Source organism: Prionailurus viverrinus, chromosome C2 (assembly GCF_022837055.1).
Source record: "Prionailurus viverrinus isolate Anna chromosome C2, UM_Priviv_1.0, whole genome shotgun sequence".
NCBI classification, from domain to species: Eukaryota; Metazoa; Chordata; class Mammalia; order Carnivora; family Felidae; genus Prionailurus; species Prionailurus viverrinus.
The window spans coordinates 155369947-155440725 of record NC_062569.1 but is presented as its reverse complement, the minus strand read 5'-3'; the positions used below and the strand labels follow the sequence as shown (position 1 = coordinate 155440725).

At 51.1% G+C, this 70779-nt stretch overlaps 1 protein-coding gene across 3 annotated transcripts; it reads right to left on the bottom strand.

The window, feature by feature from the left end:
• Positions 1 to 11591: 11591 nt before the first annotated feature.
• FAM3B (FAM3 metabolism regulating signaling molecule B) lies at positions 11592 to 69479 on the bottom strand. 3 transcript variants are annotated; one of them, XM_047874105.1, is made up of 8 exons: positions 69417 to 69479; positions 47057 to 47200; positions 38254 to 38377; positions 20854 to 20912; positions 19603 to 19653; positions 18235 to 18322; positions 16722 to 16854; positions 11592 to 11720 (listed from the first exon to the last, which is right to left on the bottom strand). In XM_047874105.1, exons 1-8 carry the CDS (start codon positions 69466 to 69468, stop codon positions 11631 to 11633), a joined length of 741 nt encoding a protein of 246 aa, XP_047730061.1. In that variant the 5' UTR covers positions 69469 to 69479; the 3' UTR covers positions 11592 to 11630. The 3 variants fall into 3 exon arrangements, with proteins under 3 accessions (XP_047730061.1, XP_047730062.1, XP_047730063.1); XM_047874106.1 differs by lacking the exon at positions 69417 to 69479 and adding an exon at positions 53899 to 53970; XM_047874107.1 differs by lacking the exons at positions 47057 to 47200; positions 69417 to 69479 and adding an exon at positions 53899 to 53959.
• Between the last annotated feature and the right edge of the window lie 1300 nt (positions 69480 to 70779).

Below are 70779 nucleotides of genomic sequence, written 5' to 3'. Positions count from 1 at the left end.
TGGCAAAGACAATGTGAGCCTCTGGGCATAACTCCGCATTTCCACAGAGGGGGTCGAACGTTCCTCTAGAGAGAGGTGGGCTCCGTGTCACTTGTGGCCGAGGACCAGACAGGAGACCATCAGGCAGGAAGAGATGGGAGGTGGTATCTCTCAGGCCCTCTGGAAGCTAATCTCTGCCCAGCCCTCACTGGTTCTCGCCCAGACTCGTCTGGGAGAGGTGGGTGTTTGGTCTCTCGGAGTATTTGTAAGACCTGGACATGGGGCCTAAACCCAGCCGCAGGTCAGAGGAGGCAGAGGGAGATTGGAGACACAGATCCGGGGAGAAGGGAGAGACCAGTGTAGACGGAGGTGGGTCTAGACTGATGTGGCCCCAAGCCGAGCATGCCAAGGACCTCAAGGAGCCACCAGGAGCTGGGAGAGGCCTAGGTCCCTCCTCAGAATGTCCAGAGGCACCAGCCCCACTGATGCCTCCATCTGGACCTTCCGGCCTCCAGGCTGTGAGAGGGCACATCTTGGTGGTTTTAAGTTGCTGAATGTGGGTAATTTGTGAAGACAGACTGAGGAAGGTCACAGAGTGGCGACAGCCTGGGGTCTCCAGGCGAACCGGCTGGGCTTTGGGAAGTCCGCTCACGCGCCTCGCCCAGCTGGACTCCTTCTGCTCCGCCCAGCCCCTCCGTCCTCGAGACACTGGGCGCAAGTGTGTTTGTTTACCGCACCTGCCTTCTTCCTAAACCCCCAGCCTCGTCCCATCTCTCTGTGGGGTGACCTGATGGATGTTTACACAGGCAGGGAGAGCAGGCGGCGTGGACAAAAGGCAAGGACATGAGGAGGCACGGTCGTCAGCCAAAGCCAGAGTCCCAGGTTCGGGACTGACGGCCACCAGGCCCGGGACCCAGAACCCTCTCACTTCCGGCGTTCCGTCTGCGTGCCCTGCAGGCTAAGGCACGGATTTGCACCGCCACCCTGTGCCTGCGGGGTTGGTGATTCACAGACCAGGATGCAGAACTGCAGGGAAGTGAGGCGCTCAACCAGAGGCCACCAGCTGCTAAGTGGTGGGGTTCAAACCCAGGCAAAACCAGGAGTTGGAGGATGGCACCCAGTCCCAGGTAGGAAGACACGGGTGTGAGCAGAAGACACGGGAGCCGTGTCCCACCACCTGCGCTGCCTGGGCTTAGCTCGCCCTCCAGCCCCACCAGGGGTCTCTCTGAAGCTGCAGCCGGGCCTCCAGCCTGCACCCGCCTGCGCCTGCCCTGCTCCCAGGGATGCACCCGCCTGCACCTGCCCTGCACCCGCCTGCACCCGCCCTGCTCCCAGGGATGCACCCGCCCTGCTCCCAGGGATGCACCTGCCTGCACCTGCCTGCACCTGCCCACACCTGCCCTGTTCCCACGTATTCACCTGCCTGCACCCACCTGCACCTGCCCGCACCCACCCTGCTCCCAGATACGAACCTGCCTGCACCCGCCTGCACCTGCCCTGCTCCCAGGTATGCACCCGCCTGCACGTGCCCTGCACCCGCCTGCACCTGCCCTGCTCCCAGGTATTCACCTGCCTGCACCCGCCTGCACCCGCCCTGCTCCCAGATACGAACCTGCCTGCACCTGCCTTGCACCTGCCCTGCACCTGCCCTGCACCCGCCTGCTCCCAGGGATGCACCCGCCTGCACCTGTCCTGCACCCGCCCCCACCCGCCCTGCTCCCAGGTATGCACCTGCCTGCAACTGCCTGCACCTGCCCGCACCTGCCCTGTTCCCACGTATTCACCTGCCTGCACCCGCCCGCACCCACCCTGCTCCCAGATACGAACCTGCCTGCACCCGCCTGCACCCGCCTGCACCTGCCTGCACCTGCCTGCTCCCAGGTATGCACCTGCCTGCACCCACCTGCACCCACCTGCACCCGCCTGCACCCGCCTGCACCCGCCTGCACCCGCCTGCACCTGCCTGCACCCGCCTGCTCCCAGGTATGCACCTGCCTGCACCCACCTGCACCTGTCCTGCTCCCAAGCATACCCACAACCTGGGGGGGAGGGGGGAGCACAGAGTTAAGCCCCTTGAGGCAACCTGTGACGCGTGCCGGCTGTGACAACTTTGCTCTTCTCTCCGATGTGCACGTTCTTGCCCAGCTCCCTAGGGAGCCCAGTGGCCCGCGTGGGGTTGGCTGCACCCACCCAGACCCTACACCTGCTCCCTGGGAACCCCTCCCTGCAAATCTCCGCACAAGGTCCTGTCTTAGGCTCTACTTCCGGGAGGCGGCGACTGAGTCAAAGCAAGGAGAATCAGAGAAAAGCAAGCGGCAGTGCTCTCTCTTGAAGATAAACTTCACGGTCAGATTTCGGGATACATCCTTAGAAGCCAGGATTAGTTCTGGTGTCGCTCAGCATGGAGGAGGCGTCCGGCACCGGGACCTGGGGGCCGGACTAGCTGTGTGGGTGAGCTGGCCACATCCCTCGTCATGACACCCCGTGAGGGTGTTAGAGGGCTGAGGGTTTATGCAAAGGCGCAGCACCGGGCCAGGCGCAACGTGGCTCCAAGAGTGAAAGCCGGTGCCGGCCTTGTCATTCTCTCCTTCTTGCCACCCCCTTCCCGGGCGCCAGACCCCAGGGCGGGAAGGGCTGCTCCGGCCGAGGAGAAGGCCCTGGGCTCAGTGCCGGCAGACAGAGGGTTCTCCCCACACTTCCTTCCCAGCTGCCAGGGACCCCCGGGGAGGAGGCCCCCCCGTTTCTGTCTTGCTTTCTGTTCTTTTTCATTTTTGTTTTAAATTTCAGAGTTCAGAGAAGCAAGGTGTGACGGGAGGCTCGGGGCCAGGCTTTCTCTGTCTCTGAAGCTCCCCCCCCCCCTTTCTCATGGAGGGGGTGCTCAGAAAGCCAAGCCTGGGGGCAGCTCCTTTAGGGGGCGAGGGGGGCCTGGCCCCCGGGTGTTGTCGGAGCCAGAACTGACACCTGGGCTTGGCTGGAAAGAGGCAGGGAAGGCCCTCCTATGACGGGTCGGTCAGTCCCACTGACCTGGAGACCTCACGTGCGGAGGGATCCCCAGGGAGGGGCACCTACAAAGTCGCTCTCTCTCTGTTTACTTGTCACCCGTCACCTCATGACAGCAGGTACTGTGCCTTCTGCACTGCTGAGTCCCCCGCCCCAGGCTGGCACCGGGCACATGGCAGGTGCCCCCTAGACTTTGGCTGCATGAACGAATGGGCGGGGGGACCGATACTCCCCTGCGGGGGCTGCGAAGGCTGTTGTTCTAGGGGAGGATTTAGGGGTTCCTCATCCCCTCTCAGAAATAAAACTGGTATCACGCTCCCCCCCCAACCCCCCCCACCCCACCTTCCCATCCCAGTTCAGGCCACTTCCGACCTTCCCGCAGCCCTGGCCAAAGGCCTCCCCAGCCGCTCTGCCCATCAGCCCCACAGCCCCCTCTTGGCAAACACGTGGACTCTGCCTTCGACACGTCCAGCATCTGACCTCTCACCACTTTGACCCAAGCCACGGTGGATCACATGATCAAGCCATCTCAATCACATGCTGACCTGGCCACCCAGCCTGGTGGCTTTTTACCAGATACGAACCTGCCTGCACCCCACAATCCCGGAAGGGACCCCGCTCTTGGGGGCCCCCGTGAGTGCAAAGCCCCCGCTTCAGCCGTGCTCCCCCACCCCCCGGCCATCCCTCCCCACCAAGCCTACTCGCAGTGTGCTCCTGAGGCCTCACGGACGCCTGCTAACTCACAGAGCCGTGCCCCACCCCCCGGTGGCCCGCTGCCTGTCACAGCCTGTCCCCTGAGCCCCAGCCAAGCCGTGCCCTCCGCTTACAGGCAAACAGAAGCACCAGAAGTGACGAGAGTCTCCCCACCTGGAGCTCAGTAGCTTCCGTGCACCGTGCGGTCCTGCCAGCCTCGTGCTTTCCTGTTTGCTTTGCATCCCACGCGGCTCGCAGCCTGCGCCACCTCCCTTCCCCCCTACGGAGGAAAGGCGACCGTGAGGTTGTTCAGCAGGGACTCAGGTACTCATCACGCCCAGGTCCCTTCCCACAGCCGGTGCGTCCTGGGCTGGAAACCCCTGGCCGTGCACCTGTCAGAGGAGTCGCTGTCATCCCATGTCCATCTGACACCAGCTCCAGGCGGGTTCCCGGACCCAATCGCAGCATGGGGGTCCCCACACAGGACCAAGCAGTTCTCGGGCACCAGCAGGGGTTCAGCTCTGACACTGGCTGGGAGGAGACAGCAGGGGACCCCCCCCCCCCCCCCGGGCTGTCCTCTGTCCTTGTGACAACCAGGCTGCAGACTGGAGTTTCCAACGACCTCCTCCTCGGAGGCTTCTACATCACCAGCGCGGCGAAAGGAACTCTGGGAAACCCTCACTGTTTCCGGTTTAGTAAAGGATGTGATAAGGGGCACCTGGGTGGCTCAGTCATTCAGCGTCTGACTCTTGATTTCAGCTCAGGTCGTGATCTCACCACGCTGAGCATGAAGCCTGCTTGAGATTCTCTCTCCCTCTCTCTCCCTCCCCCCACCCCCCCACTCTCTCTCTCTCAAAGAAAAAAAAAAGGGATGTGATAAATGATATGAATGAACAGCCAGATGAAAGATGTGAAGGGTGAGGTCCCCGGAGAGGGCCTGGAGCTTCCCCATCACCCCCCCCCCCAACCCAGACACCACTCACCCTCCCCTCCACCTGTTCACTAGCCCAGATGCTCCCTATTCAGTCCTCTCAGGGGGTTTATGGAGTCTTCATTACTCAGGCATGACTGACTGAGTCCTCGGCTATTGGTTGACCCAACCTCCAGCCCGCCTCCCCTCCCCGGAAGTGGGGGTGGGGTGGGGGGCGGGACCGGAAGTGCCAACCCTCTCCCCTCTGGGCCTCCCTACACCAACACCTGCCCCAGGGTGGGGTCCAGAGGTCACCTCCATCAATAAATAGAAGACACCTTTATCACCCTCAACGCTTAGGAAATTCCAATGGCTTTTGGAGCCATGAGCCAGGAACTGTGGACAAAGACCAAATATATATGAAAATACATTCCGGTCATCAGAATGGCCAAATATATGTTTCTTATGAATCATAATATCATACACCTAAAAGATCAAGAGTCAGACACTCAACCGACTGAGCCACCTAGGCACCCCTGCTTTTTTGTTTAAGTAAAGTTGCCATCAAGAACAAATCATCGACTTATTTAACCTCCTTCAATAAGGAAATCATGTAAGTTATATTAACCTCTATGAGACAAAAATACAGTAAATTACTTTGCAGAGGGCCAGACTGGAGACGTTCTCCCTCCTGGTGAATCGAGTGCCCCCTTACTCCAGAGAGCAGGGCACACCCATCTGTGCAGCCTGGCCCTTGACAGCAAGGAGGCTCACAAGCAAATCACCAGCGGTCGTAGGGTCGTGGGCCTTGCTGTGCTCCGTGGCTTTGTCCCCAGAGTCTTACCAGGTTTCATTCTTGTTTTATGGTTTTGCGAGCAGAAGGAGTTAGGGGTCCCCAGGAAAAGAAAGATGAGACGTCGCTTTCTTGACATAAGAAAAGTCGTTTTGGGCCCCGGACATCCTGCGATCCTGACAGGCGCTATTTGCCCAAAGCACATTTTTGCAGAGCCTCCTGGGATATGTTGGAACTCCAGAACAGCCCCCAGCAGTTAACCATTTCCAGGGAAGAAAAGAAGGCAAGACCGAGCAGCCACCATCAGGCCAGGAGGTTGCCTTAATGGCATCAGGGACGATCCATCAGCCCCCGCGCTGGTTCCAACCTGCAGACTGGCCCCACACGTTCTTAAGTTATCAGTGCAGAATCTAAACCCCTGTGAGTCTCACTAACACTCCCTGCTTTATGCCTAATCTGTTCCCCACAAAGGCCACTCTTTGCCGGGAAGTCTTGGCATCAGGGTGTAAGTAACACTGTGAAGGCGCCACACCACACTACGTGCCATGATACAGAGTAGCAAATGCTAGAAGGCAGGCGCCCTCTCCTCTCGGGGGGCCAGTTTCCCAGCACCCCACTCAGGTGGCCCTGCGCCACCAGGGTCACAAGCAAGCAGGCATCTGAAGTCCCAACACCAGGCTTTGGGGCTCGAAGTCTGACACCAATTCCAACACGTGAGTTTTTTTTAATGTTTATTTATTTTTGAGAGAGAGAGAGAGAGAGAGAAACAGAGCATGAGTGGAGGAGGTCAGGGGGAGGGACTGGAAGTTCCAACACTAATTACAGGCCAGCCCCACCCTTAGATGCTTTCCAAAGTGACCTTATTAGCATAACAAAAGACCACACTATCTCCTTGTTGGAAATTCCCAGGGTTTGAGGAGCTCTGTGCCAGGAAGGAAGACTAAATCTTGTGTGTGTGTGTGTGTGTGTGTGTGTGTGTGTGTGTGTTTTCCTAGGGGCATGTGGGTGGCTCAGATGGTTGAGCATCTGACTCTTGATTTCTGCTCAAATTATGATCCAAGGGTAGTTGGATGGATCCCCTTATCGATCCCCCTCCCCCCCTGCAGTGTGGAACCTGCTTAAGATTCTCTCTCTGTCCCTCTCCCTGGCTCATGCTTTCTCTCTCTCTCTCTCTCTCTCTCTCAAATTAATTATTTTTTTCTGATATTTGTATGTATGGCAAAATGATCACTGCAATAAATGTAGTTACATCTGTCTCCATACATAGCTTCGTTTTTCTTACCATGAGGACTTTTAAGATCTACTCCCTAAGCAACTTGCAAAGATGCAATGCAGTGTTATTAGCCACCCTATTACAAACTCTGGGGAGGTAATATATAGCGGCGTGACTAGTGTTAATATACCTTATAATCACAATATCACAGGGGCACAAGCTCCCACCCCACCTCCAGACACGTGTCCACCATCAACGCTGAGCAAAGCGTCCCAGAAGCCACCCCTTTGTGGCCACGGGGCTTGTGGTCAGATTCAGGATGGGGGGCTGCCCTGGGCCCCCAGGCCAGCCGCCTCTTCTCTAGAACGCACTCTCTCTGCATCAGCGGGCACCAGCACAGGCCTTTCCAAATCTCACGTGGGGCAGCCTCGGAAACTTGCCTTTTTGTCCCCTGCCTGCCAGGACAAGCCACCCTTCCTGGGAAGTCCTTTGAAAAGGCCAATTGCTGCATGAGGATGTCGTGAATTCCTCCCCCCACCCCCGCCCCAACCCCACGACCCACAACCCAGCCCTGCTGTCACCTGTGTGCCTTCAGGACAGAGACCAGGTGAGTCACCCACCCTTCTTCCCTTCGCTCCCACGTGGCGCGTGGACCACTCCTCCTGAGCGGCAATGAGAGAAATGACCGGACACCAGGCCCCAGAAATGAAACTGTAGAAACAGCACCCTCCCCGGTGACTCAGGCGGAGGTCCTCAGCCTCCAGCTGCACATCGGGGTCTCCCGCAGGGCTTGGGGACACAGGGTCTGCTGCCCAGGGAAGTCTGATGCCTGAGAATCTGCATCGCTGATGAGTTCTCAGGGGAGACTGGTGTCGGGCCACAGTCGGGGACCCAGCGACTTAGAGCAGCCGTGTCCTACGGGACATCCCCCGACGGTGGGAACGTTCTGTTCTCTGCTCTCTGATACAGACGGGCGCCACTCCGGCTGCTGAGCCCGAGGACCTGAGCGCCTTACTCTGTTTCATTCTAATTCACTTAAAGAGCCACTGAGCGTGTGGCTCCCATTCTGGACCGTGTCCGGCAGGCCTCTGATCTAAAAGTTCTGAGCTGCCCCGTGGCAGCACGCCTGAGCCACCCAGACAGTTGTCACCCTCTCCCCGTGTTAAGGGCTGCAAACCCAAAGAAGGGAAGTCCATAACCCATTCGTGCAACAACCCATCTGCGCAGTGCACACTCTAGAACCCCTGGCGGGTCCCCCGCTTGGAGAGCTCTCCGCGGGGACGGGAAGACAGCCGGGTCCAGACTAAAGGCGGCTGCCGCCCAGGAGCTCAGCTTTGAGCCGAGCCAGTTGACCTTCTGGTCCTAGGTTGTGTCACCTGCAAAAGTGCAGGCGTGTGCCCCAGCGGTCCTGAAGGCTCCCCGTTCTGTGACGGAGTGGAAGTGAGTGGGGACTTCCCATCCCTAGAGCACGGCTGTCAGGGAACCCCAGGAACCCTCGGGATGCCGGGGCTGTGCAAGAAGTGGGGTGCAGGCCTCAGTCTCTGATCCTCCCCCCAAAACCAAACATTAGAAACCACGGGGGAAAAAATCCCAAGCACTTCTTGGTTCGTTCATTTTACTTACTGCCTCTGTGGGCAAGTTTTCCTTTAAGGAAGGAATTTAAAGGCTTAACAAATGTTTTTAGAACGCTGGCACTGGGAGCCTTCGAGATCTGTATGCTGTAGGCTCCGAGGCTGAGCTGAGTAACTCCAGAGTCCCCCGGGGGAGGGGGGGACTGGGCTGCCAATTTGCAGCGGGTACTTTCCTGTTTCCCCGCTGACGCCTTGTAGACAGCTTGGGGCGCGTCTGCAGCTCCAAGAAAGGCACAATGGAGGCACCGCTCGGAGAAGCTGGACAGAGCGGGTCCAGCTTCTGCAGGGGCAGCGGAGAACCCCCGTCGGCGTCCAAAGAGCACCCCCTCCTGCCGGCTCCTAATCCCAGTGGCCTCTCCAGGAAGATGCAGGGGCGCCTGAGTGTTCAAAGTGCCGGGCGGGGGTCCTTGCAGCCGGTGGATGGGGACGTGCCCAGCTCACGGGGGGTGACAATGGAGCCCCCACCCCAGGGTGGGCGGGCACGAGGAGTGGTGGAGGGTCCACAAGCAAGCGGGCTGGGCACATGGGACAGCCTGTCGGCCCTCACGCAGGGTGCCGTCCGTGGTGGACTGGCCCGGGCCGGCAGTGGCAATGTGTGGGCCAGATGGGACAAAGGTCCACTAAGGGGCTGGTGCATCCCAGCTGGCGACGCCCTTTTCTCCAGGAAAGGCTTGTTCGGGAGTAAGCTCCCTTCTCAGTTTTGTGGTGTTCGGATCAGACGCATCTTTTTTTAAAAAATTTTTTATGTTTACTTTTGAGAGAGAGAGAGACAGAGAGCACGACTGGGGGAGGGGCAGAGACAGGGAGACACAGAATCGGAAGCAGGCTCCAGGCTCTGAGCCGTCAGCACAGGGCCCGACGCGGGGCTCGAACTCACGGACCGCGAGATCGTGACCTGAGCGGAAGTCAGATGCCTAACTGACTGAGCACCCAGGCACCCCAAAGTCCAAGGCATCTTGAAAATGGAGATGCTGAGGTTGGTGGGGGTAGCGGGGCAGAGGCTTGAGGCCCTGGTAGCCTCTCTGGAAGGGGCAGCTGCTTCCAGACTCCCCTGCTGCTGTGCTTGAACCTGCCATAGGGAAGGGCAGGGTCTGCACTCCTCCGGGGAGGGTTCACCCCTGCTCTGCCCCGGAGAGGGGCGCTTTGACCTACCCCGGCATGCCCATCTCTGGCTGGCTGGCACGTTTTTTGTTTTTTTTTTAAATAGACTATTTTTAAAGCAGTTACAGGCTCAAAGCAAAAGGGACAGGAAGGCGCAGTTTCGCCCACCTCCCGGCGCCCCCACTGTGGACATCCCCACCAGAGTGGGGCCGTGGTCCCGGTGGAGGAACCCACCCCCACACAGCACCACCCAGAGTCCACGGTTTGCATCAAGCTCGCTCTCGGTGGTGGGCGTTCTGTGGCTTTGACGTTGACAGGTCCTCTGAGCCCCGCCCGGCCACCCCACCCTCACCCCGAGGCCTGCCCGCGGCCCCCACTCTGCCACCCCCTCAGTGACCACCTCACTGTCTCCAGCTACCTCTGGTCCAGAGCCCCTGACTCCTCCTGCAGAGGGGGCCAAAGGGGCTCCCGGGAGGTGGCTGGTGAGGACACTGGGCTCTGCGGGGAGGAAGCACTCCCCAGCGCGGGGCAGGGGACACCGTCAGCACAGCCGTCCCACGGCTGACACTGTTCCTGGGCCGTGAGCCGCCCCGTGCAGACAGGGAACAGATGCTTTCAGGAAAGTTCCACAAGACCTGCCGGAAGAAAACCCTGTGACGGGGCCTAGCCCGCAGCAGTACCCCAGGCCTAAAGTGTCACACGCGCTAATGTGGAGCCATCGCACCGGCCATGTTATTTAACGGAATACAGTGGAAGCTCAGGTAGAAAACATAAACCTGATGAGGAGGACATTTTCAGGAAGCTTTGTGTTTGGCCGGCAGTCAGCTTGGCCAGCGAGCGTCAGCAGGTGGCACGGTGAGAAGGGACATGGGGACCTCCCCAGCGCTGGCGCCCGGGGGGGCCATGACCACGTCCACACTCAGTGCCCTTGTAAGCAGGAGACAGGACAGGGACGGTTCAGGGTCCTGTGCCCCTGGTGGGGACGCACCAGTGAAGGCCACCGCAGGTGCCCGAAGAGACCGAGGGGCCCCAGTGCTGTGTCAGGGTGGGGGTGTCACGGGAGCCTCGCATCCCGGGGCAGGACTGTGGGATGTGCTAGGCCAGGAGGCCCCGAGGCCTCATCAAGTTCACGGTGCTATGCAAATGTAGTGATCCCAGTCAGAATAAAATATGCTCCCTCCCCGTCTTTAGTACAGAAAGGTCTATGGGCACGAGAGTTTAGAACCACAAGGCAACTGTATCCGTGTCCCTTGGGCCGCATACAGCCTGGGTGACTTAAACAAGCAGACGCTGACTCTCAGTCTGGAGGCCAGAAGTCCCAGGCGTTGCCCTGGCCCCGTGCCCTCCACGGGCTCCCGGCGAGTGTCTGCTCCAGGCCTCGCCCCAGGCTTCTAGGGGTTTGCTGGTGTCTTCGGGGTTCCTTGGCTCACGGAGGCATCACCCAGATCTCTGCGTCCATCCTTACAGGGCACTCTCCCTGTGTGCGCGTCCGCGTCCACATTCCCCCTTTCCACAGGGACACAGTCACGCTGGCTCACGGCCCACCCCACTCCATCTAACCCACTGCATCTGCAATGACCCGATTTCCAAAAAGGGTCACGTTCGGACGCCCCAGGGGTTAGGATTTCAACGTATGAATTTTGCGCGTGACTTCCTTACCCCCAAGCCCCATATCTCATGATACGTCCTCCGGTAAGCGGGGGGTATACAGTTGTCCTCCTGACAGCAGACCCTGCTCACCCTGCCCGGGCTCCTCCCTCCCATCCCCGCCCCCAGAGAGACACCCCCACGTTCACGGGAGAGACTGGGTCTCCCTCACTTCCATGATGGTGGTGCCAGAAGGCAGGTGCGGCCAGATTGCTGGGGCGAATGAGTAAGTTCACGGACCCCCAGGAAGAGTTTAAGGGCTTAGCTGGAGTGGACCAAGGCAGCTCTGGTAAGCCCTCTGTGCGCAGTCTGCTGGGAGAGCCGGGCCCGAAACGAGGATGTGCCTGGCGCTAACGCAATAAAGGTTTTGTCTATGCAGGGCGGTCTACGTGAAGCTCGCTTCCCCCAGAAGCTCCTTGCCAGGCCAGACCCTCCCTCCCCTCACAATTCCTACCCATGTCAGCCTTCCTGCTCATTAGTGCCCTCACTAGATAAATCCCGGCGTAAAAACACCGTGTGCCAAGGTTGTATCCAGCTAGCAAATACTGCTTGGTTGAAGACAGACTCCAAGTACTCATCAGATATTGACCGTTGGTTAAGATGCTCGGGTCATTCCACACGGTGTTGGTCTATACATAACCTATTTATTAAGGTCGCGCAACGTTAGCTTGTTTTTTTCGGTATGCAGCCTTCTATCTGTACCTCTGCAGGCCAGCCAGAGTATCTGTTCCTTGCACTGTCAGAGTGGTTGATCTGTGTAAAAGAAGAAAAAGAATTTTCTGCATCCACCAATCTCATTAACAAATATGTAATGTGTCAGCGATGAGCAAAGTCATATAAAAACAGAATCACTTCCTAAAATGGGATTCGCTCCAAACTACTCTGGGTACTTGATTTTTTTTTTCTCAACATGTTTCTTAATAATAATGGAGAAAAAATAATAATATTGGAGCCGGGGGGGGGGGGCGCCTGGGTGGCTCAGTTGGTTAAGCGTCCAACTTTGGCTCGGGTCATGATCTCGCGGTCTGTGAGTTTGAGCCTGCTTCGGATTCTGTGTCTCCCTTTCTCTCCGTTCCTCCCCTGCTCGCGCTCCCTGTCTCTCTCAAAAATAAATAGACATTAAAAAAGGTTTGTTTAATAATATTGGAACTAGGTGTTAACGCAGCTCTAGAACTTTCTTCAATGATGTAGATATCTATCCAGGAGTCTATGCTATCCCGTAGAGTCACATTTGGGTTAGTGAGTACTGAAAATGTGGCCACTATGACTAAGGAACTGATTTTTTTTTTTACTTTTTCAAAAATGTTTATTTATTTGGGGAGAGAGAGAGTGCGCACACGTGTGTGCGAGTGGGGGAGGGGCAGAGACACGCAGGGAGAGAGAGAGAGGATCCCAAGCAGGCTCTGGGCCATCAGTGCAGAGCCTGGTGTGGGGCTCGACCTCATGAACCGCGAGAAATCAAGAGTCCAATGCTTAACACGCTGAGCCACCCGGGCACCCCTAAACTCTATTTAATTTAAATAAATTTAAATGTAAATGCAAATGTGGCCAGGAGCTGCCTTATTGGACCGCATAGCTCGAACGCCTACTTTCCAATTCTCTGGGAGTAGGACTGTATGTTTTTCAGGGAAACTGTACAGTCCCTTGCTCAGCAAATGTGTGCTCATCCTGACTGGGCTTTAGTTTTTCACGTCTTTGATCCTTTCACAGATAACGGAACGCCCTAATCTAAAGCACAGGAGGGATCGCACGCATCGTTATGGGACTGTAGTTTCCGTAACTTTCCATGAGTTTCATTCCGGTTTTACGTTCCTTTTTTTATAGAACAGATTTACTAAGATAAAATTCACATTGAAAGTGTAGAATCAGGGGCGCCCGGGTGGCTCCGTCGGTTAAGCGTCCGACTTCGGCTCAGGTCATGATCTCACAGCGTGTGAGTTCGAGCCCCGCGTCGGGCTCTGTGCTGACGGCTCGGAGCCTGGGGCCTGCTTCGGATTCTGTGTCTCCCTCCCTCTCTGCCCCTCCCCTACTCATGCTCTATCTCTCTCTGTCTCTCAAAAATCAATACACATTAAAACAATTTTTTTAATAAAAAAAAATAAAATAAAGTATAGAATCAGGGGTCATTCCTAGCCATTCAGTGGCCCGAGCAGGGGAAGCTGTGGACCAGTCCTCAGCGACAGGCTGACTGCTCAGTCTCCAGTGGTAAAGTGCCAAACAGGCAGAGAGGGCACCTGCCCGCCTCAGGCCAGTGTGACCTCAGGAGCCGGAGCAGCCCGTTCACCCTGAAATTCCTCTTTGGTCACAGCTTCTCCAGCAGCGGCCTGCTCTTCCCTTACAATGTCTTCAGGCCTCCGTAGAAGCGGAAATCAGGCACAAGTTCCCACAGCCACCCACGCGCAGAACCTTCCAGGCCGGCGTCCCCCCGAGTGAGCTCCCTTGGCATTGCATGGGATGGTGACCGGTCCACACAGCGCAGAGGAGAGTCGGGGCTGCACAGAGCGATGGGAAGCAGGTTAACATGAGATGCCTCCCTGGGAGGCTGGTGGTCAGCCCTGGGGTCCGCAACCGCCACCCGTAACCGCCTGGATCTGCTTCCGGAGGGTTCCAGGAGCGAAGCGGCCAGCTGCAGCCCAGCTCGCTGGCCAGGGATTCCTGGGTGAGAGGGACGCTGACATCAGCCGGGTTTTCAATGGCCACAATGGCACGAGCTGCCGGCAGAAGCTTCTCCCGGTTCTCCTCAGGTTCATGACGTAGACGCCACCACTCCTCCTTCTGTGGAGGTGCCATTCCACCTGGAAGTCAAGGTTGGTGCTGCCTAGGTGGGTTCCTGCTGCAAGGAATTCAAGGACATCCTCCTCCTCTGCCTGCAGGACGTCAAGGTCCCGGACGCCGCGAGTCTCCCCGTAAGATACCACAGGCATGCGGAATGGTGACAGACGGATCCCTCCCTGGGTAGCTCGGAAGAAAGCAAGCGTCTTACGTTGTAAGATTCAGTTTGGTGTGTAGAGGGCTGGTGGAGGCTTCCGAGCGAGAATGACCCGCAGGCTGTGTCCTGGAAACAGCAGGGGGCTGGATGCGACAGTGGCTGGGGGCCACCCAGGGCTCCGGAGGCCCATCCCACACAGCCAGACGTCACCCTCGGGGAAGTCCACGCAGCAAGTCCGCATATTCAAATCAGGAAGACATGTGAATCCCCCGACAGTACCCGACTGGAGCTCTGGGTGAGATGAGGCCCCCAGCTCGGGCCTCACCGGCATCTGAGCAAACCCCCTTGAGTGTCCCCAAGCCGCGGCTCTAACAGCCCTCGCGAGACCCGCTCACGGGTTCAGGTCTTATCCGGATACTCTTGTAGCCACTGCAGCAAAAATCTTCAACCCTCCCATGCAGGGAAGACACGCGTTTTCCCAAAATTCCCTTCGAGCCCCCGCTCCCACTTCCCTGCCCCCCCCCCCGTTTCAAAACACATGGGTTCTCTGAACTCAGGACCGCGTTTGGAAACCCACTCTTTCCTTGATTCCTCCTCTTCCAGAAACTTTTTCTCGCAGAGAAGCCTGGAGAGCAAGGGCCACTGCTACTTTGCAATTCAAATGAGGTTTTATTTTAAGTGTCTTAGCTGAACATTAGTAGGGAACCTGTTTGTTGAGATGTTAACGTTGAGTTAGAAGGGATTCAAGCCTCACGCCTGGCTTTTCTGATACTGAGGACCCACTCAGGCACCAGAGGGCAGGGTGGTAAGGACAGTGCGCCCCTAGGCGGCCAGGCTTGGGCTCTGGCTGGGGTCCCTGACCTGGGGCAGGTGGCGTGGGGGTGGAGCCAGGCACCCAGAGAGGCTGAGGGAGCTGGTGGAGAAGGGGGGGGCGGGCAGGTGGGGAGGACACAGGGTAAGAGAGCTGGGGCAAGGGCCTCCAACCTGCCGCGCAAATCAAGGCAACGGGTCCAACCCTTCCTGTGCGTCAGAATCACCAGCCAGCTCCCACCCTGAGACTCCAGTCCGGCTGGCCTGCATACGGCCTGGGCATCAGTGTTTTATGGAGACTCAGGTTGGGGACGGCAGGTTGGGGGTGGACGAGTGCCACGTGGCGGGGCAGGGGAAGCTCCGGGAAGTTGCTCTCTGCTCATCGTTCCCACTCAATCCCCAGGGACCCTTATGTGGCTGCGCCTGGCCCCTGGCTCAGCTCACCTCGCGGAGCAGAGTGGGTCCAGGCGGCCCTGGCCCAGACAAGCGCTACCACGCGGAGCCCAGGGAACGCCCTTCTCATTAGGACAGGTCGCTGAGGTCCCTGCTGGGCACTGGGTGTCCGGACCCAGCCATTAGTAACAAGAAGTCTACGCTAGGGCGCCGGGTAAACACTCCTAACGTGTTGTGCGAGGCTGGCTTCCTGTCGGTAAAAGAACCTGAGAGTTACAAGGGGAAACGTGCTTTTTTAGAGGCGTGCTAAAATAACCCCGACTGCCCAGCCTCCAGAGTGCTACGGCAGAGGGCATCAGAGAAGCCGAGGGCCTTCCCTTGGGAGCTGGTCGCGAGTTACCTGGTTGTGCGGCCACACTGAAGCCCCACCTCTCCCAGCCCCCGTCTCCAGCCAGGGTGGTCCTGCGAACGAGGAGCCCCCCCCCTCCCCCAGCTGTCTGTTTCTGCGCATCTCCCTTCCCAGACGCGTCACCACACCAGAGGGCGCCAGGAGGGCACCTGGCCTGAAGTCGGAAGCAGCCTCTTGCAACGGCCTCCAGACCCCACTGCCTCCTTGGAGTCTCCGGCTCCTCGAAAGGAGGCGCCTCTCCTGCGCAGGAGCAGCTGGGGCCCTCACTCCGATGCTGCTAACCCCTCCCGTCCAGAAGCTGTCGTGTGTCCCAGCGAGTGGTGACTCTGCAAGGGGCTGTGTGACGGTCCCCAGGGGCGCCCGCTTGTGACCCCCAGGACAGGTGCCGATGCTCCGTTGGAAGTTTCACAGGCGACCGACTTCCTGCGTTAGAAACCTTATTCTCTCGGTCTTTGCTCTCCCTCCACAAAGAGGACACGGTGGGGGGGACTCGATGACACGTGGACTTCTGGCAACAACACCGATGAAGGCTGCATTCATCCATCGCGTGTCTGGCACCCGCTGCTTTAAGCGCATCACGGGCACAGGCTGGGTGAGTCCCCAAACCGGCGCGGCTACGGGCCTCACGGCCGAGGCGAAGGACAGAGAGGCTTGTCCCGGACTGTGGAGTCTCAAGTGTCCTCGGCTTTTAAACAGGCTTGGGCAGGGGTGCCTGGGTGGTGCAGTCGGTTAAGCGTCCGACTTCAGCCAGGTCACGATCTCGCGGTCCGGGAGTTCGAGCCCCGCGATGGGCTCTGGGCTGATGGCTCAGAGCCTGGAGCCTGTTTCCGATTCTGTGTCTCCCTCTCTCTCTGCCCCTCTCCCGTTCATGCTCTGTCTCTCTCTGTCCCAAAAATAAATAAACGTTGAAAAAAAAATTTTTTTAAACAGGCTTGGGCAGTGTGAACTTGAGTCGAGCGCCTTTTCACGGTGTAACGTGAAAAGGGTTACCCACACTGTGCGATGGGCTCTTTCACCTAGAAGGGCATCTCGAACACCTCCCCGTGATTCTTCCCGGACTTGGGAATGCAGAGTCCCAGGCCACGAGCCCACGCGGCCGGCCTGGCGCAGGAATGTCTCGGAGGTAGGCGGCCGTAACCAACCCACAGCCTTTCAAATCACAGAGCGCGCTCTACGGACCGTTTGTGGGAAAGGACCTTTGAAAAACACTTACACTTTCTCTCTGAATTTCTTCGGGAAGTTGAAGGCCTTTGGCTGTGAGAAATACCCAGCTCGACCTGAACTGTATGTTCCTGATGTGTTTACTTCCAAGTCCTTCTATGACCTTCTTGGCGTTCTCCTTCAACCTGGGGGGAGAAGGGAGGGCGTGTGAAGGTCGCATGTGGAGACACCAGAGGGTCACCCCTCTTTGTCCTGGGAAAGGGGCTTCTAAAGCAATCTACCTCCTCCTGGCGTAAACAGCGGGAGGATATCGGATCTCTAAACACGTGACAACATCAGGGACTCCTTAAGACCAGTGTGGGTCGCACAGTTTTAACTCTCGATTCTCAAAAGCCCTGTGTCTTGGGGTGCAGTCACGTCCTCGCATCCAGCCAACGTAACCGCTGGGCTCTGCTGTCCCTCCCGTTTCCTGACCACAAAATAAGCAGACAGAAGTTGCTGAAAGATGACAGCAAAGGTCAGAATGGTCCCTTTCATTTTCACAAAGGTCAGTATCAAAAAAGGAAACAAAAAATGGAAAACACGGCCAACCATCGTAAAAGCGTGCAATTTCGAGTAAGCAGAGGAAGGAAGGCAGCAAGGAAAGGAAAAAAACAAAAACAAAACAACGAGCTCAGAGTTTCCCCGAGGGAGCGAAGTCGGAATTTTTCCAAGTGTGCACCAGATAACTTCAGTCTGGTAAGATCCTCTATTAAAAATAAGGGCTGGGGGGGGCGCCTGGGTGGCGCCGTCGGTTGAGCGTCCGACTTCAGCCAGGTCACGATCTCGCGGTCCGTGAGTTCGAGCCCCGCGTCGGGCTCTGGGCGGATGGCTCAGAGCCCGGAGCCTGTTTCCGATGCTGTGTCTCCCTCTCTCTCTGCCCCTCCCCCGTTCATGCTCTGTCTCTCTCTGTCCCAAAAATAAATAAAAACGTTGAAAAAAAAATTAAAAAAAAAAAATAAGGGCTGGGGTCACATAAAGCTGGGAATGCTGGGTTCGGGAACCACCTTGGAAACGCAGCGCACAGAAGCACTTGGAGGTCCTTGGAAGTCTGGCAGCGAAGGTGCACGCGTTTACCCAGAATTGCGAGAAACGCGGAGCCAGATGGGCCTCTCCCTACGGAAAATACTGTGTGCGTGTGGGCGTGTCTTTTTCATTCTATTGGTGCTCCTACAGAGAATTTTCTCAACTCCCTTTCCTATTTCTGTGAGTCCAGCCCTGGGTTTAAGCTTTTTTGGGCCAAGCGTTAGCTTTCCTGCGCTAGTTGTGGTCAGTGGTGGCTCCGTCTTGCTACCTGGAAAGATTCTTTAGCTTCTAGTACTGACTTACCCCTGGCTACTCATGGGTTTTTTAGGAACACAGGCTGCTTTGTCAGAGGCTCCCATTCTTTCTCCTTAAGAAAGCATCCTGCTCTTTGGATTTGTGTTCTTTCCTACAGGATGCTCTTGAGGGGCCCTGTTGCTGGCCTGGCGCTCTCTGCCAGCTGGCTTCCCCCCTGCCGCTGTGACAAATCTGTACACACTCACCTGCTGGCGCCATCATCGTGGGTCACCATGAAAAGCAACGACTTTGGCGGTGCGCTCTGAATAAAGTTTATCATCTGTCCGGAGTTATCTGTTGGGTCAAAGCAAATCAATCAGTTTTAGGGTCTTCCTGGTCCACTGGCTCCGGACGCTGAGCCTCCTCTGCTCTTAGCTGCTGTGTTTGCTTGGAATCTTCCAGTTCCTGGAGCTCCTCCCACGACCACGTAAATGGTACTCCTGGTTCACGAGTGAGTGGCCGCTGGGCTCCACGGAGCAACCAGCAGAGGTGAGGGGCACGGGCGGCTCCTTAAGATTCTATGACTCGACCTTGAGACCGCAGCACATGTGGCCCGTTCTCTGCAATGACTAATGAAGCCCTGACCCGAGAGGAACCATCTGACAGCAGAGTGGCCCCAGGACACTCATATGCAGAATGGGGGTGAGAAATCAGACGTGCTGGCCAGACCGAGCACGGTAGGTCTTGCGGGAAGAACAGGAAGGGCTAATCTCAAGCCCCCGTGGTTTTACCACGGGGGCTTGTCATTTACAGCGACGCTTCTGTTACTTACAGAGTAAAAATGCGTAGTGCCCAGCAGGCGCATCCAGCCATCTCTTAATTTCTCTGTTGTCCTTATAAAGACTTGTTTTTAATAAGCCTCACTGTTCAATAAAAATATAAGGGGCTGCTATATCCTGACTGACCACTGCGGTCAAGTCCAGTGCATCCCAGGGATGCGTGTGCCTAGCCCAGCGGGACATCACGAACAGGATAGGGATAATGATGCTGTTCAGGGATGAAGGCTAATCACAGTATTTTACACATATCTGATTTAAAAAAAAATGTTTTCTCTTTCCCATTATCTGATGAAGGAACAGAAGAAAAGATCCAGGACAAGCGTGATCAGAGAAGACATTTTCTTTTTTTTTTTTTTTTTAATTTTTTTTTTAACGTTTTTTATTTATTTTTGGGACAGAGAGAGGCAGAGCATGAACGGGGGAGGGGCAGAGAGAGAGGGAGACACAGAATCGGAAACAGGCTCCAGGCTCCGAGCCATCAGCCCAGAGCCGGACGCGGGGCTCGAACTCACGGACCGCGAGATCATGATCTGGCTGAAGTCGGACGCTTAACCGACTGCGCCACCCAGGCGCCCCCAGAGAAGACATTTTCTAGACAACACCTTCAAACTTCACCATATGAATCCAGTTAGAGACGAGGAGGGCTTGTGTAAGAGTGTTCTAGAATATTCACATGAGCTTCTGGAACGTTTTTAGTAGACAAAATAAGAATGTTTGACATTTTTATCTGTGTTTTCTTTTTAATCTTAATGTTTAGAATTCATTTTAATTTTCATAGGAAAAGAGTTTTCTTACCTCCTTCAAACATATCAAAATACTGTGTTGCCGTCACCTTCCCAGTCATATCTAAAAATAAAAAGAAATAGTTTTCAAAAGAAAGTTCACTGGACCCCGGGATGCATTTGTGGCACCACGGTGCTCAAAACGACACATTCCTCTTTCCAGGAAGCATGGCTGCTGTGGGCGGGTCAGGTCATGGCTGAACAGCTGTTCTAGAACTCTCCTCCTGTCTGCTTTCAGTTAGGTGGACCCTACCCTTTCCTGCCACACCCACCTCTCCCACAGAAACACTGGGGTGCCCACCTCAGCCCTCTCCGCTTCATATTTTAATTTCCCAGCCGGATTCCCAGAGCGGGCACATTTTCTCTGGTTCCCACAGCCCCGCGATCAGGGGACCGCATGCTCAGCTTGCTGTCAGGCACAGGACACACACAAAACCCATTCCCCGGGGCGCCTGGGTGGCGCAGTCGGTTAAGCATCCGACTTCAGCCAGGTCACGATCTCGCGGTCCGTGAGTTCGAGCCCCGCGTCGGGCTCTGGGCTGATGGCTCAGAGGCTGGAGCCTGTTTCCGATTCTGTGTCTCCCTCTCTCTCTGCCCCTCCCCCGTTCATGCTCTGTCTCTCTCTGTCCCAAAAATAAATAAACGTTGAAAAACCCATTCCCCAAGCCTGCAACAGTTCTCATGGTCATGGGCCCCCAGTGGCAATCATGACAGGATGTCTTTCCCAGGTCTACGAGGATGCCAAGCTCAGCTTCCCCTGAGGCCCAAGTGGCATTTTCTCACAGAGGTGGGGACTGGCTGCTGGTGCCACCCTCTGCAGGGCTCGTAGGAATCCAAGAGCAATGCCAGACCGGTCTGTGCCCCCATAGCATGCTTAGCTGGTTTTAACCCTGCCTTCTGTGGGCCCTTTTTATTTTGGGGGGGTTTTTAAAAGCCTATTTATATTTGACTTTTTAAAAAAGTTTATTTATTTCTAGCAAACTCTACACCCCACATGGAGCTCGAACTCACGACCCTGAGGTCAAGAGTTGCACACTCCTCTGACTGACCCAGCTAGGAGCCCCCCACCCCATTTTTTTTTGTAGAAACCACAAATAATCTGGACAGTGAGGCATTATAAAAATAACCCAAAAATTTTAAAACGCATTCAGATATAAGCCTAGACTAGATCGTGTGCAAAAATCATAAAAAACCCAAGGTATCTTTGAAAACCCAATCATGGGAGCTTTTAGAGAAGCTTGAAAGAAAACATTTAATAACTCACAGTTGACAATGGCAATATTTATTCCTCTTCCAACATTTCCAGTCTTTTCTCCTATAAGCCTGAAATATAAATAAGGGTCAGTCAGAGTCCCTTTCTTATTAAGAAATGAGTAGCCCTCCCCATTCCATAAAATCTTCTCTCGACAGAGACACTGCCATTGGTGCTTACCATCCCGTCACAGGTCCACACCGGCCTTGGCCAGCACCCTTGAAAGTCACCCCCATACTTGCTCCACACATACCCAGACAAATGGCCAGGAAAAGGAAAATCAAGTATTTGTGTAGTGCAGGCTCTTGATAAATATTGTTTCACTGAATCCTCGGCCATCTCACCACCATTCATTTTTCCATCTTACAGCTATGAAGTCCTAAGAGGTGGGTCACTTGGAAATAGACCTAACTCAAGGCTGGTACCCACGTATACACCCTCTGTCCTCGTACTGACGGAGGCTTTGCTTGACTCTTGATGATCCTTTTATCCAGCCACAAAGCGGAACCCAGCTTACCTCCTCAAAGAAATGCCTTATATCACGTCGCTTAATTTTCACTTTTAAATTGGAGAATAGGAAATGTCCACTTCAAACGAATTGTGCCCTAAAACCAGTAAGAAGACTGACCTTCCTGGAGATGGTATCTATTACTGAAGATCCTGGAATTGTGTGTGTGTGTGTGTGTGTGTGCGTGTGTGTGTGTGTGTGTGCATGTACCCTCTGTCAAGTTTTATAATCAGCGATACAGTCACAACAAGAAGCTGGAAGTTTCCCTCCTTTTCCCGTGCTTGGGAACAGTGAATATGGCACTATAATATGTTGCCCTTGACATGTTTACCAAAACTCTCCTGGGGGCTTTTCAGGCTAAGTCCTTTTTGGAGGCATAGCTTTTTGACAATTTTTGAGAATATTCTATAGTATCTTGAAAAAGAAACTTCCATTTGTGATCATGGAGAGTGGAGTCACCTGAACCTAACGTCTCAGAGAGAAAAATTTAAAAATGGGACTTGAAGAGTGTATCTACTTGACTGTACTGGAGACCTAACAAGGAAGTGAAGAGTTCCAAAGCCAGGAGGTGGGAGAACACTAAGTTTCAAGCAGGTGAGCTCAGCATGTAAAGCTACTTTGCCTCAGGAGCATTTGCTAATTCCAGAAAAAGTGTCAAAAAAGAAGAGTAGCACTTTTGACAACCATGTGAGGCTAGTGGGACAGAAGTTGGAAGCTGGGCCCCCCAAACGGAAGGCCATGTCAAATCCTTCATCTTCTTTGGGTTGGGATAAAAAACAGATGAATCTTAAAAACAAGAATGAACCAGAAATAGATCAGAACTTGAATAGCTGCCTCCAAATTTTAAGTCAACTGGATGACCCCCGCCCCTGCCAAATCTCAATCCTTAGCATTTATTCAGATCGTTCTATTCTGCTAATGGTTCCAAGTACTTGGTATAAGCAAACAAAAATCCCCAGAAGAATATATCATCTAATGCCTTAAGAAAAAATCACCACAACTTCTCAAACGCATGGTCTGTCACACTATCAAATGTCACCTGGCACATAAGGAGAGATGCCAACGTAAACAAGTGTCGATGAGACAGGAGAAAATAATAGAGAATAGTGATGATGTGTGAGGGTTCCAAATAGATTGAATAGATTGCCCAACAGACTTTACGATAAAGAAGATAATAAATGAAACAATATAGATATTATAGATAATATAGATATAATATAGATATAGATAATATGATATAGATGTAATATAGACAATAAATGAAAATTTTTGAACTGGAAACTAAAAAAACTGACATGAAGATTGGAAGAAGAGTAAAATGAAGCTCTAAAACTAAAATCGCTTAACAATCGGTAGTTAACAGAGGGGTTTAACAGCAGATTAGGCACAGAAGAACCGGTGAACTGAACGACGGTTCAGAGGAAAAGAGCTCGGTCTACAAGGAAAACCAGAGAGATACAAGGATGAAAAATACAAAATAGACTGAAGGCTAGAGAGAATATAATAAATAATAAGATCTGACATATGTTTCATTAGGAGTCTCATAGGAACAGGTTAATGGAGAAGAAGATGCAACGTCAGAGAATTTGTTAGATGATGAAAGCCTTCAATTCACACATATTTAAGAAGCACAATGAGGGGCGCCTGGGTGGCTCAGTCGGTTGAGCATCCAACTTTGGCTCAGGTCATGATCTCGCAGTCTGTGAGTTCAAGCCCACGCCGGGCTCTGTACTGATGGCTCAGAGCCTGGAGCCTGTTTCAGATTCTGTGTCTCCCTCTCTCTCTGCCCCTTCCCCACTCATGCTCTGTCTCTCTCTGTCTCAAAAATAAATAAACATTAAAAAAAATTTTTTTTAAAGAAGCATAATGAACACCAAAGAGAATACAGCAATAACAACAGACACAGCAGGGTATAAGTGCTGAAAACCAAAGACAAGGAAAAATCATACAGATAATAGGAGAGGGAAAAGAAGGCTGTTACTTTCACAGGATTAGCAATTCAGTTGTTAGCTGACTCTCATGAGAAACAATGGAAGCCGGAAGACAATGGAATGGTATCTGGATGGGTTGAAACACAACCTTGAAACAAACATCTTTCAACAATGAAGATGAAATAAAGATACTTCAACATACACTGAGACAGTTCCCCACCACCAGACAACACAGAAGCTTTTGTTCTGTATCTTTTGTTGTAATAAACCTTATCTATAAGTATTAGCTGTTACTGAGTCTTACCAGTCCCCCTAGAATATCACTGAAGTTGAGGGTAGCTGTGCGACCCCCCAAAACAATATCCAACTGAAGTATATGCACATGTCCACAAGGAGATGTGTAATTATATTACACATTTGATGTCCAAGTGGACCTATTTCAGCCCGTTTTCAACTCTAGAATTTCTTCTGTTTTTCTTTGGATTGTATTTCATTTTTGAATATGCAATACATTTATGCGGTTCAAAAATCACCGTTATGTGCACAAAATAAAATTATACCCAAAGAAATCTTCCCTATATCCTCCACTTTGTTCTCCTCATCCCCTGTTCTCATTTCCATTAATTTTTCTTAGTTTCTGATTTACTCCTCCAGTGTGTGTTTTTATGTCAAAAATAAGCAAATTGCATGTGTGTGATTAATATATGTTTACGCGTGTGTTTTACATATAGGTATATATACACGTATCAGTACACTTATGTGTGAGTGTATCTACGTAGATGTGTGTATTCCTTATCATATTCTTTTATAACCAACTAGTAAATGTGTTGCTCTGAGTTCTGCGAGCCGTTCTAGCAAATAGCGAAACCCAAGGAGGAGGTCATGGGAACTCGGAGTTATAGCCAGTCAGTCAGAAGCATAGGAACAATCTGGGACTTGTGATTGCATCTGAAGTGTGGGGGGAGAGAGTCTTGTGAGACTAAGCCCTTAACCTGTGGAGTCTGAGGCCATCTTCAAGTAGACAGGGTCAGAATCGAGTTGAATTATGGACCACCCAGCTGGTGTGGCAGATAATTGCTTGATGTTGGGAAAAACCTACCACACATTGGGTATGGATGCACTCAGAGTATCGTGTGTAGTGTAAGGAAAACAATGGGGTTTTTCTTTATGCACCCAAAATAATGGGGCGCACTTGAGAAGAAACAGATAACTTGAGTAGCTCTGTATTTATTAAAGAAATTGAAATGTGCAGTTAGAAATCTTCTCGCAAAGAACACTCCAGGCCAGAAGGCTTCACTGGGGAACTGCACCAAATCCTTAAAGAAATAATACCAATTTTGTACAAACTCTCTCAGAATATTGAAAAGGAGAGAATACTCACCAATATACTCCACCCTGATACCAAAACCGGAAAAAAAAAATAAGAAGAAAACCATAGACCAATATCTCTCATGAATGCACATACAAAAATTTTAACAGAATTTTAGCCAATTGAACCCAACAATATAGAAAAAGGATGATATATCACAAGCAAGTGGGACTTACCTCAGAAATGCAAGGTTGGCTTAATAGTCAAAAATGTAATTTGCCATATTAGCAGACTACAAAAGACAAACTATATAATCACTTCAAGAGATGCAGAAGGGACACTGGCTGGCTCAGTTGGCTGAGCGTCCGACTTGGGCTCAGGTCATGGTCTCACAGTCTGTGGGTTCAAGCCCTGCATCGGGCTCTGTGCTGACAGCTCGGAGCCTGGAGCCTGCTTTGTAATCTGTGTCTCCCTCTCCCTCTGCCCCTCCCCTGCTCATGCTCTGTCTCTCTCTGTCTCAGAAATAAACATGTAAAAAATTAAACATTAAAAAAATAGAGGTGGCTCCGTCTTATTTAATTAATAATTATTTAATTATTTAATTAAATTATTTAATTAATCTTATTTAATTAAACATTAAAAAAATAGAGGTGGCTCCGTCGGTTAAGCGTCCAACTTCAGCTTAGGTCATGATCTCGCGGACTGTGAGTTCGAGCCCCATGTCAGGCTCTGTGCTGACCGCTAGGAGCCTGGAGCCTGCTTTGGATTCTGTGTCTCCCTCTCTCTGCTCCTCCCCCACTCGTGCTTGGTCTCTCTCTCTCTCTCTCTCTCTCTCTCTCAAAAATAAACATTAAAAAAAGAGAGATGCAGAAAAAAACATGTGACAAAATCTAGTATCCATCACTGATTAAAAACTCTCAGAAATCTTGAGGTAGAAGGAATTTCCTCAACTGATAAAGGGTTTCTATGAAAAATCCCTAATTAACATCATATTTAATGATGAACGATGGAATGCGTTTCCTCTATGACAAGGAAAAAGGCAATGATGTCTACTCTCATCATTTCTATCCAGCATTGTAGTGGAGGTTTCATCCAGTGTAATCAGGCAAGAAAAAGAAAGCAAAGGCATGCAGATTAAAAAAGAAATGGTAAGGGTCACCTGGGTGGCTCAGTTGATTTTGGCTTAGGTCACGATCCCAGTGTCGTGGGCTTCATGCCGTGTTGGGCTTCATGCTGAGCATGGTGCCTGTTTGAGATTCTCCTTCTCTCTCTGTCTCTCCCTCTGCCCCTCCCCTCCCTAAAAAAATATTCTTTTTTTGTTTTTAATGTTTATCTTTATTTTTGAGACAGAGCATGAGTGGGGGAGGGGCACAGAGAGAGGGAGACCCAGAATCGGAAGCAGGCTCCAGGCTCTGAGCTGTCAGCACAGAGCCTGATGCGGGGCTGGAACTCATCAACTGCGAGATCATGACCTGAGCTGAAGTCGAACGCTCAACCGACTGAGCTACCCAGGTGCCCCAAAAACTATTCTTAAAAAAAAGAAAAGAAGTGGTAAAACTCTCTTTTATTGGGGGTGGGTAGATGGCATTATCATCTACATAGACTATCCAATGTAAAAACAAAACTACTAGAACTAATAAGTGAGTTTAGCAAGGTTGTGGGATATAAGCTCATTATCCAAAAATCAATCGTATCTCTATATGCTAGTAATAAACAGCTGGAAATTAAAAAAAAAATTTAAATATACTACAGCATCAAAAATGAAATACTTACAGATAAATATAGTAAAAGAGCCACAAGATGTGTATATTGAATACAGTAAAAACATTACTGAGACAAGTTGAAGAAAATTTTAATAAATGGAGAGCTAACTATGTTTCTTGAGTAAAAGATTCAATATTGCTAAAATGCCAATTCTCTCCAAATTGATCTAGAGACCCAGTGCAATCCCAATCAAAGCCAATAGTTTTGTGTAGCAATGTGTAAGCTGATTCTAAAATTCATATGTATATGGAAAGGATCTAAAATAGTCAAAATAATTTTGAAAAAGAAAAACAAGGGGCGCCTGGGTGGCGCAGTCGGTTAAGCGTCCGACTTCAGCCAGGTCACGATCTCGCGGTCCGTGAGTTCGAGCCCCGCGTCAGGCTCTGGGCTGATGGCTCAGAGCCTGGAGGCTGTTTCCGATTCTGTGTCTCCCTCTCTCTCTGCCCCTCCCCCATTCATGCTCTGTCTCTCTCTGTCCCAAAAATAAATAAACATTGAAAAAAAAAATTTAAAAAAGAAAAACAAAACTGAAGAAATTATGTTACTGAACTTCAAGAATTACTGTAAAGCTACATTTATCAGGGCAGTTTATATAATGAAAGACAGACAAGTGGAAGGGAATGGAGAGTCCAGAATTAGATATGGTCCCTTGATTTTGGCCAATGGTACAAATTCAGTAGACAAAGACGGTATTTTGAATAAATGTGCTAGAACAATTGGATATCCACATTTAAAAGTGATTTCAATCCAGACTTCACATCATATGCAAAAATTAACCCCAAATGGGTATCTCACAGTATATGTATTGAAAAATCTAAAATTATCAAATTTCTAGAAGAAAAATACAAGAAAATTTCTGTGACTTTGGGTTGGGCAGACAGGATCTTAGATAGGACACAAAAAATATGATCCTAAAATTAAAAACTGGTAAATTGGACTTCAATAAAATTAAGAATTTCTGCTCTTTGATAAACACAGTTAAGAGAAGAAAAAAGACAAGCCACAAACTGGGAGAAAATATTTGCAAATCATGTACTTGATGAAGGACTTGGATACAGAATATATAAAGAAATCTGAAAGTCAGTAATAAGAAAACAACCCAGGGGCACCTGGGTGGCTCAGTAAATTAAGCATCCAACTTCAGCTCAGGCTCATGGTTCATGAGTTCAAGCTGCGCATCAGGGTCTCTGCTGCTGGCAGCACAGAGCCCGCTTCAGATCCTCTGCTCCCTTGTCTTTGTGCTCCTCCCCCACGTGTACGCTCTCTCACTGTCTCTCTCGAAAATAAACATTAAAAAAAATTTTTTAATATTATTTTTGAGAGAGAGAGGGAGAGAATCAGAGCGTGAGCAGGAGAGGAGCAGAGAGGGAGACACAGAATTGGAAGCAGGCTCCAGGCTCTGAGCTGTCAGCACAGAGCCTGATGTGGGGCTCAAACCCATGAACTGTGAGATCGTGACCCGAGCCGAAGTCAGGAGCTCAACCGACTGAGCCACCCAGGCGCCTCTTAAATAAATATTTCTTTTAAAAAGAAAACAACCCAGTTAAAAAATGGACAACTGACTTAAATAGACACTTCATCAAGTAAGATATACATATAGCAAATACACAGAAAGAGGTGTGACATCAGTAGTTATTAGGAAAATGCAGATTAGAAACTTAGATACCACTGCACACCTGTTAGGATGTCCTAGATTGGAAGGACTGAGCATACGAGTGTTAGTGCAGCATGATGGTGGATCAACTCTCATACACTGATGGGAATGTAACACAGGACAACACATTGCTTTCAATACTTAAAATGTTTCACCCCATTTTCTTCTTGTTTGCCTGGTTTCTGAAAAAAAGCCCAATATAATTCTTCGCCTTGTTGCTTTATAGGTAAGGTGCTTTTGGGTTTTTTTACTTTGTTTTATTTGCCTCTGGTTTCTCATACGATTTTTCTCCTTGTCTTTGATCCTCTGTAGTTTGACATACTTAGGTGTAGATATTTTAGTATTTATCTTACTTGGTTCCATTAAGCTCCCTGGATCTGTGGTTTGGGGCCTGTCAATAATTTTGGAAAACTTCCAGCAATACTGCTTCAAATATTTCTGTTCCTTTCTCTTTCCCTTCTTCTGGTACTTCTGTTATACATTATACCTTTTTACTTGTCCCACAGTTCTTGGATATTCTGTTGCGTTTTTTTCCCTTCTCTTCCTCTTTCAGTTTGGGAATTTCTATTGACATATCCTCCAGCTCCCCAACTCTTTCCTTTCTTGTATCTGGTCTACTGATGAACCCATCAAAGGTGTTTCTCATTTCTGTTACAGTAATTAATTTCCTTTGATTCTTTCTTAGGGTTTCCATCTCTCTGCTGACATTGCTCGTCTGTACTTGTGTTTTGTCCACTTTTTCAATTGGAACCTTGAGCATATTAATCATAGTTGTTTCAAATTCCTGGTCTGCTAATTGCAAAATCTCTGCTATGCTTGAGTCAAGTTCTGATGCTTGCCCCGTCTCTTCAAACTGTGCTGTTTACCTTTAGTGTGCTTGTTACTTGTTTTTGAAAGCTAGGCATAGTATGCCAGTTAAAAGGAACAGAGGTACCCTGATGAACCTGGATGCAAAAGTCCTCAATAAGATACTAGCCAACCAGAGCCAACAATACATTAAAAGAATCATTCATCATGATCAAGAGGATTTATACCCAGGATGCAGGGCTGGTTCGATATCCACAAAATAATCAATGTAATACATCACATCAATAAAAGAAAGGACAAGAACCAAATGAGTCTCTCAATAGGTGCAGAGAAAGCACTTGACAAAATACAGCATCCTTTCTTGAGAAAAACCCTCAGAAAGTAGGGATAGAAGGATCATACCTCAAGATCTTAAAAGCCACATGTGAAAGACCCACCGCTAATATCATCCTCAATGGGGAAAAACTGAGAGCTTTCCCCCTGAGGTCAGGAACACAACAGGGCTGTCCACTCTTGCCACTGTTATTCAACATAGTTTTGAAGTCCTAGCCTCCGCGATCAGACAACACAATGGAATAAAAGGCATCCAAACTGGCAATCAGGAAGTCAACCTTTCACTCTTTACAGATGACATGATAGTCTATATGGAAAACCTAAAAGATTCCACCAAAAAATTACTAGAACTGATCCATGAATTCAGCAAAGTGGCAGACTATAAAAATCAATGCACAGAAATCGGTTGCATTTCTATACACCAATAATGAAGCAACATAAAGAGAAATCAAGGAATCGATCCCATTTACAATTGCACCAAAAACCATAAAATACCTAGGAATAAATTGAACCAAAGAGGTGAAAAATCTATACACTGAAAACTACAGAAAGCTCATGAAAGAAATTGAAGAAGACACACACAAAAAATGGAAAAATATTCCATGCACCTGGATTGGAAGAACAAATATTGTTAAAATGTCAATACTACCCAAAGCAATCTACATGTTCAGTGCAATCCCTATCAAAATAACACCAGCATTCTTCACAGAGCTAGAACAAACAATCCTGAAGTTTGTATGGAATCAGAAAAGACCCCGAATAGCCAAAGCAATCTTGAAAAAGAAAACCAAAGCTGGAGGCATCACAATCCCAGACTTCAAGCTGCATTACAAAGTTGTAATCATCAAGACAGCATGCTACTGGCACAAAAGCAGATACTCAGATCAATGGAACAGAATAGAGAACCCAGAAACGGACCCAGAAATGTATGGCCAACTAATCTTTGACAAAGCAGGAAGGAGCATCCAATGGAATAAAGACAGTCTCTTCAGCAAATGGTGCTGGGAAAACTGGACAGCGACATGCAGAACAATGAACCCGGACCACTTTCTTACACCAGACACAAAAATAAACTCAAAATGGATGAAAGACCTCAATGTAAGACAGGAAGCCATCAGAATCCTCAAGGAGAAAATAGGCAAAAACCTCTTTGATCTTGGCCACAGCAACTTCTTCCTCAACACATCTCCGGAGGAAAGGGACACAAAAGCAAAAAATGAACTACCGGGACCTCGTCAAAATAAAAAGCTTCTGTACAGCGAAGGAAACAATCCGCAAAACTAAAAGGCAACCGACAGAATGGGAGAAGATATTTGCAAATGACATATCAGATAAAGGGTTAGTTTCCAAAATGTAAAGAACTTATCAAACTCAACACCCCAAAACCAAATAATCCAGTGAAGAAATCGGGAAAAGACATGAATACACGCTTCTCCCAAGAAGACATCCGGATGGCCAACTGGCACATGAAAAAAAGCGCAGTATCACTCATCATCAGGGAAATAGAAATCAAAACCACAATGAGATAGCACCTCACACCTGTCAGAGTGGCTAACATTAACAACTCAGGCAACAACAGATGTTGGCGAGGATGCGGAGAAAGAGGATCTCTTTTGCACTGCTGGTGGGAATGCAAGCTGGTGCAGCCACTCTGGAAAACAGTATGGAGGTTTCTCAAAAAACTAAAAACAGAACTACCCTATGACCCAGCAATTGCACTACTAGGTATTTATCCAAGGGATACAGGTGTGCTGTTTTTTAAATTTTTTTAATGTTTATTTATTTTTGAGAGAGAGAGATAGAGAATGCAAGCCATGGAGGGGCAGAGAGAGAGGGAGAAAGAATCTGAAGCAGGCTCCAGGCTCTGGCTGTCAGCACAGAGTCTGATGCAGGGCTTAAACCCACCAACCGTGACATCATGACCTGAGCCAAAGTTGGACACTCAACCGACTGAGCCACCCAGGTGCCCCCAGGTGAGCTGTTTTGAAGGGACACATGCACCCCCGTGTTTATAGCAGCACTATCGACAATAGCCAAAGTATGGAAAGAGCCCAAATGTCCATCGATGGATGAATGGATAAAGAAGATGTGGTATATAGATACAATGGTGTATTACTCGGCAATCAAAAAGAATGAAATCTTGCCATTTGCAACTACGTGGATGGAACTAGAGGTTATTATGCTAAGTGAAATTAGTCACTCAGAGAAAGATAAAAATCATACGATTTCTCTCATATGTGGAATTTAAGATGCAAAACAGGTGAACATAAGGGAAGGGAAGGAAAAATAATACGAAAACAAGGAGGGGGACAAAACATAAGAGCCTGTTAAATACGGGGAACAAACTGAGGGTTGCTGGAGGGTTATGGGTGATGGGCATTAACGTAGACACTTGTTGGGATGAGCACTGGGCATATACATAGGGGATGAATCATTGGAATCTACTCCTGAAATCATTATTGCACTATATGCTAACTAACTTGCATGGAAATGAAAAAATAAGTGAATACTTTTTTTTGAAAAAAAGGAACAGAGGGTAAATAGAACTTTAGCGTGAGTGTTTATGTTCGCCTGACTAGGAGTGAGCTGTGTTTGGTATTTGCTGTGGGCTGTAGGTGCCAAAGGCTAAAATTTCTCTCCTATGTCTAGGATATGCCTAGAGACTCTTTTTTAAATTGGGTTTAGCCTTGTGGTTCTTTTACGCTGTAACCCTCTGTTATTTATTTATTTTTGAATGTTTATTTATTCATTTGGAGGGACAGAGAGAGAGAGAACAGGAGGGGGAGAGAGAGTGGGAGAAGAGAGAATTCCAAGCAGGCTCAATGCTAACAGCAGGAGGTCACGGGGCTCAATCCCACGAACCATGAGATCGTGACCTGAGCAAAAATCAAGAGTCAGATGCTCAACCAACTACAAACCCCTGTTATGTCAAAGGAGCTTCTTTTGTGTGACGTTAAGATGTGGGGGAAGGGGAAATGTTGTACAGTCCCAAGACTGAGTCTCAATCTTTTGGGGAGCCTGTGCTACTTGGGCGGTGGGCTTCACAAGAGGCCATATTGTTTCTTTGACCCCTTAGGTGAGACAGGAAGGTTAGAGGTGGCTGGTTTAGAGGGGGCCCCTCTGGTGTTGGGTATTTCCTCCCACAGATCAGTTAGTGTCAGGGAAAACCCACATTGGTTAGACTCTGGCAAAAAGTTTCTCTTGAAGGCAGGCCATCGTGAAGGAGAACAGAGCCCTGGGGGCATATTTCAGACCGGCTGTTTTCCCTTCCCCCTGACAAAAGCAGGAGGAGATTTTTTCTTTGATCTTTACTCTGAGAGCCTGGTGGGGTTCCTGGCAGAAAAACGCAGGAAAGCGTGGGGATTCCTCCAAGGTTTGGCCTGCAGGAGTTTTAATCTCTCAAAATGGTCCAAAACCCACGTCAGCAGCAACTGACCAATTGCCCCTGAAGGATTCCTGCCTGATGCTGGCTCCAAGCTGACGTGGGATTCTGGGGATCTGCCCATCTCTCCCATTTTCAGGCCGGTGGTTTGCCCTGTGACCTCAATTCTCGGGTATGTGTATGCTTTTATGTATAGCATAAAAATTGGAGGTTTATGTGCCGTGATCCAATCTAAGAGTTGTTTTCCCTTAACTGGCAGCTTTCGGACCACCTGCTATTATTATGTGAGACCTACGAGTTATTTGTCATACCATCATACTTGGGTTGTTTTCTGGTTTTGTTGCTTTTTAAAATTTTAAAATTTTGCTTTCACTATACAGGTTTTTCCTTTCATTTTTTTTTTTTAACGTTTACTTATTTTTGAGAGAGAGAGAGAGACAGAGCACAAGCACGGGTGGGGCAGAGAGAGAGAGGGAGACACAGAATCCGAAGCAGGCTCTAGGGTCTGAGCTATTAACACAGAACCCGATACGGGGCTCAAATCCACGAACCACGAGGTCATGACCTGAGCCGAAGTTGGACGCTCAACTGACTGAGCCACCCGGGCACCCCATACAGTGTTTTTGGCTTTGTTAAAGGTCATATATTTTAAAAATAGCATTTTAATAAGTGAACAGATAAAATACGGAGATTTTTTACAAACACACAAAAAAGACTACTTTAATAGGTAAAGAATCTTGTAAACCAATAAAAAGGCCAGTGACAGAGGTGAAAATGGGCAAGAGATATGAACAGACAGTTTACAGAAAATCAACACAAAGGCTCTTAGCTTAAAAGATCCTCAATTCACTCACGGCAAAAGCAATGAAAGTAAAAATCTCATCGGAGACTTCAATTTCTATCTCTCAGAGAGGCAGAGATCAAAGTCTCTGTCAACATGCTGGGCTGACAGACTACGGGGGAACGGTCATTCTCACTGTGCTTATCTGAATCCTCTGAGAAGCAGCTATCCGAACAGGATAAAATGCACAAGAATTTGTATCAGGGGAACTGCCTACAAGAGGAGAGGGGGAAGGGGCTGAGTTAAGGGGGGAGAGCCATCAGACCGCAATACGAGTCTGACCCTAAGCCAAAGACAGGGGGACGGAGACTTGCAGTCTCTGGAGGGTTCAGCAAGGCCACCGGGGCATCTGGAACCCAAGCCGGCCATCGGCAGAGCCTGACTCTCCCAGGAGTGGGTTTGCCTGGTGCCCCTCTGCTCACACGGATTTTCTCCTTCACCAAACTCTCCCCTGAGCTCCTTTTTAACTAGGCCTGACTTCGAACGTTGTGCTCATGTCTGCATTGTCCAATTTTAGAAGAACTCTGCTAAGTCAGTTTATCCGGGTCCCCCTCCCTTTGATAGCTGATCACCCTCCATATCCGGTTGGGTTTGCTATCCACGTGGTGTCTGATTGCCCGGCCCGCCTTCAGCAAAACACAGGAGGGGACCAGGAAAGTGGAAGGCACCATATCTTAGAAAAAGGAGTTAAAACTCCAGAGAGGGAGACAAGGCCGTCCCAGGATGACGGTGGATAGGGGTGCCAGATGGCAGCTGCATGGTGACCCGAGAGCAACCTGGCTGACCCGAGTGGGTTGGAAGGCTCCAGAAGAGGAACTTGGTGGATATCTGATGGGACATTAGATTTGTTTTTTAACTAGAAGAACATTTTGGGGTTAAACTGATGTAAGTAACAGAAAACCAAGCAAGCTGACAACCAACAAAAAGACAAGGAGACACGATGGTTGTACACGATGTGATTCAGCCATGAAGAACCTTCACTTAGCCGTGTTTAAAAAAAACAAACAGGGAGGGGCGCCTGGGTGGCTTGGTCGGTTAAGCGTCCGACTTCGGCTCAGGTCATGATCTCACGGTCCGTGGGTTCGAGCCCCGCGTCGGGCTCTGTGCTGACAGCTCAGAGCCTGGAGCCTGTTTCAGATTCTGTGTCTCCCTCTCTCTCTCTCTGACCCTCCCCCGTTCATGCTCTGTCTCTCTCTGTCTCAAAAATAAATAAACGTTAAAAAAAAAAAATTTTAAAAAAAAAAACAAACAGGGAGTCCTGGGTGGCTCAGTCGGTTGAGCATCTGACTTCGGCTCAGGTCATGATCTCACCGTTCGTGAGTTCAAGCCCCACATCAGGCTCTCTGCTATCAGCACAGAGCCCGCTTCAGATCCTCTGTCTCCCTCTCTCTCTGCCCCTCCTCTCCTTATGCTCTCTCTCTCTCAAAAATAAATAAATATTAAAAAAAAAAAAGCAAACAAAACTGGAGGCCACCATTTGAATATATCCCTAGACCAACCATCATAGTCACGTAACCAAAACTTGACACGGAGACACTGACTCTGACCTTAAAATGTGACCTTTCCCCATATCCGGGTGACTTTTCAGCTGCGAACAAGTAAGGTCATGCCTCCGGAAGGCATGGCTGTCTCCAGTGACGAGTGACCCTGGACAACAATGCACTAACTCACGCCTGCCTCGTAAACGCCGCTGCGACTACTGAGGCCTGGGCTTTCCAACCACGGTCGGTTGGGAGGTCTCCTGTTCTCCAACCGTTTCCCACTCAGTAACACGCTCATATCAAGGAAAAGTCCTTTGGATTTTCTCTTGACGGTCTTACTGATGCAAATGCTGGGGTTTGATCACGCTAAAAGGCGTGGGTCAGGACCACGGTGTGGAGGAAGACAGCAGTGGGCGGTGTGGGGGGACCGCTCACCTACTGAGTGGCCGGCCCACAGATGATGCCTAACCTGGGAAAGCCAACAAGGGCCAGCCCGAGGCTGCCATTAGAGATGGGAAGTAAGGAAAGAGGCTGCTGAGAGATGGAAACTGCTGTCCCTGGGGCCGGCACGGCTGCGGTGCCCAGTAAGGGCTGGTGGCACTAAGGAAACGAGCAGCAGAGAACCGCCTTGTCTTTCTACATAAATTGTATTTTTTCTTCATATGATGATCACCACAACCCAGCTCTCTTGCTCCGTGAATCGACTACAAAAAAACCACAACGCTATGCCCGGCAAGTGACGCTCCGTAGGCCTCTGCCTGGGTTTACTCCCCTGTCCCTTTTAACCTGCTTTTATCTGAGTCTACCCTGCTTTGCACCACGCCGTGTTCTGAAAACCATCTGGAATACTGTTTGAAAGCAGGCGAGCTACATTTGGGTCCCGCCTATTCATATCGTGAGTTGTTCCGTTAGACTACTGGACTCAAGCCAGTCTACCCAGCACACCCCTGGACTCCAGGGCAGAATCCTGGCTCTGCCACGAGCTCTGAGTGACGAGGGGCAGGCTGCTGAATCTGTGAGTCGGTCCCCTTGACTGTGCCATGGGGATGACAGACGGGACACCTCACAGGAAGTCGCCTCAAGTTAACACATACGTGCATTAGTGTGTCCTAGGTTGGCATGAAGCTGTTGCTTTGGGACCATGGTCAGGGGAAGGCTTTAGGCAGTGTGGACCAGTGGGAACCCGGTGCTCTGGGTCTAATTTGGAACAATTCCCTTCTGGTGATGTGATTCTGGGTGAGCATCCCTATCCCACTGTCCCTACCCCTCCCAGGTCTCCCTCTTCTTTTTTTTTTTTTAAGTTTATTCCTTTAGTTTTGAGAAAAAGAGAGTGCAGGGAAGGGGCGGAGAGAGAAGGAGACAGAGAATCCCAAGCAGGCTCCACGCTGTCAGCGCAGAGCCTGACGTGGGGCTCGAACTCACGAGCCGTGAGATCATGACCTGAGCTGAAATCAAGAGCTGGACGCTCAATGGACTGAGCCCCCCAGGTGCCCCTCCCCTCTTCTCTACCACAGGCTCCTGCTCAGTTTTCAAGACGAATCCCCACCTCGTCTCCTCCATGGATCTCTCTGGCAATCCCATTCAATGGTACATTTGCTTCTGGAATATTCCACAACCACCCACAAAATCACCATATCGCCTTCACCACGGAAGACGGAAAAATCTGTTCTCTCCCAAGTATAACAGTTCTTGGTGGGGAAGGAGGGGCTTGGCCCCCAGGAGACATGCGGCCATGTATAGAGACACGTATGGCTGTCACAGCTGGACGGGGTAGCCTATGGTATCCAGCAGCTGGACGTCTGGGATGCTACTGAACCCACACCACAGACAAGGTCATTGGTCCACAGGGTCAGTGGTATTGAGGTGGAGAACCCTGAACTGTGACATCAGCTCCTTGAGCACAAGAGCCATGTTTACTGTCACTATTCTGCCACCAAGTGCCCCACCCGGGGGGTTTGTGTGAAGGAATGTTTATCGATAAGCCCCCCGGGGCTGAGTAAAGCGGGCCTTGGGTGAGTGAGGGACCCCCAAAGGGCAGTGTGCTTTCCATCCAGTCCCCGTATGGAATGAGGAATGTGCTGAGATCAGGCAAGGGCGGGGGGGGGTGCCGAGTCTACGGCTCGTGCCCTGGCGTGCTACGCTCCTTGGGAGGATGAGCTAAGTGCAGAGACGACGAATTAAAAGTTGGAGAGAGGGACGTGCATCTCTCGCAATGAACCAGCCAGCAACGAGAAAGGAAGGCGAGCCCAGTTTTGGGAAAAGGGTGGATGATTGGGAAAGACTTCCTCCTCCATGTTGGGGAAAGCCCACGCTCTCTCTCCTTTGTAGTAACTATTCATGGCCTAAGCATCCTTAAGCTAGGTGTTACGGATTGCACTGTGGCCTCTCAAAATCCACATGCTGATGTCCTAGCTCCGCGGTACCCCAGAACGTGACCTTCTTTGGAGGAAGGGCCTTCCAAGAGGTGACTAAGTTAACATGAGGCCATTAGGGTGGTCCTACTTCATATGACTGGTGTCCTTTTTAAAGGGGGGGAATTAGGACACAGACACACACACACACACACACACACACACACACACACACGACAGCTCTTTGCAAGCCCAGGAGAGAGGTTGGGACAGACTCCCCCTCACAGAGGGAACCAGCCCTGCCCACACCTTGACCTTGGGCGACCAGCCTCCAGGACCGTGAGAGAATGAATAAATGGCTGTTGTTTAAGCATCCGGTCCGCGGTGCTTTGGTAGGGCCACCCGGGCAGAGGCAAACACTAGGCCAGGGCAGTTCTAAGCGCCGAGATTTATTTAAGCTATCGTGGGTCAGGCCGTCAGGAAGGAGGAGGTGTGGGCTGCCAGGAGAAACGACATCTGCTTTAATCCACGAGGGTGAGGACCATAAAAACAAAAGGGAAGCAAGGGGCACCTGGGTGGCCCAGTCGGTTGACTTCAGCTCAGGTCATGATCTCACAGTCTGTGAGTTCGAGCCCCCCGTCGGGCTCTGTGCTGACAGCTCGGAGCCTGGAGCCTGCTTCGGATTCTGTGTCTCCCTCTCTCTCTGCCCCTTCCCCGCTCACGCTCTGTCTGTCTCTCTCAAAAATAAATAAACAGTAAAAAAAATTTTTTTTAAAGAAGGAAAGCAAGACGGCATCTGCTGAATTCTGACTTTGGAGGGCTGTGCCACGTGTTCGAAGCAGGGCACAACATGGAAGCTCGGCGCTGTCCCACCCGCAGGCAAATGAGAGCTCAAGGCGGGGACACCCCCCACCACAGGACACAGCAGCTGTCGCCCCCATTCCCGCTTGGACTCCCAGCCTTTGCCTTTCCCTCTGAGGGCACGCATGCCGCGGGGCTGGCCCCGGGGAAGGGAAGGCATCACGTGGGTGTCCTCATCACGGGTACTCACAGCTCGTCTTCAAAGCAGATTTTGGCATACTTGTCCCTGCCGCCCCCGCTGAGCAAGCGGTAGGCGTAGGTGTCCGAGGGGCACGGGGTCCAGTGGTCACATTTCTGCCTTTTAGGGGCTGGGGCTGCAACAAACAGGAACATAACGGTTAGCATCTTGCAGGTACTTGTCAAATGGACCCACTACTCGACCGTGAGCAGTGGCCCTTCGATCCCAAGACTCCACCCTGGCAAGTCCCACCTGGAGTGGGGAAGGGAGTCACCAACTTTGCATTGGCAGCGTCCGAAATTCCGCTAGAGATACAGCTGGTTTAACCTGCATGTGTCTTTTTTTTAATGTTTATTTATTTTTGAGAGACAGAGAGACGGAGCACAAGTTGAGGAGGGGCAGAGAGAGGGGGAGACACAGAATCGGAAGCAGGCTCCAGGCTCCGAGCTGCCTGCACAGAGCCCGACGCGGGACTTGAACTCACAAGCCGTGAGATCGTGACCTGAGCCGAAATCGAAGCTTAACCGACTGAGCCACCCAGGCGCCCCTGATCTGTGTTTGTCTTAAGATAACAAATCTGCACAAGGGAGAGGATGCTGGGCGGGCATAACAATTTCAGAAGGTGAGGGAACCCCTGCCCAGGGCCGGTTCCCTCACTGACATTCTTGGCACACAATATGGAAAGAAAGCTCCCTTGGGAGCTGGTGAGCAAAGCAACAGCCATCTATGGAGCATCTATCCAGCTTCTGCATTTACACACCCTGACACACACACACACACACACACACACACACACACACACACACCTGCTCTGGCCACGTGACCCCTTTCCTTCCATATGAGCCTGAGACACTGAGTTTTTCCGCCAGGGGGCGACGAGGTCAGCGCTGGCAGGCCATAGAGATGTCTCCCCAGCACCCCTACCTCACAGGGGCAGCACCTGAGGAGCCCAGCTGGCCTTGGAACAGCCCCGCGCCCCTCCCTCTGCTGGGTGCCATGTGGCCGTCCCTCCCACGTGCCCTTCTCTGTCTGCCGTCGTCCACAGAACCCGCCGTGCTGTGCCCAGTTCAGATTTAAATCCCAAGCCCCCCTCTCGCTTGTCCAGTTTGACCAGAGGTGTGATCCGTGCCTCTCTGACTGAGGACGCACGGCTGTGACAGCCAGGCGGATGGTGAGGCCCTGGGAGGCCCTGCTGGCGGGAATCCGGGTGCAGACACGCACGGGGAAGGTCCGGAGCCGGACGGGCAGAACTTCTCAGGGAGCACAGGGAAGCAGGTGCCCTGGCTGGGGATGGGGGCACACGGAGCTCTCCAGGGAGCGCGTGCCCCATCCACATCTTCCCCTCCCTCCTCGCCTGCCCCGCCCCTGAGACCTCCCCGCTGCCCAGCTCTCTGTTCTCTTTTCTTTCTCTTGGCCCTCAGCTTATCCCCCAGTCCCCTTCCCCCAGGAGACCGTGTCTGTCTCCTCTCCGCCCTGCTCCCAGCCCCCGGGTGGGATGTGGTAAACACAGCAGCTCTACTCTTAGTTGACCGACTGAGTGGGCATCTGCACCCCCCGGGTGGGGGAGAAATCTCCTGACTTCAGAGACACCGAACTCTGTCCCCACCCCGCACCCCATGCGAAAGCCGCGAGGGACCGTAAGGCTTTCTGGACACGTGTGGCTGCAGGCCCCGGTCCACCTTTACCAACCTTCCTTCCTATCGAGTCTATCTTTTAACACAAGAAAGGACCGTGGGGTTTTTTACCTTTCCTTGTTTAATTTCTGCCGGAGAAAAATAAAGCGAAAGAAAAGGAAAACAGTCCACATGTTTTCACTCTAAACAATCTTGAGATTCTTTTCGGCGTATCTTCCTCCAGGCTTTTCTATGCATGCAGAGGACATCTGCAAAATTGCTAAACATAGGTTGTATATATTCAAGCAGTACGTTACTTCCATAAGTGTTCACATAATGTACTTAATACGTTTTTTTCCCCATCTCTAAATTTAAAGCGAGGGGTCCAACCATGAATGTGAAAAAGTGCCAAAAATACAGCATCTTCTCTGTGTCTCTGGATTTGGGGCACTACAGTATTTATTTTAGCTCTTTTTTTTTTCCAATTTAATAAGAATACCCATTACTTCAAAGTTAGAGGTAATTTCCCTAAAAACGCACCGGGCATAGTATTTGAAAACGTTAACATACTGTTTAAAAGGAAATGTGTCCGGGGGGGGGGGGGGGTCTGAGTAGCTCAGTCAGTTAAGCATCTGACTCTTGGTTTTGGCTCAGGTCACGATCTCACGGTTCGTGGGATCGAGCCCCGCACCAGGCTCTGCACTGATGGTGCAGAGTCTGCTTGGGATTCCTTCTCTCCCTCTCTCTCTCTGCCCCTCCCATGTGTGCGTGCTCGCACACGCTCTCTCTCTCTCTGTTTCTCAGAATAAATAAATAAACAAACATTTAAAAAATAAAATAAAAGCAGGTGTGCCCTGTCTCCTGGCGCGCAGACATCCTGTGTATACAGCCCACCCGGAGAGAATATTCTTGAACGGGGATCCACATACATCCTACCGGGTACCTGCCTTGCCTTAACGTTGGTGTCCCTGTCCCCTTAACAAGCACACAGACTCGCTCCCTTGTGCGCGGACCCTGCTGTTCCCCACACAACTGGAACAAAAGTCACCGAAGCAGCCCTCTGCTCTCGGAGAAGGACACTGCTTCCGGGTCTTGCCATCACCCCAGGCTGTAGGAGGGCCCTGGCCATGTGGTCCTCTCAACCTAAAGCTGAGAAGGACCTACGTGTGTCCTGAATGCACTGAGCACGCTGACAGGAGTGCCGTGTTGACTGACGGAGGTGGCCAGTGTCCCGTGTGCCCAATGGCCACATTGTGACCCTGGGAATGTGGAGACAGAATGACAGCAGATTAGTACAGTGATGGCAAGGGTTAGAGGAAAAGGGATTTTGGATTGTTCTAGAGCCAGGAGCCGGGACTCCACCTGGGAGAGAGACCTGGTGAAGGTCAGGAGGAAACAAAGGGCTGGGTGGGGCAGTGAGGGCTGGGTCCCAACCTGAGCTGTTCCTGTTCTCCTGTTGCTGTCCCCTCTGCCCCGCCTGGCTGGGGCTCGGGGACACGGGGACACGGACAAGGTGACTGGCGCAGCAGGGCAAGCACAGTACAGACTTGACCCGCCCATCCCTCCCGCCCTCTCACCCCAGGCCTGACGCTGGAGTTTCCCAGCCGGCCGTCCTTGGGAGATGGGGAGGAGGGCTCCCATAAGGATGTTCTCCCGTGGCCTCCTCCTCCCCTGGGGTCAGCAGCATGACCCGACTTGCTGTCTGCACGGCGGCCAGCTCCCCTGGGGGCCGGGTGGGCTGGGAGCAGGGCCCCACGCTTTGCCGGGAGTGCCACGGGCCGGTCTTCCAAACCTGTGGCCCTGCCACTCACAGGCCCTTGCAAAATGCAGGTGCTGCTCGTGTAGATGTGTGTGGGTGCGTTTTCTAGAAGGGAGGCATTGGTTTTCATAGGATGCTCCAAGGAGAATGTGGCTCTTGTGACCAAAGTGACATGGAGATGCTGTTTTCTCACAGGGCCTGGGGACGGTTGTGTGGCATTTTAAAAAGGTTTTCTGGGGACTCCTGGGGGGCTCAGTCGGTTGAACGTCCGACTTCGGCTCAGGTCATGATCTCGCGGTTCATGAGTTCGGGCCCCACATAGGGCTCTGTGCTGATGGCTCAGAGCCTGGAGCCTGCTTCGGATTCTGTGTGTGTGTTTCTCTCTCTGCCCCTCCCTCGCTCTGTCTCTCTCTCTCTCCCTCAGAAATAAATAAACACTAAGAAAAAATTTTTTAAGGTTTTCTTAAACTTCTACCCATTCCCTAGAAGCACAAAATACCGTATTTGTTATTTGGAGTGGGGGTGTGGAAAGACAGATACATCGTCTCAGAAGACAGAGCTCTGTCCAAACCCTGCCTCTTCCCCACCATGCTCCCCAACCAGGTTCACTCCTTGACAAATTCACAGAGTCTGACCTCACAGATAGGTATTCAAAAAATACCTGTTAAATACCTGACACTGTGTTACATCTAGGTCCTGGGCACTTTTCCTGAAATTCATTCCCCAAAGACTGAACAGGAAAGCCCTCGTGAGCACCCAGAAGCTGACGCCCAGCCAGCACAAACAGCCAGCCTGCTGGTCAGTATCCTGCTTATGGGTCTCCCATAAAACCTGCTTGTTGTTCTAAGTAAGACCCGATGTCCTGATGGGCGGTGTGGTTCCCACACAGCTGGCCTCCTGCTGGGAATTTCAGTCCAGAAATCACTCTCTTGCTGAGGGAAGTCTACCTTAGTTCTTATCCATACATTAACTAAAGCAAATAAAGGTTCTTAGGCTCCACCCTGAACCCAGATTTTTAATTTCCTGGAGCAGGGTCCAGGAACCTGTCTTCCTGAAGTACTTCCTGATTTGGGAACCATGGCTACATTCACCCCTTTAAATGAGGAAGGTGATTCAGAAATGCAATCTTGCCGTGTGCTCCAGGCAGAGAGGAAGGGTGCTCCCGGGCGTGCGCTGAAGGCATTTCAGCCATGTCAACTCGCCTCATTGTTCTATAGGAGATCAAAGTCCGGTCCACAAAAAGCAAAGCCCGGACGGCACCCAAAGAGGGCTGGTGTCTCTCATAATCAGTGATAATGATTCCTCAGATGCCCCAAGGGCGGTGACAGGTGGCAGATGCTTGGCACACCCACCGGTTCACCTGGCTCAGTGATGCCAATGCAGAAAGATGCTGAACCCCACGGGGAGACTGTGGGCACACCGCCGTGTCACCTCCACCAGCTTCTGTCCCCATGTCCCCCCAAAGGGAGTGGCATTGCACCTTCACTGAGGGGGCATGGGATTAGAAAGCAGGAAACGCAGCTGATCCCGGAGGACACAGCACCCTGGAAGGCAGGGTTGATTTTGGAACTGGAAAGAGCCTCAGACGTAGACCGCATTTACAATGTCCCCTCAGCGACAGAGGAGGGATCTCGAAGACACTGACAACTAGTTAAGAGCAGAATCAGAAGTGGCTTTTTGGGGTACCTGGGTGGCTCAGTCAGTTGAGCGTCTGACTTTGGCTCAGGTCATGATCTCTCAGTTTGTGAGTTCGAGCCCTGCGTCAGGCTCTCTGCTGCCCACACAGAGCCTGCTTCGGATCCTCTGTCCCCCTCTCTCTCTCTGTTGTCCCCTCTCTTCCCCACCCCCGTTTATGCTCGCTCTCTCTCTCTCTCTCTCTCAAAAATAAATAAAGGTTAAAAAAAAAGTAGCTTTTTCAGGGGCACCTGGGTGGCTCAGTCAGTTGACTGGCTCTTGATTTCAGCTCGGGTTATGATCTCACGGTTCGTGGGTTCGGGCCCCGCATCGGGCTCTGGGCTGACAGTGTGGAGCCTGCTTGGGATTCTCTCTCTCCCTCTCCCTCTACCCCTCCTCCGCCCCTTCAAAAAAAAAAAAATAAATAAACATTTCTTAAAAAGTACTTTTTCGGGGCACCTGGGTGGTTCAGTCGGTTAAGCGTCCGACTTTGGCTCAGGTCATGATCTCATGTTCCATGAGTTCAAGCCCCACGTCAGGCTCTGTGCTCACAGCTCAGAGCCTGGAACCTGCTTCAGATTCTGTGTCTCCCTCTCTCTCTCTCTGACCCTCCCCTGTTCATGCTCTGTCTCTCTGTCTCAAAAATAAATAAAATTAAAAAAATTTTTAAAAAAAGTACTTTTTCTGGCTTTTTTGTGCAACGGTAGCCATTTAGCAGTCGTCAGCTCCTCTCACCTCGGCTGAGAATCTAGGAAGGCAGCTCACCACGGCTGATTTGCCTGGCTTGGTCCCCTCTCGCAAGAGCGCCTAAGAAAATGATTCGACGACCTCGTATCTGGAGTATTCGAGAAAAAACTCCAACGGGATCCTCCTTCCACTTGCTGTCTCCTGAAACTGACCTTCGCGGCCTGGGGTTGCAAGCTGTGTGTGGGGCACGCGGGGCCTCCCACCAGATGCACCCCTCGAGTGACGTACAAATTCTTCCACGGACACTTACTAAAATACCTGTTAGACATCACGTACCGGCCCCAACCGGACAGAACCGCAGTCGACGCAGGAGCTTTCATACACGCAAACGCGGGAGACGGAAGGTAAGCTAGGACGGGTCACGGTACATTGTGACCTGTGCCGTGGGGTGGGGGAGGGGGGTGATCAGGCATCAGTAGCTTCACACATACCCAAAACTCCCTGCAAATCAACAAGAAGAAAGAGAACCACCGCAGAGAAACGGGCAAGGCACACACGCGCAGTATACGGAGGAGGGTACAGGGCACAGGGACGAAGGCCTGGCGTTCCCAGTCGCCGCCTGCCACGGAACCACAGGCCAAGGGGTCAGCGCCTTCTGATGCCAAGATACACTCGTCGGCAGGACAGGACAGTTCTGTCTGCGATTAGGTATCCAAACAGAGAGATGCTGTCACCAAGAGATGCTGGTTGGGAGAATGGACTGGAGCGGAAAATGGGGCGAAGGGGCAGGAAAAGTCAAACCAGGGCCGCCTTTGCCCAGGTAGGTGATAACCCGGCATGTTAACTCCCTCACCCGGGCAGAGGGTCAAAGACGTGGGGAGGAAGGGCGGTGGGGGGAGACTGAGGCCTGAGGGGAGAGAAGGAGCCGGAAGGCGCTCTGTCCTCCAGGGCGAGCACAGCATCCTTCACAAAGGAGCCAGGCCGACGCAGTCAGTCCTCTCACCAAACATGAGGAACAGGGTGGCACAGGGCAGCCGGAGCACGGATTCCCAACGGCCGGGTCGCGGAAACCACCAGATTCAGGGGTACTTGGGGTGAGCTCAGATTTACCGTCTCGTAAAGACGGCGGGGAGGCAACATCCAACGTGGGGACGGTATGAGCCCAGCAGAGCACGGACTCGTGGGGTGAGAATTAACTTCAAAAACCCAAAGCCACCCTCCCCGGGCTGGGCGGCTGTGCCGGGAGGTGGGTCATTTTCAGAGAATAGTTTATGAAGTGGAAAAGCAAACCACGGATTAGGAGGAAAGCCCGAGGTGGAGGGGCGTCAGGGCCAAGTGAGGGGGGCTCAGCCCGCGTGGCCTCGGGCACGGGGGTGAGTGCTCTGTGGGTGCCTCCGGCTCCTGGGCCCCCGTCCGTCCGTGCCCAGCACCGATCTCACAGGCCAACACACTCCTTCCTCTGCTTCAGATCTGATCAGACATGGGGGGGGGGGTCACTGAGGACATGAGAACAAACACTCCCAGGAGGGTGTTCCCGTCATTCTGCTGAGCCAAGAGTAACAGAGGTCCCTGTGCTGGTGGCAGGAGCTGCGCTCACCTTGAACCCTGTCCAAAGCCAAGGATGACTAGGTCCCTGTGTGCTCAACAGGCACGGAGGAGTGCAGGTGTCCAGAGGGACCCAGGGCTGTACAGGCAGTGCCTGGCCAAAGGGTACCTGTGTTTGCACGGAGGCCACTCCCTGGGGGCTTGACAATGGCACGAAATGAGCCCCACAGCAAAGCCCGCAGAGCCCCAAGGACGACGCGGTCCCTGTTAATGTCTTATCCACGTGAGCCCTGAACCACCAATCGATCACTTAGGCTCAACCCCCAAACTCTGAGCCCACCGGACGCCCAGGAAGTCATGTGTCCCTCCCAAGTGGGGCCGACTGCCAGCAGGAGCCAGGACGCAGCCCTCACACCAGCCATGGTCACCCGCTCTCCCGCCACCTCTGGGTTTCCAGGAACCAGACAGTGCTTCAGTTGCAGGGGAAGGTGACAGGGCCTCCCCCGGCCTGCGCTGGGTGGGGGGGGGGGGGCTGGGAAACCACACGAAGGAGCCCCACTCAAAAGGCAGGCCTCAGAGACAGCTCCTAGAGGCAAGCCCACGTCCAGGACAGACGGCACATTTTGTATAACAATGGGGACGATGAGAAAGCCCTTTGAGGGTGTCCCCCATGTTCTCTATGTGTGTGGGCCCCACGTGGCACTGAGCCTCATCCGCAGTCTGGATGCTGTAAGCGTACCCAATTGCATGCACATTCACTATGGAAACTTCATTTAAAATAAAAACAGTCAGGGGTGCCTGGGTGGCTCAGTCGGTTAAGCGCCCGACTTCGGCTCAGGTCATGATCTCACGGTCCGTGAGTTCGAGCCCCGCGTCAGGCTCTGTGCTGACGGCTCAGAGCCTGGAGACTGTTTCAGATTCTGTGTCTCCCTCTCTCTCTGCCCCTCCCCCGTTCATGCTCTGTCTCTCTCTGTCCCAAAAATAAATAAACGTTGAAAAAAAAATTAAAAAAAAATCATTACCCAGTTCTTTATATTTGCGCAAATTAATTTTGTAGGACCCATTTCTGCATTGAAAACGTGCCAGCTTACCTACTTACAATGAGATTTCGAAAAAGGGTACGAATTACTACCTGAGTGCCCCACGCCTTTTCCTATGGAGACCGTAACGGAGATTCTGTGATTTCACTTCATTCCCAGTTTGCGTTGTATTCCAAATGCTTATTTTTATCTGACACCTCCTGAACATGAAGTTTCTTTGTTTTCCTAACATCATAGTTTGTCATGGGATCTCATATGGGGATGAGCAGGGGTAGCCTACTTTGGAAAGGTGTGGGAGCCCAAGGGGCGAGTATTACCCCCCCTTCTCCCCCTCCTCCTCCTCCTCCTCCTCCTCATCACCATCACCATCACCATCATCATCATGATCAACTTCATCAACATCAAATGGCCAGCCTGGGCACAGCTGAGGCCAGACGCCCCCTCACCACCACGGCTGGGTTTCAGAACCGTGAGTCGACACATCTCATGGAACTCACCCTTGAGGACGGGCCTCTCACCAATGTTCCGGATGCTATAAGCAGCACTGGACAGGGAGACCTCCGGAATGAGCTCTGCGAGCAGGTACCCAGAATACCAGGCGCATATGGACGCGAAGAGGAAGAACACAGCCTTCAGAGTGCCTGGGGACAGACAAGACACACTGGTGGATGCCCGGGGAACAGGTGCCATCCTAGCCCCCTTCCTGCACCATGTCTGCAGGGCGCTCCGAGGAGAAATTACTCCTGGGTAAGCGGGAGCCGGGTCAGGCCCATGGCTGCCTCGATGAAACCATGATGGCTTCGCTGGCGCTGCTAAGACTAAGCATTTGTCGCCATAGCAGCGAAAGATGCAAACAAGTTAGGGATGTTTTCTACGCCCATTTTTTATATTTGCGGTCGGTCTGGGTCTCAGCTTCCTCAAATGCTAACATCAACGATTCATTAGTGGCCTGCAGACTGAAAATCCCAGAGGGCGGGGACTTTGTTTGGTTTATGCTGAGAACAGCACCGGGAGCCCTGTGAAGATGCACTGAGAACAGCACCTGGAGTCCCTGTAACACTGGGAACAGCCACCAAGCCTGTCATTATCATCACAGACAAGTTGGCGGCGAAACCTAGGTCTGGCAGAAGCAGAAAGTCCCTGGAGGGAGTCTTTCTGGTTGACTGGCTCTGGTACCTTCCTCCCACTTTTTTCTAATGTTTTATTATTTATTCTTGAGAGAGACAGAGTGCGAGCAGGGGCGGGGCAGAGGGAGAGGGAGACACAGGCTCCAGGCTCTGAGCCGTCAGCACAGAGCCTGACACGGGGCTCAAACCCACCAAGGGTGAGATTGTGACTTGAACCGAAGTCAGCCGCTCAACCAACTGAGCCACCCAGGTGCCCCAATTTTTAAAAAAAAAAGGCATCACCCACTCCTAGGTCAGGGGAAGCCTAGGGGGTCAACTCCTCGTCCCTTCACAGACAACCTGCCACCAATCCTTTCTGATTTCAGCCCCCAAATATCTCAAAGATCAGGACTCAGTTCAGGATCACCCACAGTGCCAAGATGCAGGCCCAGCATACAAAGACAGCACGAATTTCCCGATCAGCATTTAACTATGTGTTAATGGGTCCAGTCCTAAGAATTAAGAAAAAGCAGGACAGGGGGGAGGGAGGAGAGGAGAAAGAAAAGAAGGTGGAAAAAGAAAAGGGGAAGGGAAGGGACCCCCCCCCCCCCACCGCCTGGTCCCACCATGTTCTGGCTGCCTCACATCTGCACCCACTCAGGCCAAGCGCCTAGAAATAACTGTCCCCTCCCACAGCCTCCAGGCCTCACCTCCCACAGGTGTCTCAGGATGGCTGTGCTGGTCGAGGTCTCTCAAGTCCTCCACGCTGCCAGCGCCCTGTCCCTGGACGGCAGACTCCCCTGTGCATGGCCTCCCCGGACGACCCTCCCACTCCTGACAGGGCTCCCACTTTGTGGGCACGGCTGGCCTTCTCTGCCGGCTCTCCCTCCCAGGGCGCAGCCCGGGCCTCTCCTCAGGACCCTGGGGCCGGCTCACCCAGACGATCCTCTGAGTTCCTGGCAGGGGCACCCCACCGCGGACCTGCGGTCAGCACCCTGGGATGTCTAGGCTGCACATTTGGCACGTTCCGGAAAACCCTTCCTCCTCCCTGCCCCCCAGGTCTGCTCCTGACCCGCGTGCGGCCCATCCCAGTGCATGGACGGGGTCAGGTGCCAGGCAGCTGGGACCCTTCCTTCGTGGCATGCTTCCCCACCCAGCCCTGATGGAATCCATCAGCCAGTCTCCATGGGTTTACCTCCACCATTAATCTCACCTCCCCGGACTTCTCTGCCTCTCTCTAGCCTCCCCCTCCCCAGGCCACGACCATCCTCAATCTTGCCTCCCGCTGACAGGGAGAGAAAAGCCCACACCCGCCTGGGCTTCCAGATGACGTGTCCATTTATCACAGGGGATATGATAAAGATTTTGGTCTTTGTCCCTGTCCCTGGCAAGAGATCCTAAAACCCTTGCTATCTCTTGTCTCTTACGAGTGTCTGCGGTGTTCATAAAGGAGCCCCGTTCAACCACACCTGAGCCCGTGCTAAGGAGGTGACAAGGGGGGAGGGGAGGTCCTTAGGTAGCTTTTAGGGAGGGGCTGGCCCAGCATGTGCCCGGAAGGCTGGCGCTTCCAGCCCTGCCCCCGACCTCCAGGAGAGGAAAGGGAAGGGAGTCCCGCCTGGGTCACGTGGTCATGTAACCGAGGCATAATAAGATCCAAGAACTCTGGACTCCCGAACCTTGAAGGTGGGTCCCTTCCTGTAGCAAACATTCGGGTGTGTGAGGACGGTAATGTGCCATCAGCCCACGGGGCAAAGGCCCAGAACTCCGAGGCCGGGGCCCTCCCAGCCTACCCCCCAGAAGCCTCCTCATTCGGTTGGTCCCCCCGATCCACGGGTTGTCCACTGGGGATGTTAACTCGAGCCGGTGTGTGTTTGTGCGTGGGGGCGGCTCCTGAGTGCAGGGGGTCGTGCTGATGGGACAGGATGGGAGGCTTCGGTTTGACCGTGATGAGTCGGTCTTTTTCAAGTGTGACCTTCGACATCAACGCCCTCCTTCCATTCTGCAAACCCCGCGGTCCCGAAGGTTGCTAGAAGGTTCTGCGGGGATGGCTTCTGTTGTGAAGCACCCGGGGCAGTTGTGACCACCTCCATTTGCAGGACTGAAGGGACCCCTCAAAGCTGGAAAAACCAGCCACAGGTGTGGCCGACCCTGTTCCTGCAACTCCTGGGTTTGCTCTGTACCAGGTCGCACGATTCACGGGAGCCCAGGCCCTCTCCTGTCTCACACGTTTGTATGAGTTTGTCCCTCCGAATACGGGGTGCTCTCCTCCATGACGCCCAGCCTTCTCTCTCTCTCCCTTCAAGGCTCCCCCGACCTCAGTGCGGCCTGCCACACACCCTCACACCAGCCCTTCACATGCCCTGCCAGCATTGCACACCAAGGTCCTCCAGGAGAGTGCACGGGCCATGGGCCACGTATGTTCCAGAATATTCCGTTGGATGCACACCGAGTAAACAGTGCGGTAGGACTGCTGGAAATATGGAGTCAGCATTAACGGTGTCGGGTTCAAAGCAACAATAGTCCACTGTGTCCTGTGTGTGGGAGGGGGGGGCGGGGGGGGGATCACGGCCGGGCTATTTTATCCAAGAAAACTGGCAACGAGAGATTCTTCTCAGGATCTTCCAGGCGCCACGTCCCGTGTGAGATCTCGGAGCAGAGGTGCCGTTTAGCGGGGAGAATTCTGGAACGGAACATGATGCTACCTTCCAAACATGGATAGGACAGCGACAGGGGAGGGAGACGTGATTTCGTCCCCAGCCGAACAAGGACAAATGAATGGAAGTGACGGGGAAGAAAATAAGGAACGAATAAGGAGCCCGTGCATCCTCGTAAGCAAGAGTATAAACCGTGGCCGGCCTGCCTTGCAAGGCAATGAGCTCCCGACCCTGGACATTTTCCAGGGCTCCTCGGAAGGCTATGGAGTGTGTGTGCTTCAGGTGAGGGGTGAGCCAGTGACCTTGCGGCTTTCTGGGGTTGGCTGAGAGAAGCCGAGAGCTGGAGCCAGAACCACCTGATGGCAGGAGGGGAGACCGGGCAGCACAGGCCGGGGCCAGTCCACAGTGAGACCTAGGTGGCAGGTGCCAGGGATGAGCTAGCCCATCAGCCAGTGCACAGGCCGGTCACAGTCACAGAAGCATCCCGGCTGGCAGGGGAAAGCAGGCCCGGGAGCCTGGACAATGTCCAGACAAGCTGAGGCACTTGCATCAGGAGCTCAGTCCCTGGGGTGAGTGGAGAGCAGATGGGACACGGGGCAGTTTGTGGCGATAGCCTCAGACCCTGGGCAGCAGAGAAGAATCCAGAGCCCCAGCAGGGCACGGGTGAGGACTCATCTTGGGAAAAGTGGGAGCCAGACCTCAGCTAAGACGGCTCCCTGGACCTGCGTGGGAGGGGGTCCAGCAGCTTCCGAGGAGGTGGGGGGGATGGTGAGGAAGTATGTGTGACCTGTGACCTTCTGTGACCCTGTAACCAGGATCCAGCCTCTTCTTGTGACGTAATGAAGTCCTCGGTGGCTGACAGATACGTATCCTATGTGCTTCCGTGTGGCAGGCATCACATGTGAGGGCTAGAGCGAAGGTCAGTTCTAAGCACAGATAGGGAGTCAGTGAAACTCCTCTCCAGACACTCTCGATCACTGTGTACTCCTGCCTCTGTGTGTGTGTCCTGCCCTCATCGGCGCCCGCAGATTCTCGGGGTCTCAGGCCGGCCCCGGCCCCTTCACTTACGCTGCAGAAGACAGCAGTCCCAGAGTTCACGCTAAGCCAGGCTGGAGGCAGGTGGCTCTCAGGGCTCCCCCTACCCCTCCAACCTGGGGGGGGGGCCCTGAAGAAGGCAATTCTGAGCCCGTAAGAACACACCTTCTTTGGTGGGACTTCTTCAACGTGCAGTAGGATGAGGAAGCTGTCTTGCCGACACGAACCCAAACCCCCGTCACCCTGGAGGCGGCCACACCTGCCCCTCTTGTCCCCGGTGGGGGCCAAGCAGGCTGGTGTGGCTGAGCCCTATTCATCCTACTCGGGACTTGGCTGCTGTGTGGCTCCAGGCTCAGCCAGCCTCAGCGTCCACAGTTGTCGCTGTCCTGTTGACTGGGGCTTGGGGGCAGAGAGACTGGCAGGTATGACACCCGAACACCACAGTAGGTTTGGAAGGTAACCTGCCTTGTAAGGTTCGCACACCAACGCCCCACTTCTGCGGAGTTAGGACAACCACCACCCAGCAGCTGCCCCACGGGCGAAGGGCGGTGCTGGCTTAACTCACTTCACCCATTCGATCTGAAAATGTCCTTCCTGTGAACTTTCTGCCTGGGACAGACCCAGGGCTGGACTGAAGTAGCCAGGAAAATGTCACTTCCAAGAACGTTGCCAAATCCTTGGCTCACAAAGTCCAGAGCAACACGGTTCTGAGTTACCGCAGGTGACCTTCTCTCATAACCACACACATCCATATAAATACAAATCTGGTGCCGTGTCAGAGCCTTGTGTGAAAGGACCACATGATTCGTGCAATGACTCATAGGGCTATGTGTGAAAAAGGTGTAGGGAGGGGAAAGCAATCTGAGAGTATTCAGCATTTTCCATCAAGTAACCGGCAAAACATTGTAAGAATACAATACAGAAATAATGGGGGAAAAAATCTTCCCAAATAGCTATCACGAAAGCCAGTGTCCTGGGGGAGATGTTCTCTCCCCCCACAAAAAGAGACATGTATTTCCACCCATGTATCCTACCATCCACACGAGTTACCAAAAGCCACGTTGTTCATAAACCACCAGTTTTGTAGAGAACATGACTATTCCACACAGTAAAGAGAAATCTTCAAATCCGTCTTTCCAAACTTTGGGTCCGGAGCTGTGAAGGTGGCCTTTAGAACTCTCTGGAGTTGTGACCACACAGCTGGAAAGCTAGTGCCAGAAGGAAAGAGGGTCCTTGACCCCCTCCCGGCAGACAAGCTGTCCCCCAGGGAGGGGAGGGGGCTGCTAAAGAGGCCAAGAGATCTTTCCACTTCTGAACTTCCCCTTTTTGGGCAAGGTCTGCATACCGGCTCCAGGAGGAATCCGGATCCCTCAGATTATAGGAAGGAAACAGCAAAACCAATCAGAAAGGAGGCAGGTGGGGCAGGTTAACGCAGGAACCCAGGGCGCCCTGTAAAGCCAGGCAGCCAGGCAAGTGACTGTGGACAGAGGCCACGGTCAGGAAGGCCGGCTTTGGGAGACCAAATGACTGGTGGGATGACCGTTTTGTGTTTCTTTCCCTTTTCCTATTCCTCCCAGGCTTTCTGCGGTCTCAAGTATTTTGGTGTTTGGGGAAACTAACAAGGGCCTTATGGAGAGATGCTACCAGAACTGTTACAGTCAGTGACACGGGTCACTCCCTGCTAGTCCCTCCCCATGTCCCGCCCACCCACATCCCCCAGGGACTTAAAAAGGCTGCCTCCCGGTGGCGCCAAGTGGCTCAGTCCATTAAGCGTCTGGCTTCAGCTCCCGTCATGATCTTGCGGTTTGGGAGTGAGTTCGAGCCCTGCGTCAGGCTCTGTGCTGACAGCCCAGAGCCTTCAGCCTGCTTTGGATTCTAGTCTCTCTCTCTCTCTCTCTCTCTCTCTCTCTCTCTCTCTCTCTTTCTGCCCCTCCCCTGGAACCTGCTTCAGACTCAGTGTCTGCCCCTCCCCTGCTCTCCCTCTGTCTTTGCCTCTCAAAACTAAATATTAAAAAAAATTTTTTTTTACGGCTGCCTCACTGTCCTCTCCACTTTCCATAATTTGCTGGGCTGGTCAGTTTGACCTGTGGCTAATGACCCCTGATTCCAGCCAGAGGACCACCAGGTGGAGCCCACAAGTGCCTCTAGCCGGCAGCTGCCCGCCCCCCTTGCTGGCGCCTGAGGTCCTGGACTTCCCGGCCGGCACACGCGCCCTTCCCCGGGACCGAGCCCCGTCCTCCTGGAGCTCGTTGGGTCCGGCTGTGCCTGCGCTCACCTGAGACCTACTTTCCAGGCAAAGCGTCAGACTCCCGGAGCCGGGAAACGGTGTAGGTCTTACCTGCGCCGGGAACCCCGGCCAACTGGCCCCTGTTGGATTCGCTTTCCGCATTTCAGATCCCGGGGCTACGAGGAGACCCGGCCCCAGGGCCGGCCCCGCCCTCGGGCTCGGCCGCGGCAGGCACCGGGAGGGGTCCCGGGTAGGCGAGGGGGCGGGTCTCCCCGGCCAAGGTCCCCTCTTCCTCCTGCGGTGGACGCAGCACTCACCGGTCGTCCCTGGGCGCATCTTCCAGGTGCGGCTCCCTGGGGACCCGAGGGACCTCGCTGGGACCGTGTGGCGAGGAAGGCACCGAGACGCGCCCTCGAAGCGCACAGCGGCGGGGAAGGAGAGCAAAGGGCGGGCGGAGGGGCCGAGACGGAAGTGCGGGCCGGGTGCGGGCCGGGCGGGTGCTGGCCCGGCAGGTGCCTGCAGATCCGGCAGGTGCGGGCCGGCAGGTGCGCGGGGCGGCGCCCGCGAGCCCCGGGCCGGCAGCCCAGGCGGGATGCTCCCTCCGCCCCGCCGACAGGGGGCCAGGAGTAACGAGCAGGGTTTGTTCCTGAGGCAGGACACTGGGTCCCGGAACGGTTCGCGGCCTCAGCCCCCAGTACAATGTCTCACAAGAGGAAACAGCTACAAAGACAAGCATGTCCTGAGCCTTTGAATCGTCAAAGCCGAGTGCTAGCAGGGTCCAGGCTAGCGGTCAACAGCCCCTGGGCCAAAGTCATGAGGCTCCTTGCTTCATCCAGAACGTTCCCACCGCCCACCACAGTCCTCCACCTCGTGTCCTTTTTTAACCTCAGGGCCTGATTTGGGGAAATGTGGCAGGGACAGTGCCCCGGGCGCCATCGGTCAGGGTCACAGGTTTACAAGCCCTTTTGTTCACATGGAGGCCCGGGGCTGCCAGGGCCGCAGTCCGGCAGGTGTTCGAAGAAAGCTTCCCAGAAGACGCCCCAGCTCCTAATAGGAAGAGTCTCTCTCTGTGTAGACTCACATTCCAGACACCCATCAGGTTTTTACAGCTCTTTGGAACACACCATAGTCATCGTGGCCTCAGACTGCCAAGGGTAAGTTAAGGCTCCGAGGGCAGTTGGTCACCTTCGCAGAGCAAGAGTGTTCCAGGTGGACAGGTCTTTGCAAAAAACCCACGCCCACCCCCCGAGTCCGTGGCCCCCACAGTTCTGCTGGTCCCTGTTTCTCTTCCCCGGAAAAGCCCAGAGGCCCCAATGGTGCAACACAAAGTCCCCTCACCTAGTCCCAGGATACGCATCAACCTGTGGGCTGTCAAAAGGGACTTGACCGTGACCCTTCCCCATCGTGGTCTTTGCCTCCTGAGGAGCTCCTGCGTGGCCCCATCTAGGGAGCCTGGGGACACATGTCCTGTGGACAGTTTGGCTTGAGTCCTCCAGGTCACCCCCTTCCCCAATGGTTCCCCACATCAGGGCGATCCGAAGACGGGGTCTCCCAGCTCCAGGGCTTGAGAACTGTACCATAGCTTCAGCATGGCACATTTCCCTTGGGATGCCGCTTCAGGGCTGCTCTCCAGCTGCTCCTAAGTTACATTGAGCAAGCGCATCGATTCATTAAAGTGGATGTTGGGGGGCGCCGGGACGGCTCAGCCAGTTGAGCATCTGACTCCTGATATCGGCTCAGGTCGTGATCTCACGGTCGTGCTGCCAAGCCCCCCGTCCGGCTCCACGCTGAGCATGGAGACTGCTCGAGATTCTCTCTCTCTGCTCCTCCTGCCCTGTTCATGCGTGCACACACACATGCTCTCTCTCTCTCTCAATAAAAAAATAAAAATAAAAATAAAATATAGAAATAAAAATAAATAAAAGTAAATAAAAATAAAATAAAATAATTTTAAAAATTTTTTAATAAAGTGGATATTGGTTTCATTGACCAAGAGTCTCAGCTTTTTGCCTTTGGCTCACCTGACTTCGGAGATTGAGCGTTTATGTCCTGTTGTTTTCTTCTTCTTTTTTTTTTAATGTGGTAAAAAAATACATAATATAAAACCTACTGTCTTTTGCCACATTTAAAATTTTACATTTTAAGCGTACAGCTCAGTAGTGTTCAGTATATTCACATTGTCGTGCAACAGATTCAGGACATTTTTGTCTTGCGAAACTGAGACTCTGTCTCCGTTAATATCAGCTCCCCTCCCCCCACCCCCCGCTCTTGGCAACCGCCATTCTACTCTTTTTCTATGAAGTCATCTCCTTTAGATACTTCACAGAAGTGGAGCCTCCACCATTTGTCTTTTTATGACTAGCTTATTTCACTTAGTATGATGTCCTCAAGGGGCATCCGTTGGATGCCTCAAGGGGCGCTCGACAGGATTTCATGCTTTCTTAAGGCTGAATAATACTCCGTCGTGCATACATTCCACATTTTGTTCATCCATTTATTTGTTGATGAACACTTGGGTTATGTCCGCCTCGTGACTACTGTGAGTAATGCTGCTATGAACATAGCAGATGGATGCACATCTCTTCGAGACCCTGCTTTCAATTATTTTTGGGTACGCACCCTGAAATGAGATTGCTGGATCATATGGCAATTGTATTTATAAGTTTTTAAGGAACCACCGTGCAGTTCCCCTCAGTGGCTACACCATTTTATATTCCTAATATAAAGTATTGGTGTGCACGTATTCCAATTTGTCCACATCCTCACCAACACATGTTTTGTTTTGCTTTTAAATTTTTTAAATAGTAGCCATCCTAAGGGCTATGGGCTGGTATCTCACTGTGGTTTGATTTGCATGAGTCTCTAATGATGAGTGATACGGAGCATCTTTTCGTATGCTTTTTGGCCATCTGCATATCATCCTTGGAGAAATGTCTGTTCAAGTTCTTCGCACATTTTGTAGTCTGATTTTGTTGTTGTTGCTGCTGATCTGTAGGGGTTCTTGAAATATCCTGGATATTAATTCCTTATCCGATGTATTGTTTGCAAATATATTCCCTGATTCGGCAGGTTGCTTTTCCACTGTGTTGATTGTGTCCTACGATGCACAGTTGATAAGTTTGATACAGTCTCCTCTATTTTTGTTGTTCTTGCCTGTGCTTTCGGTGTCACGTCCGAGAAATCATTACCAAAGCCAGTGTTGTGAAGTTTTTCTCCTGTGTTTCCTTCTAGGGGTTTTACAGTTTTAGGACCTACATTAAGGTCCTTGATCCATTTTGAGTTAGTTTTCGTATGTGGTGTTAGGGAAGGGCCTCGCGACATTCTTTTGATGTGGATGTCCACTTTTCCCAATACCATTTGTTGAAGAGACTGTCCTTTCCCTATTGAATGGTCTTGGCATCCTTGTCCAAGATCATATGACCATATATGCAAGGGTCTCTTTATGGGCTCTCTGGTACATTCCATTGATGTATACAGAATCTTTCTTTATGCCAGTACCACGTTTTTGATTACTGTAGCTTTATAATAAGTTTTGAAATCAGAAAGTGTGAGCCTTCCAACTTTTTCTTTTTCAAGATTGTTTTGGATATTCAGAGCCCTCTCGGATTCCACTGGAATTTTTGGTTGGATTTTTCTATTTCCATAAAAAAAAAAAACATCATTGCGATTTTGATAGGGCTTTCATTGAATCTGTAGACTGTTTTGGGTGGTATTGATAGCTTAATGATAATAAACCTTCCAATCTGTGGACACCAGGTGTCTTTTCATTTATTGGTGACTTCCTTCCTTTCTTTCAGCTACGTTTTCTAGTTTTCAGTGTATAAGCTTTTCTGCATCCTTGGTTAAGTTAGGGTGTGTTTTCATTTTGCTCTAATCACCTGCATTAGACCCTGTTCCCCATTCTCAGCCGGTCTGTAACAAACATGTCTAATCAATTCTCCCTAGCAGCTCCCATTGTTTGAGAAGAAAAAATGATATAATTTCCATTTCTGCTGATCTATACTAAGGAATTTTTTTCTTTTATAAAAAGTAAATGCTATGTATACGAACAGTAAAAATGTAAAAAAAAATCTATGAGGCTAATAAAAGGCGGGATGACTATTTAAATAAATTACTATTACCCACTTGGAACTCAACTCAGGAACTTAAAATGATTGGTATCAAGATTATATATTACTTGTAATATACATGGAAAATATACATGAAATTTACTTTAAGTGAAAAAGCAGGAACAAAAGCAGACATTTATGCCTATAAGAAGACTAGACGGAAACACATAAAAGCAAAAAACCTGTGGTATTTGCCTGTGCGTACTATAAAGCCACATTACCTAAAAAAAATTTAAATAAATAAGCACTACAAGATATGGAACTAACCTAAGCGTCCATCGATAGAGAGATGGGTAAAGAAGATCTGCTGTAGATATATAATGGGATATTACTCAGCTATAAAAAAAGAATGAAACCTTGCCATTTGTGACAACATGGATAGACTTGGAGAGTATAACGCTAAGTGAAGCAAGTCAGACAGAGAAAGACAAATATGACATAATCTCACTTCTATGTGGAATCGAAAAAACCTACCAACCAAGCAACCAACCAACCAAAACCAGAAACAGACTCATGAATACAGAGAACTGGTGGGTGCCAGAGGAGAGGGGGCTGGGGGGATGGGTGAAACAGGTGACGGGGACGAAGAGGCACAAACTTCTGCTTGTAGAATAAATAAGTCCCAGGGCTGAAAGGTACAGTATAATATTGGAATGCCTTTGTATGGGGACAGACGGTAACTAGCTGGCAGTGAGCGCTGTGTAGCAGTAAGGCATAGAATGCTGACTCATTGTGTTTTACACCTGAAATGAACACAGCACACAGTTCCCCCTCAATTCCTCATGCGTGTGTGGGCCAGCTGGGCCACAGGCTCATCTGCACAGCCCTTCCCCCTCAACAGGCCCCTTCCCTCCGCTAGGTCCAGGGTTCCCTCCCCAGAGTCCCCAGAGACAGCTACTGTCCCTAGCATTCCCCGTGGTCCTCAGAGCCTGTCTCCGCATACGCAAGCCTGCGCATATCTCCCTCAGCCTTTTTACACAAAAGATATATTGTACGTGGTGTTTCACAACTCACCTTTTTATGTTAGAGTATCTTAGAAAGCTTTGTACATAAACACACCTGGGCTTTGCTCATTCTTCCTGAGTGCTGTGTTCGATTCCATGGTTGGGTGAAGCACGTCTCTGTCACTTTTTTTTTCAAAACTTTATTTAAATTCTAGTTAGTTAACATGTAGTGTAATATTGGTTCCAGGAGTAGAATTCAGTGATTCATTACTTACACACAACACCCAGGGCACCTCACAACCAGTACGCCCATCACCCATTTAGCCTATCCCCCCCCCCCCCACCTCCCCTCCATCAACTCTCAGTTTGTTAAGAGTCTCTTGTGGTTTGTTTTTTTTTTGTTTTGTTTTTTTGTTTTTTTTTTAATTTTTTTTTTCAACGTTTATTTATTTTGGGGACAGAGAGAGACAGAGCATGAACGGGGGAGGGGCAGAGAGAGAGGGAGACACAGAATCGGAAACAGGCTCCAGGCTCTGAGCCATCAGCCCAGAGCCTGACGCGGGGCTCGAACTCACGGACCGCGAGATCGTGACCTGGCTGAAGTCGGACGCTTAACCGACTGCGCCACCCAGGCGCCCCTCTTGTGGTTTGTTTATCTCTCTTCTTCCCCCCACGCCCCCCCACCATGGTAAATCATATCTTTAAGCCACACCCTTTATTTTGGGATGAACATATTCTTTAAATAGGTGTAGAAGAGCAGTTTTGGTTATTTTTAGTCTTTTGCACTATTAACAATGCTGCAATGAATAACCTTCATGTATCCACGTTGGCATAAATATTGAGAAACGTTAAAAACAGATTTTCTAAAAAGTGACTGCTCGGACTTCAAGCTATACTACAAAGCTGTAACCATCAAGACAGTGTGGTAGTGGCACAAAAAAAGACACTCAGATCAATGGAAGAGAATAGGGAACCCAGAAATGGACCCACAGATGTGTGGCCAACTCATCTTTGACAAAACGGGAAAGAATATCCAATGGAATAAAGACAGTCTCTTCAGCAAGTGGTGCTGGGAAAACTGGACAGCGACATGCAGAACAATGAACCTGGACCACTTTCTTACACCAGACACAAAAATTAACTCAAAACGGATATAAGACCTAAACGTAAGACAGGAAGCCATCAAAATCCTCGAGGAGAAAGCAGGCAAAACCTTTTTGATCTTGGCCGCAGCAACTTCTTACTTGACTATCGGGACCTCAACAAAATAAAAAGCTTCTGCACAGCGAAGGAAACAATCAGCAAAACTAAAAGGCAACCACCAGAATGGGAGAAGATACGTGCAAATGACATATCAGATAAAGGGTTAGTATCCAAAATCTATAAAGAACTTCTCAAACTCAACACCCAAAAACCAAATAATCCAGTGAAGCAATCGGGAAAAGACATGAATACATGCTTCTCCAAAGAAGACATCCAGATGGCCAACCGACACATGAATAAGTGCTCAATATCACTCATCATCAGGGAAATAGAAATCAAAACCACACTGAGATACCACCTCACAACTGTCAGAATGGCTGACATGAACAACTCGGGCAACAACAGATGTTGGCGAGGATGCGGAGAAAGAGGATCTCTTTTGCACTGCTGGTGGGAATGCAAGCTGGTGCAGCCACTCTGGGAAACAGTATGGAGGTTCCCCAAAAAACTAAAAATAGAACCACCCTACGACCCAGCAATTGTACTACTAGGCATTTATCCAAGGGATACAGGTGTGCTGTTTCAAAGGGATACATGCACCCCAATGTTTATAGCAGCGCTATCGACAATAGCCAAAGTATGGAGAGAGCCCAAATGTCCATTGATGGATGAATGGACAAAGAAGATGTGGTGTATCTATCTATCTTTCTATCTATCTATAGATAGATATATGTATCTATATACATATTTATATATATATCTATATATGTATCTATAGATATACACACACGCACACACAATGGAGTATTACTCGGCAATCAAAAAGAATGAAATCTTGCCATTTGCAACTACGTGGATGGAACTGGAGGGTATTAAGCTAAGTGAAATTAGTCAGTCAGGGAAAGACAAATGTCATATGACTTCACTCATATGAGGACTTTAAGACACAGAACAGATGAACACAAGGGAGGGAAAGCAAAAATAATATAAAAACAGGGAGGGGGACCAAACAGAAGAGACTCTTATTAAATATGGAGAAAAAACAGAGTGTTGCTAGAGGGGTTGTGGAAGGTGGGATGGGCTAAATGGTAAGGGGCATTAAGGAATCTACTGAAATCATTGATGCGCTATATGCTAACTAACTTGGATGTAAATTTAAAAAAAAAGTGATTGCTCTGATATACTTTCGTAGGTTTAAAAGCCATTCGTGATTTGTATTTCTTTTTCAGGAACCATCTAGTCATATCAATTGCCCAGTCTTCTATGAAGCTGTTAGCCTTTTTCTTTTTGAGTTGTGGTAGCTGTGAGAAATACTTTGTTGACTAGATAATACATTTATATAGTCCAATTTTTTTAAGTGTCTTAAAAGATATATGGTGATAAATCACCTCCCTACTCACGTGTCCTCTTTACCTAGTAGAAACCCGGAGTTATTAATTTCTTGGGTGTCCTTCCAGAATTTCTTCCGACATACCCAACCAAACCCCACCGCGCGCACACACACACACACACACACACACGTGAACAAACTGTCACATACTCTGCCCCTGCCCCCACCTCTTGCTTGTCAAGATATCTTGGAGAGTTTTCACTTGTGTCTACAGAACTCTCCCTCGTTCTTTCAACAGCTACAAAGCATCTGACAGCGGGGCTGGACCACAATTTATCTAGCAAGCTCCTCACTAGAGACATTCTTTTCCACTTCTCATTAGGACTAACACTGTAACAAGAATCTTGCATGTAGAACGTTTCACTTACGTGAAATGAATAAAACAACAATAACAAAACTATCTTTGATGTTGGGGCGCCCAGCTGGCTCAGTTGGTAGAGCAGGGCAGTCTTGGTCTGGGGGTCACAAGTTGGAGCCCCATGCTGGGCATAGAACCTACTTAAAAAAAAAATCCTAGAAGCGGAACTGCCGAGCTTCTGCTATTTGTAATTTTGATAAAAGTTTGCCAAAACGGATCTGGATGGCTGTTGCACTCATTGACAATCATGCTGATGCACGTTTGTTTCGTCATAAAGTCTTCTCCAGGATAATTTTTCCTACTCTTGATTTTCACTTTACTTGCTTACTTGGGAAAGCACTGCCATTTAAAATGGGTCTCCCCTTATTACAATTTAAAAAAAAGGGGGGGAGGCGGGTGCCTGGGTGGCTCAGTTGGTTGAGCGTCTGACTCTTGGTTTCGGCTCAGGTCATGATCTCATGGTTCCGTGGGTTCAAGCCCCGCGTCGGGCTCCGTGCTGGCATCACGGAGCCTGCTTAAGTTTCTCTCCCTCTTCCTCTCTCTTCCCTTCCGCTACTCATGCTGTCTCTGTCTCTCTCAAAATAAATAAGTAAACATTTTAAAAAATTAAAAAAATAAAATTATCTGATTTTTTTGTTTTTACAGCTTTGGAGTTTTGCCTTACTTAGAAAGGCCTTTCTCCCCTTCCCCCCAGTTTCTTATTTTTTGATTAAAATATTTGATCCCTCCATATTAACTCTGATGGAGATTTTATTTTCTTCCCCTCTGGCTGGCCGGTTGCTTGCTATTTGTTGAATGATCATTTCCTAATATTGACTGAATTGCCCCGTCACCATATTAAGGCTCAAGTGTACTTGTTTTGATGTCTGGACTTTATATTCTGTTTTCTCCGCCTCGTCTCCCTCTGCTCAGGTATTAGTGACCCTTGCGTGTTCACTTTACCCAGAATTTTGGCTTCAGCTGTCACTGCTCATGTTGGCCGTCCCACTCCAGCCACAGAGCCCCCAGCATGGGCCACACTCTGATCTGGAGGCTGGACTGAGAGATCTTTTTCAGCCCTCACCACAGCCTAAAGGGAAGTTATCTTAACCCCTTTACAAGTGGTAAAGTGAGAGGCGCCTGGGTGGCTCAGTCAGTGAAGCGTCCGATTTCGGCTCAGGTCATGATCTCGTGGTTTGTGAGTTCGAGCCCCACATCAGACTCTGTGCTGATGGCTTGGAGCCTGGAGCCTGCTTCGGATTCTGTGTCTCCCTCTCTCGCTGCCCCTCCCCTACTCACACTCTGTGTGTGTCTCTTTCAAAAATAAGGACTTAATGGTAAAATGAAGCATCAATTGTCACAAAAGCCATCAGTTAGGGAGTGAGGATTCCAAAGGATTCTAAGTGAGTCCGAATGTACTAAGTTCTCCTTGAGTGTTTTTGCTTGCTGAAGTCACAGCACAGGACAGGCCAGGGCCTCCTAATCGCAGTACTCTATAGTCATGGCCCCTAAGTTCTGTCTCCTTGGATCCTCAGAATGACCTGGCTTCCAAATTCTCCATCTCAAAAATCCATAGCACATAAAATGCTAAGGCCTTTTAACTTTTCTTTCAAAGAATTAGATTTAGCCTCTTAACAACTAAGCCAGTTGTTTTTCTTATTGATCCCATAGCTGGAGACTCCACATGTTGAAATGCCTGGAAATTTCTGGAAACGAACTTCCCTTCTTCTCCTGGGGCAGGTGTCAGACGTCATCACTGTGTCTCCACATCCCTCACCCTTTATTCTGCACCCTTTTGTTTCTCTACGCTGCACTATGTTTATTTAGCTTTTTGTGACTTTCCGGTCACTAATTACATAGCTCTATCTAATCTGCTGTTAAACGCGGTCATTTGAGTTTGTTGTTATTGTACAGACTTTTATTTCTAGGAATTCGATTTGGTTCTTTTTCAAAGCTACTTATAATAGAACTTTATATTATATAATTTTCTGTTTCCTGAAGGTATCTTAAAGCCTGATTTGACTTTAATCATAATTAGTGTAGCCAGTTAACAGTCTAGAGCTATAACCTAGAGATTATTACAGTCTATAATCTGATTATAATTTGTTTGAAATCTTCGCAAGCTGTTTTCCTGGTTTGTAGCTCATGGAGATTTTTGCCTGACTGGCTGTGCACTGGGCATTGTATTTGAAAAAAAAACAATGTGTGAAAAAACGTCTTCGGGCCAGTGAAAGTAATTTGCTCCTGAAAATATTTGTGTTTGTTTTTGCTGGGATCTGAGTCATGACCACTCTGGGACCATCTATAAAAATATACATATAGGGGTACCTGCATGTCTCAGTTGGTTAAGCATCCGACTTTGGCTCAGGTCATGATCTCAAGGTTCACGAGTCTGAGCCCTGCCTTGGGCTCTCTGCTGTTAAACACAGAATCTGCCTCAGATCTTCTGTCCCCCCTCTCTCTGCCCCTCTCCCGCTGGCCCATGTGCTCTCTCACTCAAAAATGAATAAACATTAACATATATATATAAACATTAATATATATATACACACACACATATATATATATATATATATATATATATAGTCAAGGCTTGAAAACTCATGAATGACCTAGTTGATTCAAAACTGGCTATAATTCAACATAAGCTGTTCATCTGAGGTTAGTGTCTACCCTGATGGAGCTGGGCTCCCCGCCCCCCCCCCCCCCCCGCTTTTTTTTTTTACATGGAAGGTCTGCTGTCATACTCCTTCGTGCTAATTTGGGGGATTAACAGTGCCCTTGGATAGAATGCAGCTTCCTGGCATGCCGCCCCCAGAGGTGGGGGTGCATCTTTGGGGAGCATAGGGAGGTGGTGAGCTCAGTCTGGAGTAGGGGGCACAAGGTGACCGGGATGCTAGAGAAACATCACGGTAAACAAGGAGGAACCCATTGTCAACAGGGATGCCGTCAACTGTAAGGGACAATGAGCAGGAGACAGAAGAGATAAGGGCAAGATCAGTCTACCCCTGTGACTGGTGGCCGAGGATAATGAGGGCTCCTACATGACATTGACACATGCCCACAAAGGGGTCTCTGCAAAGAAGACCAGCCAAGTTCTTTGCCTTGTTTGGGGAGCCGCTCAATGTCTGCCTCCTTCATCAGCACATAGGCTCCACCAAGGCGGGGCCACATCCCGCGCACTGCCGGCCCCCGGGTGCCCAGCACAGAGCCTGGCACAGAAGCGTTTCTCAACAGATCTCTGGTGAACACGCGAGTGCGTGAACTCACGAGTGAACCAAGGATTCCACTGAGTGAGACACAGGTCAGGAGGGCGGCAGACCGAAAGGGGAAAGGAGTTAGGACTCTGATTTAGGTACTGAGCGAGCAGATCAAAGGCTGCCCGAAGGCAGAGTCCATAAACAGGAGGATTTACAGGAATCTGGAAAGAAGGAAGGTCACAAACAGGAAAGGAGTCATCCAACTAAAGGTAATAAAGCCCCACCTGAGTTTTCTTCCGACCACACGAGGGGCCACAAATGGAGGACACGGACACAGACCATGACTGTGGCCACACCGCACTGTCTTAGAGACAAAATATATACCAGGTGTCTTTTTTTTTTTTTAACAATGTTTTTTAGAGCAGTTTTAGGTTCATAGCAAAATTGAACGGAAAATAGAGGTTTCCCATAGTCCCCCCTCCCCCACCCCGTCAACATTCCCCACGGGAGGGTACATTTGTTACAAACTGATCAATCTACACAGACATGTCATAATCACTCAGAGTCCACCGTCTACACTAGGATTTGCTCATGGTGTTGTAAATTCTGTAGGTGTGGACAAACGTATAGCGACAGGTTTCCAGCGTCATAGTATCACGCGGAGTAGCTTCATTGCCCTAAAGATCCTCTGTGCTCTGCCTGTCATCTCTCCCTGCCCCCCAGCCCTTGGCAACCACTGACCGTTTTATTGTCTCCACAGTTGTAGCGAGAGTGTCCTACAGTTGTAATCATACAGTACGTAGCCTCTTCCGCCTCTTCCGACGGGCTCTTCTCAGCCATCTGTGTTTAACTTTCCTCCCCATGTCTTTTTACGACCTGACAGATCATTTCTTTTAGCACTGATTAACCCATGGCTGTTTTGGATGCACCCGCTGATCTCTTCACCGACTGAAGGACATCCTGGTTCCTTCCAAGCTTTGGCAATTATCAGTAAAGTCCCGAAAAACAACGGTGTGTGGGTTTTGGCGTGCACGTAAGCTTTCAAGTCCTTGGGGTAAAGATCAAGGAGCATGACTGCTGGGTCATTCGGGAAGAATACGTTTAGTTTTGTAAGAAACCCCCCAAATCGTCCAAAGTGGCTCTACCGTTTTGCATTCCTGATCCATATCCTCACCAGCATTTGGGGTTGTCAGTGCTCTGGGTTTCGCGTATTTTAAACAGGTGCTTGGCGGTGTCTGTGTCTTAATTTGCACTTCCCTCAGGACATATGATGTGGATTATCTTTCCATTCACTTATCTGACATTTGTATATCTTTGGTGAGGTGTCTGTTAAATCCTTTGGTCCATTTGAAATTTAGTTGTCGGTTTTCTTATGGTTGAGTTTTTAGAGCTCTTTGTATATTTTGGGTGACAGTTCCTTGTCAGATGTGTCCTTTGCAAATATTTTCTCCTGGACTGTGGCTTGTCTTTTCATTCTCTTGACACTATCTTTTGGAGAGCAGACATGCTGAACTTCAATGAAGTCCAGCTTATCAATGATTTCTTTCAGGATCGTGCCTTTTGTGTTGTATCTAAAAGGTCATCACCATACCCAAGGTCATGTAGGTGTTCTCCTAGTTTATCTTCTGGGAGTTTTATAGTTTTGCATTTCACAGTTGTGTCTGGGATCAGTTTTTCTTTTTTTAATGTTTATTTATTATTTATTTTGAGAGGGAATGAGATTGCGTGAGTGGGGGAGGGGCAGAGAGAGAGGGAGAGAGAGAGAATCCCAGTCAGCCTCCGAGCTGTCAGTGCAGAGCCCGATGCAGTGCTCAATCCCACAAACTGTGAGATCATGACCTGAGGCAAAATCAAGAGTTGCAATCTTGACTGGGCCACCCACGAGCCCCCGGGATCAATTTTGAGTTAATTTTTGTAAAAAGGTGTAAGGTCTGTTTCTAGATTCGGGGTTTGGGGGGGGGGGGGTTGGGTCTTTTTTTTTTTTGCATGTGGATGTTCCATTGTTCCACGATCATTTGTTGAAAAGACTATCTTTGCTCCCTTGTCTTTGCTTCTTTGTCAAAGATCAGCTAACTATATGTGGGTCTATTACTAAGCTCTCTAGTCTATTCCATTGATCTACTTGTCTATTCTGTCACCAACACCACAGTGTCTTAATCGCTGTAGCTTTATAGTAAGTCTTGAAGTTGGGTAATGTCAGTCCTGAGACTTTGTTTTTCTCCTTCAATACTGTGTTGGCTATTCTGAGTGGTTTCCTTCTCCATATAAACTTTAGAATCAACTTGTCAATATCCACAAAATAACTCTCTGGGATTTTGATTGGGATTGCAGTGAATCTACAGATCAAGTTGGAAAGAACCGACATCTTCCAATATTGAGTCTTCCTATCCATGAACATGGAATATCTCTCCCATTTACCTTTTCTTTGATTTTGTTCATTAGTGTTTTGTAGTTTTCCTCATATAGATCTTGTACATATTTTTTTTAGATTTATACCTAAGTATTTCATTTTGGGGGGTGATAATTAAATGGTATTATAGCATTTTTAGAACTGCTGAGATTAAATGAACTGATATATGGAATGTGCTGGCACAGACAGCCCGAAGCTAGCAGGCACTGAGACATGTTATTGTTTATGCACACTGCACTTCGTCCTATAAGGCACTGAGGGTTGCCAGAGAGTCTGCTGAGTTGGGAGTGAGACTGTTCAGAGTCCAGGCCAGCTGACCAACCACAAGGAAAGTAAAGGCTCTCCATGTCCTGGGAGGTCTCCTAGGAAAGCCATAGGACAATGGAAGAGCCGACCCTTCCAAGTTCTTCCAACCTTGGAAGAGGAAATGTTCATCTTTTTTTTTTTTTTAACATTTATTTATTATTGAGAGACAGAGAGAGAGACAGAGCATGAGCAGGGAGAGGGACAGAGAGAGAGGGAGACACAGAATTCGAAGCAGGCTCCAGGGTCTGAGCTGTCAGTACAGAGCCTGACGCGGGGCTCGAACCCACACACCGTGAGATGCGAAGTGCCTGTGATCTGTTTCCTCACACCTCCCCGGGAAATGCGAGGTTTGTGAGAAACAAAACCAAAAAAACAAACACCCAAACTCATTTCCTTTGCTGCTGGCTTTCACTTTTTATGAAACAATTTTTGCTGGCTACAGTGACTGAAATTTGGAGGATGAAGAGCATGGAAATCGGATCAGACTGACCCTGATCTCCTAGCTCCATCTCTCAGCAGCTGGGTGGTCTGGGGTGGGAGCTACTTTGGAGGTGGGGAGCCATGTCCACAACACCCACCCCAGAGGTGAGAGAATACAGAGAAGGTACCAGAATGATGCTGGATGTAAGAAGGGAACCCATAAATGGTCACTATTATTATTTTTAAGAGATTTTAGGAGTTATTTTATTTCTCATTGTCACAAGCAATCAAGATGAAAAATTAGCTGAATTTCAGCTTTGATCTAGAAAAAAGTTGGGGCGCCTGGGTGGCTCAGTCACTTAAGCATCTGACTCTTGGTTTCGGCTCAGGTCATGATCTCATGCTTCCTGACACGGAGGCCCCCATCAGGCTCTGCTCTGACAGTGCAGGGCCCGCTGGGGATTCTCTCTCTCTCCGTCCCTCTCTGCCCCTCCCCGGCTATCTCTCAAAATAAATTTTAAAAATAAATAAAGAAAGAAAGAAATAAACGGAAAAAGTTAAGTAAGAGACTACCACAAACACACCGTGGGACACCTGTCCTAGAATATTCCGATGAGAAAAGATGTTTCCTAAAGGTAAGTCCTTTGGCAAAGAACACAAACCATGTCAACAGCGCGCGTAACGGTCCCAAAATGCTAAAAGGAGGAAAACACAGGATTTCTGAAACTCGGTGACCGGGAAGCGGCACCAGCTGCCATAGGTTGGCGGTTGGGAACCTGGGGAGGACTGCCCTCGTCCTCCACCGCACCCCCAAACCGTCACCCATCACTGCCGGGCCCCCACGCGGAACCCGCAGGCCCACTTTCTCTTCCACCCTCCTGTGAGGCACCCGAGAGAGGGCGGCCCCCTTTCCAGCCCCGCAGACAGCTGCCCCCCCCCCCCAACCTGGGGCGGGATCGGAGCCTGTCTCGGGATGAGTGACGCCTCACTTGGGACACGACGTCCTTTCGGGAGGGGGGGATCCTCGGAGAACTGAAAGCATCAGCAGCGAAGGGAAGGACAAAGCGTCGCACAACTCACCGCAGTCCCGCACCAACACGGGGGTCCCCCGCGGCCCCACTGCCCCGCCCGTCCCGCGCCACGCGGTTCTGGTGACGTCACCCGACCGCCCCCCCCACCCCAGCCCCGCTGGATGACCCGGATGGCACCCGACAGGGGCCCCCCTCCGCCGCCTCCCCTCCTTTCCGGATGCCTCCCCACGTGTCTCGTCCGCCCCGCTTTCAAGGAGGAGCACGGGTCTCGGGCCCCAACCCCACGCGCGACCCCGGCCGCCCACGTGGGGTCAAGCCCGGAGGCCCTGGGTCGGGGCCGGATGTCCCCGGCGGCCGAGAAGAAGGGGCCTGAGTCCTCCGAAGTGAAGGGCGGCTCCCTTCCAACCCCGGGGTCCCGCCCCTGCCCCGCCTCTGCCCCGCCTCGCCTCGCCCCGCCTCACCCCGCCTCGCCCGCGCGCTCTCACCCTGCCGCCGCCCTTCTCCGCGGGCCGGAGCCGGTGTGCGCCGCCTCGCCATCCCCGCCGCTGGGGGCGCCTCTCCCGACCTCCCTCCTCCCCCCCTCCCCCTCCTCCCCCCCTCCCCCTCCCCGCCGCCTCCCCACCGCGCAGGTCCCGCGGCGCCGAAAGGGGGCCCCACCGCCTCTCCCGCGCCCCCCGTGTCCCGTGGGCGCCACCCCCGCCTCTCCTGCTGGGCGGGCCCCGGGGAGCCACAGGAGGTCCACCGAGGCCTTCCCTCGGCCCGCCCTGCCGTAGGACCCCCTCACACTGCCTTAGGCTTTTCTGCCGTTGGGGTCGCCGAAACTGCTCAGCCAAAGGTCCCTGCAGGAGGGTCCCACAGCCAGAAGAGTGTGCCCCACAGCGGCGGGGCCTGCGAAGGGCCCCCTGCGGGGTAGTGTGAGAGCTCTCGGCCTGGAAGCCCAGTCATTGCTCCTGCTACCCGTGGGCACGCACTCGCACCGGCCCGGGCTGCTCCAAGCCGGGCGTGGCTTCCTCCCTGCCCTTTATAATCACCACTCAGTGTTGGAAGGTAAGAGGAGACTCCCTGGAAGGACTTTAGAATTAAAGTGCTTCTGAGAAAATGCTCCATTAGCGGCCTCCATCCTGCCCGCGCAGTACTTCCGCGTATAAAGTGGGATCAGGGGCTTCTTTGGTAGACACCCCCGCAGGCCCGTGGAAGGCAGGGCCTGTGTTTTCTCTGGGTCCTTCTCTGGGTCCCCAGTCCGCCGCCCTGGGTGGGGCACTCAGGGAGCGCTGGGCCACCACACGTGTGCTGAATGAATGCCTCTTGGAATGCAAAGCTGGCCCAAAGTCCAGGCTTCACCTAACCCCACTCCTTCTGAGCAGCTGTACCAGTCAGCTCCGGCTAGAACAGAACACCTCATACGGGGCAGCGAAAACAGTACAGGCTCATTTGCTTCCAGTTCTGGAGGCTTCAAAGCGTAGGACCAAGGTGCATGAAGATTAGGTTCTTGGGGAAGTCTCTCTTCCAGGGTCACGGATAGCTGCTGCTCTGCTGTGTGCTCATGTGATAGAGAGAGAGGGAGAGAGAGCGCGCACTCTGGTGTCTCTTCCTCTTCTTAGAAGGGCACTAATCCTATCAAGACCCTCATGACCTCATCTAGGCCTGATTATCTACCATTGCACGGGGGGTTAGCACTTTAACATACGCATTTTGAGGGGACACAAGCCTCTGGTGCGTAACAGCGTGATATCCAAACCCAGCGCCCCGCAGCCTTCCAGGAGGAAGTTATGGGGAGTTCCCCCCCCAACCCCCCACCCGACCCCTGCCCCTCGATGCTTTCTGTTGCAGATGAGGACATTGGGAACC

Excerpts from the sequence above, each read along its gene's own strand:
- FAM3B (XM_047874105.1), bottom strand. The coding sequence starts at position 69,468 with ATGGCGAGGCGGCGCACACCGGCTCCGGCCCGCGGAGAAGGGCGGCGG. Across the intron at positions 47,201-69,416 it reads CGGAGAAGGGCGGCGGCAGG|GCACTCTGAAGGCTGTGTTC; the intron begins GTGAGAGCGCGC and ends GTCTGTCCCCAG. Across the intron at positions 11,721-16,721 it reads AAGAAATTCAGAGAGAAAGT|ATCAACCACTCTGACAGTGC; the intron begins GTAAGTGTTTTT and ends TCTTTTACACAG.